We start from the raw sequence: 56,545 nt of genomic DNA on the forward strand, positions 1-56,545 counted from the left end.
GTGCTTCCCAAAGTTTTAAAGAAAGAAAAACTTATATATGTACAAAAATAAGGGTTAATACAATGAAGGGATGGAATATGACTGTAAGGATGAAAATTATAAAAGATTTTATAAAAGGAATTGATAAGATAAGAAGTTGGTTGAAAAAAGAAAGAAGAGGATGAAAAAAAAAAGGGAGAGAATGTGATCAGGCAGGAGACTAGAACAAAGCCACACACTAAAGATTTAGGGTATATTTTGATTTGTTAGAAGAAACTCTATCTCAAAATTTTAAAGAGAGAACAACTTATATATATATACATATATATGTATATATATATATACCAAAAATAAGGGTAACTACTATGAAGGGATAGAATATGACTCTAAAAATGAAAAATAAAAAAGATTTTTAAAAAAAGGTATTGATAAGATGTTGGTTGAAAAAGGGAAAAAGAAAAATTCAAAAAAATAAAAAGTCAGTAAAAAAATAACTTTGAAAGAGTAAAGAATCATGGTAAAAAAAGCCATGAATTCTATGTGCAGTATTCCCCTAGCACTGGAGTTCTGCTGTTTTCATTGATCGGTAAGCTTGGTCTTGGCTGGTTGTTCTTGCTGATCTCCTGGGGGATGGGGCCTGTTGCCGTGGTTCCCAAATGTCTTTGCCAGAGGCGGAGTTGCCCCACCCTTGCCGGGTCTGGGCTAAGTAATCTGCTCCAGTTTGCTCTCGGGAGCTTTTGTTCCCTGCAAGCTTTCCATAGAGCTTTGGAGGACGAGAGTGAAAATGGCTGCCTCCCAATCTCCGTCCCGGAGGAGCGGAGAACTCAGGGTCCCACTCCTCAGTGAGCCCCCAGAGAAAAGCAGTCAGTCACTCCCGTCTCCCCAGTCTCCGGCCGCACTCTGCGCTCACCTGGCCTGTGACTGAGCATTTCTATCTCTGGCACCCGACCCTGTGTGGAGTCTCCAAACCCAGCAGATCCCTGCAGTGCGCTCCCGCGCTGCTCCTCCCAGGGAGGAAGGTGAGTCTCCCTGGATCTGCCGCTTGTTGGGTCCCTGCTGGAGGAGCAGTGGCCAGACTGTGCTGCGGATCACGGTTTATGGCAACCCCGAGCTGAGAGCCCGCTCCTCATCTCTGTCTCTGGAGCCGGCTTCCCCGCTCCAATACCTGGGAGCTCTCAGGCACCCCAGGTATTCCTGTGACCCCGAGGGTCCTGAGACCACACTGTCCCAGCGAGGGTTTCACCCCCCACTTAGCTACTGGAGCGACGTCCCTCAGTGGAGCAGACTTCTAAAAGTTCCGATTTTGTGCTCTGTGCTCTATCACTTGCCGGTAATGGCTGATGGAAGCCCCCTCCCCCGCCATCTATCCTCCCGAATATCGCCTCAGATTCACTTCTCCGCACGTCCTACCTTCCAGAAAGTGGTCGCTTTTCTGTTCAGAGAGTTGTTGCTATTCTTTTCTTAATCCCCTGTTGAGTTCGTAGGTATTCATAATGGTTTGATCCCTACCCAGCTGAGTTCCTTGGACCAGACGAAATCCAGGTCTCCTACTCCTCCGCTATCTTGTTCCTTCTGCTTAATATATACTTTTTAAACAAATTAGTGAATAAAGAAATTAGTCCAAAGCAATGTAAGACCTCAAATAATAGTGTTGGTCTCAAATCAGTCAAGTACAGGTAGGAAGCCACTAATGAGTTCTAGTCAAAGAAACGAGTAATGAATACGTCACTGGCAGTAACTTTGAGGAAAATCTATAGAAGGATAGTCTTAGAAGTAGAGAAGAACCATTAAAATGAAATGAAGTGAAAGAGCCAGAGACTGAAGAATAATTACAATAGGGAGATAAGTAGTTAGACCTCTGGTTTGTGAAGAAACATTGTGAAGAAACAAAGAAGATAATTTTGAATTTAGTGTGCCTACGTGTTACATTTCCACTCTATTAGTTAGAGACATGAGATTAAGGTCAGCAGATGTTAGCGGGTGCTTGAACATTGGAGCTGAAACTCCAGAGCCATAATGATAACTCCAAAGAGAAATTAACTCCTGGAAAAACAATGATTTTACTGGTGACAAAAGTGTTGCATTGAGTTGATTATTCATTCCTTGCTCTGATTTAAAAGAACTGGTAACAAACTGTCCTTTTGGCTCCCGATCTGTCTTTACCTGTAACATACTTATGAATGCAGGAGGTTGTGCACGTTTAATCAAGATCGCAACATAGTAGTTCTCAGGTTTATACACTTTAGTTCACCTTCATGAAGCCATAGATACTGTCATAGGGAGAATTGCTAAGCTAGAAGCTGGTGTGTTTGCCTTGACAGAAGCTGCCGATGCTCCCATGCTGGGCTTCTCAGCAATACCCTCTAGTAATCAACATGGATTTACACATCAGGACCATGCCTTCCGGTCCATTGCTTTTCATGAAAAAAAAAAAAAAAAAGGTATAGGAAGTCTTATATTTAACTCATTTTTGAGCAAACCCAACTGAAAAATAAAAGTTTATTTTAATGGAAAGAATGCTGGCCTAGTACTCAAAATCTAGGCGCCAATCTTAGGTTAACCACTGTGTGTCTCTGGGAATATTATAGGTTTCCCCACTATTCAAAAGGAAAACATTCCTATGAAACCTTTTGTAAGCCAAAAGGAATTATCACTAATTTATATGGTACAGCCAGACAATGGAATGTTATTTAGTGCTAAAAAAGAAAGGAGCTATCAAGTCATGAAAAGACACAGAGGAAACTTAAATATATATTATTAAATAAAAGCAGCAAATCTGAAAATGTTATATACTGTTTGATTCCAACTATAGCTCAGGGACAGCAAGACAGAAGAGATGCATAAAGTCAGGTGAGGGGAAAGAGCATGGAGTTTCTATGTCCTCTCCAGGTGCACCGCTCTCCCCACATCTCCATATGTCCACCAACCCAGAACCTCTCCTTCTGGTTTTTATGGAGGCTTCATTACATAGGCATGATTGATTGACTGGTCACTGCTGATTGATTCAACCTCCAGGCCCTCTCCCCAGACTGAAAGTTCCCACCCTCTAATCATATGGTTGGTTCTCCTGGCAAATGGCTCCCATCCTTGGGTTAAATCGAATGGTCACCTCATTAACACAACAAAAGAAAGCTTTGCACCTCTCCTCACTTAGGAAGTTCCATGGGTTTTAAGAACCCAGTGCCAGAAACAGAGATGAAGTTCAAATATACATTTTTTTTTATTATAAAGCACAATATTACAGTCCATCCCTTGATCTTTGAACAGAATCTCTTACAGCAAAACAATCATGAAGGTCAGAAGATGATGACACATTACTAGAATTCCATCCAGTCATTAATAACTATCCAGTCCATCATCATATCACATGAAAATGTCTCCTAGGGCAGTTCATTCAACTTTGCAGATTTCCATCCAATCTTGTCAGCTTCTATCCATAACTACTATCTTTTCTTCCCTCCATTTGTACCCAAACTTTTCCACCTTTGGAAGGGACATTAGGTTCAGCCACTGTGCTGGTCTAGATTGCAGGTAACAATCCTAACCTAGCAAGTTCTCCCATCTGTCCACGTCTACTCAGTTTACACATGTGGAGAAGCAGAGGGCTGTTTTTACCATCAGGTTGGATAGCTGCATTCACTGTTAGCCCCAGTTTTGTCAGATGGAATGAAGGCACATTCTGCCCCATCAGGCCCTGAGAAATTCTGACATAAAGGTTAAAACATAGTTATGGTTTCTTGTTTAGGAATCATCCTGCTTCCAGCCCTTGTAGTTGCAGCCCTAGAGCTCTGATTTCTCCATCAGGTAGGAAACAAACAAACAAAAATTTTGAGGTGATGTGAGGAAGAAAGCATACCAGCACCTACCACGCACCCTCTTCCCCAGATCCACTAGAAAAACAGAGAAATCTATCCAGTGGGACCATAGCCCACTCATGTTCATGTTGAGTGTGAGCAAACACTGGTGGAGGTGTGTAAGCCAGCCCTTTGTGTTTTTATTTCCCCCCTTTTTAGACAACCAATGTTTTAGTTGCGCATTCCAATTCTCCATCAGACTAGTACTCTGAGAAGGATGTTTCTCAGCGCAATGTTGGACACAATGGGCTATAAAGTGTGTTTCTTGTCTGAAGAAATGACAGCCAGTTGTCCAAATTGGTGCACTATCTTCTGTTCTGGTTCTTCCATGGCACTCTGAGCCTTTGTACCTACCACCAGGTAAGCAAAGCCCAATTCAGAGTCAGTGCCTATTCCTCCTGGGACCCACATGTAGTGCCCACCCACCCCCCCCCCCGCCATGCCCCCAGGACTACCAGCATCAGTCTCACTTACCAGCTGTGATCAGGGTCTTCCTACCAAGGAACCCACCACATGGCCATCTGCAGTCTCTGTTGGAAGACAGAACAGGCATTTCATGCCTCGGGGGTGGCACGGCTGCAGCATCCCCTGCATCAGGGAGCCAGGTGGCCATCTCAAGGGGGTGTACAGTGATGTCCATTTGTCAATTCCAGTCACCTTCCAAACCTGGAAGGGATTTCTTTTAATGGGGCTGGACATGTTCCACTTTAATGCACCCCTCAAGTTTCCATATGCTGTGCCTTGCACAGGCATCCTTTTAATAGGCCTGATTCCCATTGCCTTCCTGCCTGACCGTATGGGCAGACCATAGGCCACTGCCCATGAGTCAGTAAAAAGCCAAACACAGGGGCTTTTTTCACTGCTCAATTCTTCCATCACTGGTAGGAAAACAGCATGCAGTCCAGTCCACCAAGCTGATGTGTTTACTTTCTCCAAATGCAGCAGATCCTTACACGGTTCTAGAGCCAGTCCTAGGGGAAAAGAGGATTCTTGTTGCATCTTCTTCTTGCATTCCCCACGCAGCTTGATCCTGTAGCTTCAGTGGATAATGTCATATAGCAAGGTAGTAAATGCCCTTCAAATGGCAATCCTCTAGTCCAAAAGACCAGTAGTCATCACTGGGAAATGCTGACAGGCTGTTGCCATAGACCCACATAGGATCATCACATAGAGAATTTGTCCCTCTGGCATTCCAGCCTCTGTTCCACAAGGTGTGGGCTCAGGCAATCTTACTGGTTCCCATTTAGCATGCCCTATTAATATTGCTTGAAGGGCAGATTTATATGCCTTCTGTTTTCTATTAGTAGGAAGGTGAAACATTCCCCAGTCAGACACAATGTCCATCCCCATAATACAAACAGGTAAAAGAGATGCAACCACCTCATATAAAGCCTGTTCAAACATCCTGTAACTGGAGCCCAAGGGTGCCAGAACACCTGCCCCAGGGGTACCAAACAGACCGGGTTTGACCACTGACAAAATCCAAGGGCAGAGAGACAAGTGCTGGTGAAACAAGGAAGGAATTTACTTCAGTGATGACAACACCAGGAACACAGTGGACTAACGTCTCAAAGACTGTCTCCCAAGTGCTGACAATACTTGTAGGTTTATATAAGGAAAATGTGAGCCAAGGGGGGTGGTGAGTGGGTGCAGCTGGGCAGTAAAAATCAGGTAGATTATTGTCTCGGGGTCAATTGACAGGGTCTTGCTGGTGCCAGGGCAATCTTATATTTTGAAGGGTAGTTTCACTTCCTGTCAGGGGATGCTTTGCTGCTGGGTCTTCCACCTAAGTCAAAAGATAAGCTGGAGAGAAGAACTTAACTGGTTAGAAAGTACAGACTGAGGTCAAAATTGGAGGTGGTTAAGGTAACTGGGTCTTCTTTCAAATCTCCACTCTCAATTCACCATTCCACGTCTATGGAAGGGAAAAGGGGTGATGGTCATTTCTTCTGTAACTACTTCCTGCTGGCTGGGGACAACGTAGGAATTTTGGAGTGGAACACTTTGACAGGGTGGGAAAATTATGAATGTTGCATTCCTGCTGAAGAAAATGGCAAGGGCATCCCCAAGCTAGTGCAAATAGTGTGGACTCCCATTTGATAAATATAAAAAGCCAAACAACAACTGAAAAGAAAAAGGACAAGAAGTCTAGCAATGCTTAGCAGGGCATATTTCCATTTGGAAGATATTGGATTTAGCCAACTGCTTGAAAGGGTCCAAAGCTAAGGCATCTATAGCAGTGATGTATTGATTTATCTTTCATGGCTTTAGATACATTTTTTGAATAATTTGGAACACATATACAACCTTGAACTGCAGTTTAGATATCAAGAGCCATTGGTTTTGGAGGACTGCTTTTCATATTTATTTGGTTTCATCATTTGGGAGAGTGACTGCATACCAGGTTTGGTTAAAGGTGGCTGCTGTATGTTTGGCTGGGGCCTATACCTGTAGTTCTATGTCAATAGAGGTAGCTTCTGGGTAAATATAGCTAAGGGATAGAACCACCAAGAAACTCTCTTTACCCATAGCTTTTATGATATCCCAATTATGAGAAATTACTGGCAAGTTGGAGATGACTCATTCCAGGAGATATGGGCATCCCCAAGTGCATCATCCAATCCAATTATAAGGAAGGTAGTTTCATCCATTATTTCCACAAGTCCATAGCTAACTCCACGAAGTGGGGTATGCTCTGGCTTTTCAGCAGCAATTTTGTCATCTGAGTCATATAGAATTGGTCAAGGTGATAGTTGAGTTACACAATTGTCAGGAAGTCCATTCCATTGCCTAGGAAGTTTCTTGAATACTATTTAACTTTTTAACACATTAGGGGCCACTTCATTCACTTGGACTCACTTGGCAGTTAGCCACCCAATTCCATTGTATACTGCATACCCTATATCTGGGGTGGTGTTTGTTCTTTTACTAAGGCAAACACATATTGATGAGCTGCAATTCCCCACCAGGAGAGCAAAGTATACTCAAGGAAATATTCACTCCATCTGGTATTTCCTCAGGGATGTCCCAGATGACCCAGAGGAATAATCTGAGAGGGCTAGTCTAATGGACCACATCAGACTTACTGTGGACTGAGAGGGAGTGGTAAGAAAGCCTAACAAGCAAGTGCCTCCCATTGTCCACCTGTTCAAATAATCATATGTTCATGCGGTCCTTTTATTATCCCCACAGAATAACAGGCATGAAGACTGTCTATACATGAGCTGTTTTGGCAATTTCTCTAAAGTTAACCTTGAGCTGTCTAGTTTAGGCTAGCAACAAACATTCAAGGACAATTAACCAGAACTGGAATCTAACATCCACAGAAGTATTATTAAAATATAACTTTTCTCTCTATAATCACCCTCCTCTCCATCAAAGATAGCCAAACTAAGATTAATCTGTTTGTAAAACAAGTCTAGTTTTAACAAAGTTGTCCTAATTACTTACATAAACATGGCAAGAATAGTGATTGTCCATATAGGTCTTTTAAAATCTGCTTTGCTGGAATATTTTATAAGACATTTCAGATTTAACTTTTAATAGCCTCTCAAGGCCAGAAGCCAAGCCAAATACTTGCCATCAGATTTACCTATAATACTTGTAGATTTGAGTGAATTCCTTGTCCTGATGTTCCCCAAATATTCTGAGGTTCCTGCACCTGCCAGGGAGTGACATTTCTTTTTTTTTTTTTTTTTAAGATTTATTTATTTATTTTAGAGAGAGAGGGAGTGAGAGAGAGATCTAGCACATGTGAGCAGGACAGAGGGGCAGAGGGAGAGGGAAAGAATCTCAATCAAACTCCCTGCTGAGTGTGGAGCACAACACCGGGCTCGATCTCACAACCCATGAGATCATGACCTAAGCCAAAATCAAGAGTCAGCCGCTTAACTGACTGAGCCACCCAAACGCCCCAGAAGTGACATTTCTTTACTCACCTGGTACAGCTGCTGGGAACTCTGTTAGGAAAGTATCAGGTCAACATTTCTAGAGGGCTCTATTGGCTCCATAAAATCAACCTGAGTTCTGTAAGGCTGGTCATATCTGACTTTATGTATGTCTTTCTCAAAATGTGATCCTTTAATCAAAACCTTGATAAATGACCAATGTTTTCCACTGTGATCTTTTACAAGAAGAACAGATTCTTTTTTTTCCCAAAGATTTTATTTATTTATTTGACAGAGAGAGAGAGAGAGAGAGAGAGCACAAGCAGGGGGAGCAGCAGAGGGAGAGGGAGAAGCAGGCTCCCCACGGAGCAAGGAGCCCAATGCGGGACTTGATCCCAGAACCCTGGGATCATGACCTGAGCTGAAGGCAGATGCTTATCCTACTGAGCCACCCAGGCATCCCAAGAAGAATGAATTCTTATTGAACTTACACAAATAATTATAATAACCACAAGAGAAAGAATACTCATGGAGAATTCCTGAGTTCTGGTGGGTTCACAAAGGAATATTTTCTCATATTTCTGTAATTCATGGTCATCTCAAGAGAAAAAATGCCCTTAAATCTAGAAGAGTAAACATTAGTGAACCAGCAGTGTTTCAAATAAGAGTCAGAATTCCTATAAATCATCTTCCTCAATTCATCCAGTCTCAGGTTACTAATTCTTATTCTGTTTGAATGTAGCTTTTCCATTGGTTCTGGAAATTCTTACCCAGTTTAGTTTTATGATCTTAAAGATATCAGAAACCTGTATTTGTCAAAAGTCCTTTTCATGAATCTTCTTGAAAATGAAACACATTTTGCAAGAGCATCAGAACAATAACTATAAATGACAAAAGACTCAAAAATGGACATGGTTAAAGATCTGATGAGAATTCATAATAATGCAGTTGACAAATAAATCCAGTTGTTTTTGTGACACAGAGCATTTCAATAATTAGGATGTCAAGTAGTGACCTTATAACAGGACATAGTAAAACTTTTAGGGATTTCATATAATTTCTAGAACAGTTATAGCATTTACCCATACGATATAACCTAAAAAGTTTTGCCATCATTTGTCTGACAATGCTTCCCATGTAATCTGATGTACCAAATAAACAAGCCTAATCAATCAAAATGATTTCATTGAGAATTTGAATTTTGGGGAAGTTTTGCTAAAACCCTCAGAAGATTTTAAAGCATGTGCCAAAAGTAAGATTACAGACCATTATAAAATTTAATATTTAATTATATATTTAACCAAATGGCAATAGGAGATTCTACAGAAGGTTATATAGTTGTTAGCAAAATTTAGCTCCCTTAATATTGAGAAGTTTTAACTTTCTTAAGTAATTGACCTGATAAAGACAAACCATAGAAACTTTTATTTTCTGGGCAGATTAAAAAAAACAAACAAAACTTTGTTTACCATTTCTTATCAAGAGAAGACCAACAATCTCAGAAAACTTTGTCATTTTAACAGAAAGGAAAAAAAACCCCAAATTCCAATCTTATGTAAGTATACTTCTAAAATTCATTCATTCCAATCTTAGTCAGCCCTGACCATGCTTAATATTCTTTTCCAAAGAGTCCCTTCTCACAAACTTGCCGCAACTTTCTTTCCACATAAGGATTTTGCTCTAAGCTGTCTCTAAATAACTCGTCTCATTTTAGGACAAAATTATTTCCTTTTCCCTCAGCAAAAATGTATTCCCATTCCTTATACCTTTCTTATCAAACATTCTTCTTCCTTTGCCTACATAGAGATGCTTTCTTTATCATTTTCAGCAGTCTTTAAAAAAAAATTATTTATTCATTTGAGAGAAAAAAAGAGAGAGAGAGCACGAATATGGGGAGGGGCAGAGGGAGAGAGACATACAGATTCCCCACTGAGTCCAGAGCATGACGTGGGGCTTGACACAGGGCTTGATTCCAGGACACTAAGATCATGACCTCAACTGAAGTCAACCGCTTAACTGACTGAGCCACCCAGACACTCCATTTTCCAGCAGTCTTAATTATACTTATCAGAATTTTAACTCTTAGAAACCTTAGTCTCTAGCAAAAACTAAGCAGTAACCAATTGTCAATTGTCTGTTACACCAGAATTCTTTAGATTGGCAAATTTATGAATATACTTCATAATTTCAAGAAACGTGTTTTTTCATAGTACAACTTTCAATAAAGTATAAAACATGTTTGCTAATAGACCCAAGTATCTTCAGTTTCGCTCCAATAAGAAAAAAGTGGATAAACCTATGTTTAGTAAGTAATGTTTCAATATTTTATCTTATTTGAAAAAGACTTAGAGACCTAATGAATTCAACGCAATTTATCATTTAACTTAGCAAAACTACAAAGTTTTAGGTTGCCAAAGATTTTAGAAACTATTAACTTTTTTTAAATTTAACCTACTTCCTTTTTTTTTTTTTTTTTTTTTTTTAAGAGACAGGGGAGGCAGGGGCAGAAGAAGAGGGAGAGAAAGAATCTCAAACAGGCTCCACACCCAGAGGGGACCCTGACTCAGAGCCTGATGTGGAGCCCAACTCGGGGCTCTATCTCCCGACCCTGAGATCATGACCTGAGCTGAAATCAAGAGTCAGATGCTTAACTAACTTGCTCTTAATAATTACCCATGAAAACTTTATGAGAAAGACAAAATTAACCATCATTTTAAGTCATCTTTTTGCTGACAAATTGCAACAAATACAACATGAATTTCACTAATAAATTCAGGCAGAATAAAGGTTGATTATCTGTATTATATTGGATGTTGATAACTCCAAAAAACATGTCTATTTTAACTAAACCAATAACCTTGAATTAGCTTAAATACCGTGTATGTTGCACCTGTTTCCAGTAAAAAAGTCACTTTGTTCCCCAATGTCAATTTTACCTAGGGCTCCTGTGGGGAAATCTGAAGCAGGTGGTTTAAGTCCAGGGGATCCCCTGGGCCCCTTCACGTTGATTTGGGAGGTGCTTCCATTTGAACCTCAGAAGGAGGTGGCCCAACAGTTTGGGGTACTTTTGGCTCCTCGATTGTGAGGGCAGGAGGAGGAGGAGCTGATGGTATTGGAGGCACCGAGGATGGTATAGGAGCCGCTCCATGTGCTGCAGCAGCGGGAGGTACAGGAAGAGAAGGGGGAGGCAGAAGCAGAGGTGTGAGGGGTGCCACAGGCAAGGCCCGAGGCAGATTCAAAGTTTGGACAAACATTCCTTAATCTCTACCTCCTGTCTCTCCTTCCTGCAAAACAGACTTTTCCTCTGGTTGATTTTCAGCCCTCTGCACCATTCATTCAAAATGCGTCCTTAATGGACTTTCTTTGGGACCTGAAGCATTCCTCATCTTCCTAGACAAAGTTCAGAAAGAACACAGAAGAAACACAACTATAACTAAATGAAGCCCAGAATGACTCTCTTAGCATTTGTTTCTCCCTAAAATTCGGGGGCTTCCCCCACTGAACCAATGGCTTCCCAGGTAAGCTGAGAGAGCCAAACCAAAACCCCTTGTTTGGGGGTAACTGAATGGGAGGAAGAAATGTAAGAGAGCCGTTCAGTGGCCATCTTTCTTTTGAGCTGAACTTAGACATAGGCCAGGTGGTATTGCCATAAAAAACCATCGTCTTTGTCATTAATTTATATCTAAAAATAGGCCAGTCAGCCAATATTCTCCCTGGGGGGCTTTGGCGGAGATAGGGTTAGCAATCCCCATCTTGTACACACACACACTCACACACACACTCACACATTCCAGTAGAAACCTCCGAATACATATCCTGCCTTCCTGTTTCCCATATGTCCATTCTTTTTCCAATGGTATCTTACAAATTACAAATTACAACAACCCCTGCCATAAACCATGCAAACAAGCTACACAAACCTGAACAAATGGGTTATGAAAACCCAAAACAAATGGTTCAAAGGACCCAAGTGGCAGGGAGCCAAAGAAGGATGGGGTCCAGTGTGCACTGTGACAGGAACCTACCAGGAACCAAATTTCTAGGGCCTGCTTATTCTTCAGTTTATTTCTCTGCTTCACCAAATGCAGTTGAGGTAGTTGTTGCTGGTTCAGGGTGAGCAAAAAGGAGTCTATCTGAAAAAAAAAAAAGTTTCGAGAGCAGCAAGGGACTGTTCTCACTCTCCCTGCCCAGGGTCGACGAGCCACAAATACCTAGCTCCAATCTGTCATAGCCACTAACTTGGGAAATGAAGGGGTGAGCCCTGGCACCCTACCGGGGACAGCTGCTCCATCCTGGTGAGGGGGGGTTTGAACAAATCAGAAGCACAGCTCCTGGCTGACTTGCCAAAAACTGTAACTGGGGCCTAAGGGTGTAAGAGCACCTGCCTCCTGGCTCCCAAACAGACCAGATTTAGCCACTTGCCACTGACAAAGTCCAAAGGCAGAGACATGAATGGTGATGAAACAAGAAAGGAGTTTATTTCACTGATGCCAACGCAGGAGAAACAGTGGACCAATATCCCAAAGGCTATCTCCAAAGCCCTGAAAATACTTGTAGGCTTATACAAGGAAAATGTGGGACAAAGGCCAGTGGGTATGAGCAGATGGGCAGTAAATGTCAGGCCCATCATTGTCTTGGGGTCAATCAAGTGGAGTCTTGCTGGTGTCAGGACAGTCCTTATTACTCTGAGGGGGTTATTTTGGTTCCCATCACAGGCTGCTTCACCTGCTGAGTCTTTTGCCTGTGTTATAAGTAAGATAAGCAGGGAAGAAGAACTTAATCAGAAAATACATGTAGAGGCTGCTTTTAGGCAACAGGCTTGAGCAGTGGAATGTACAGCAAGGCAAAAGGGCCCACAATGACCCCCTGGCTGAATACTGACAGGCCCATCAGATGACTCACCTCAGAATATCCATAGGCCCTAACAGACCAATGGGCTTCTTACAAGCAGGCACACGTACCAAAACGAGGGAAAAATTCCATACGTCCCCATACCTCCTCATCTTCCCCCTTTAAATACAGCCCCCACCAGGGGCCCCTCTGCTTTGCTGCCCTGCCCACTGCAGGACATTTGGAGACCCCCATCCAGTCGAGATAAACACCACACAGTACAGACTGAGATCAAAATTGGAAGTAGTTAAAATGTCTCTCCTACAAACTTTCACCTTAATTCCAACAGCGCTTCTATTGCTACATCTAGCCTCTATTAGGACTTCATCAACAGTTGTATAAAACAAGGTAGGGGAAATATTCCCTAGCCAGACATAATATCCATTCCCATAATCATGCAGATAGAGGAGACACAACTTCTCTTCATGAAGCCTGCTACATTCCTATTTTCATAATCCTATCAACCCTTAACACTTTTCAGTTCTCTCTGTTAAAAAGAACAGCAGAGGCTTGAAATGACCTCACTTGAGCCAAGTCGCCGAACCGGGACTTCATACCTAATCTAAAAGCTGTTTTAACCTCCCGAAGAAATATGTCTTAACTAGTCATTCAGGAATTCTCTGGCTTGTGCCAATGAAGTAATCTGCCACAGGGGCCTTCTCCATCCCCTGAAGGAAGATGAGGTAATCTGCATAAGACTCCCTGCTCTCCCCCTAAGGGAAAGTGACCTTGCTGGAATAATCCTCTTTAGCTCAAAACAGCTTGCCCCATCCTCCTTCCCATAAAAAATTTCCACTTTGTACAACTCCTCTGAGCTCCCCTCTACTCGCTGGATGGGCGCAACCTGATTCCTGAGTCATTTAATAAAGTCAACCGGATCTTCAAATTTACCCAGTTGAATTTTGTTTTTTAACATCTCAGTTTGGTTGTAACGCCTGTCAGGACTTATGTTGGTTTGCAAACTGACCCCCATACAAGGAGGGCAACAAGAAATGGAAGAAAGAGGACACTCAGGATTGGTGGATGGCACCTGCTCACAAGGCTTATTTGGGTGGCTGCAAGATGAGTGGACTTCCGTACCTGCTGGCCAGAATCTTACAAGTTTATATTGAGGCATTCACAGGGTTGAGTCACAGGGACTGTCCAGATGGTCTCAATGACACATTGCTCTCTCCAGGCTGTGTCCTAGAAAACGGCTCCAGCTGTGGGAACGGTGTGCAGAAAGTACACTGCTAGGACTGTGATGGGGGCAAGGAGCCTCCATTGCCCGGCGCCAGCTCATGCGTCAGTCTGTGGTCACGTCCTCTCCATGATCTCCTCCAACAGCATCACCAGTGGGTGTCGGTACCACTGTTTGTGGGACTTCTGTATCAAAGGTTCCTAGAAACTTCTCTATTTCTATCCCCTAATGATTTTACCCACTCATGTGCAAAACTCTCTGGGTCTCCAGCAATGGTTGAGCCAAGGGACCCTGGCCCTTTGGTCACTCCTTACCTTGATTAATCAGCCTAATTGTTGCCCCAAGGGATTGCTGGTCAGGTTTCTCGTTGTGATCTCTGCCTCTGGGCTTTTCAAGTTTTTCCAAACTGGGGTAAATGGAGCAGACTTGTTTGGATCCCTTTAAAGGTGGGGGACCCACAGGAGTTCCCTGTGGCCCCCCAAAGCTTTGATAGTGCTGTATTACGACCTTTGTTTTAACCCCATCGATGTCCATTTTATTCATCTGTTTTCTTAATAACCACCTAAAGATTTGCACTGTGGGGACAAATTTCATGACTTCCCCTTTTCTGTTTCCTCTTAGTTTCATTCCTATCAAAATTTACCTTTTCACCTTATATCTTAATAACTGTTTAAAAATTTCCACATTGTTGGGAAGATTTTCTTGACTCTCCGTTCCACTTCTCCCCATTCTCTTATTCTTTAATCTAGTGTTTTTATTAGCATCTGTAAGGCTCAGTTTACCAGATCACCAGTTTATTATAAAAGATGTAACTCAGGAAGCGCCAGATGTAAGAGATGCATAGCACGAGGTAAGGGGGAAAGGCCCAGAAGCTTGCATCCCCTCTCCAGGTGGCCACTCTCCCCATTTCTCCACAGTTCACCAACCTGGAAGCTCTTCAAACCCTGTCCTTTCGGGGTTTTCTGCAGGCTTTATTAGTACTAAGGCATGATTGATTAAATCATTGACCATTGCCAATTGATTCAACCTCTGGAGGAGAGGGGGTTTGTGAGGTGAGACTGACACCCTCTAATTATAAGGTTGGTTCTCCTGGCAACCAGTCCCTATCCTGAGGTGGGGTTTAAAAGTCACCTCGTTAAAGTAACAGAAGACATCTTTGTCACTCTCTTCACTTAGGACATTCTTAAGGGTTCAGGAACTCTGTGCCAGGAATGAGGATACAAACCAAATATATGTTATTATAAATCACAATATCACATCCATCCAGAGCCCCTTCCTATTACAGGTCAGTATTACTATCTTAAGGAATAAGGGGACTCTGGCAGATCTAGTCATGAGGACAGCCAGCAACAGGCTCTGTTGTGGGTAATGAGACTATTTTCATCCCCACTTTTCTTGACCATTTTTAAGCCAAAAGCAGTATAATTTAGGAATAAGTTTATCAGTTTGCATGCATACACACACACAAATGCATGCTGGGATTTTCAATGGTATTTATCCAGTGAACATATAGATTAGTTTGAAGAGAATTGATGTCTTACATCCTGAGTCTTCTTACTTATGAACATACCTGCAATTTCTTCTTTATAAACTCATATAAAAGTCTCTCAAGAATGGTTTATAGTTTTTTACATTGAGATTCTTAAAGGGTATTGTGAGACATTTTTTGGTATTATAAATAGTATCTTTTTAAGTCTCTAACTGTAATTGTTGATTCATAGAAATAAAGCCAATTTTGTTATATTACCTTGTACCAACATCCTTAATATTCCTGATAATTAATCTATAGATTCATTGGTTATTCTACACAGGTACTCATATCATCCGCAACTAATGAAGGTTTTATTTCTTCATTTTCAATTTTTATAACATTTTTTCCCTTGCCTTACTATTTTGACTAGATGTGTAGTACAATTTGGAAGATAAATAAATAATAATAAGCATTTTGTTTCTTATCTCATATCTCATCTCAATGAAAAATAGTTCAACATTTCATAACATTTGCTATAAGCTTTTTGCCAAAAATGTCTATTAGACTAAGAAAGTTTTCATCTATTCCTACTTAGCTAAGAGTACTTTATCATAAATGATTGCTGAATTTTATCAATGGCTTTCACTGCATATGATTTTCCTGCTTTATTCTGATAAGGAAGTAAATTATATTAATTGTTTTCTATTGTTCAGCCTCTATTCCTAGGATAAATCCAATATGGTTGTGATACATTGTGCTTTTTATATATTGCTGGATTCATGTATTAATAATTTAAGATAGTTGCTTTTCTGTGTATGAATGAAAATCATCCATTACTTTCCTTCCACCTAGTGTTCTTGTTTGGTTTTGGCATTAAGTTTATGCTGGCCTCATAAAATAAATTGGAAGGTATTTCCAACTTTTCTATTCTCTAAAATATTTTATATAAGGTTTCTCTTATTTCTTACTTGAATATTTGGTAGAATTCATCAGTGAAGTCATCTGAAATTGTTGCTTTCTCTGTGGGAAGATATACACATAGAAAATACATGTCTAGCATGTAAGAAGCTTGGAAACCACCACTCCATCCTGACAAGTAAAAAGCTGAAAAGACTGAAAAATCAATGATTCTTCTTGTATATGTCAATCTTAAAACTAAACAGCCAGTTATGTTACCAGCAAAATGGATTTATTCAGCAATAAAAGAGGAATTGCCGTTAGGGACAGACAAGCTATAGCAAAAGCCACAGACAAATCCAGGGAACAAAGGGGAAAGAGGGGAGTTGAGAAGGGCTGTTATAAATGAGAAGTCCATTAGAGTAAACTCTTATTGGAAGTGTCATGGCTTTTCATTGGCTGAGTTGTGACAGTCTCTTATTGGCTGGGCTGTTGCCAGGCAGGGAGAAAATCATCGTTCTTCCTGCTGTGGTAGTAAAGTATAGGCCTCTTCCTGTTGGGTCTGCAAGGGGCTGCAGAGTGGTAGGGTGTGAGAATCCCCACTTCCGGCCTCCCAAAATCATTTTTAGATGATGATTCCTTTATTCAGTTTCATAGATCCTAAGGGAGGGTAGGACACAGGGCAAATCACTCCAACATGAATTTGGTGAGACACAAACTCAGATCCCAGAGATCTCTTTTTGCAAAATGATTATTTCAGTGATTGCCTATTTTTCTGTTTGGTGACTGTTTTTTTCTTGTAGGAGTTCCTTATATATTTTTGATTTACGTAACTGGATATTCTCCCACTTTATGGGCTACTTTTTCATTCCCTTGGTCTATATATTTTTTTAATTTCATTTATTTATTTGGGAGAGAGAGAGAGCATGAGTGGGAGGAGGGGCAGAGGGAGAGGGAGAAGTAGACTCCACACGGAGCAGAGAGCCCAATATAGGACCCTGCGGTCATGACCTGAGCCGAAGGCAGACGCTTAAGAGATGGAGCCACCCAGGTGCTCTCCCTTGATACATTTTTGATTAAAAAAAAAAGTTTTAAGTTTTAATATAGCCCAATTTATTTTCTTCTTTTGTGATTAATAAAAAAATCTGCCTACTCCAAAGTCAATAATATGTTCTCCTATATTTTCCTTAAAATATATATAGTTTACCTTCACATTTAGAGGGTTGATCTACCTGGTAATAATTTTTGCATATGGTATGAGATAAGCCCAAGATAAATATATCTTATCCAAATGGCTATGCAATTAATCCAGCACCATTTATTTTAAAGACTCTCTTTTCCCACTACAATGCAGTATTACTTTTTTCAGTTTGTCCTTGTGGGAAGCTTATTTAACTATGGATTGGATTGCTTTAATAAATATAAAACCATAAGGATTTTCTCTTTTTTTTTCCTTGTGTCAATTTAGAATGCGTTATCTTTTAAAAGACTGTCCATTTCATCTACATTTTGAAATGTATTGGCATGAAGCTGTTCAAAAATCTTCCCTTATTTTTTAGATCTGCAGAATAATATTAATGTCCACTTCTCATTCTTAATTTTGATTATTTGTGTTTTTTCTTTTTTCCTTGATCAGTCTCTCTTAGAGTTTATCAATTTAATTAGTCTTTGTAAAGAACTCTCTTTTAGTTTTATTTTCTCAATTATATATTTTTCTTTCATGTCATTAACTTCTGCTCTTTATTATTATCTACCATCTTTTATTTTTCAGTTCTTTTTTAAAAATTTATTTATTTATTTGAGAGACAGAGATTGTGAACATGAGCAGGAGGGGAAGAGGGAGAGGGGGAATCTCAAGCAGACTCCACGCTGAGTGCAGAGCCCCTCAGGGGCCGATCTCAGGACCTTGAGATAACCACCTGAACAGAGACCAAGAGTCAGATGCTTAACCAACTGCACCATCCAAGCACTCGTTTTTAGTTCCTTTTTTAAACTTACTGAGGAGGAATGATTAGCTTATCGATTTATCAATCTTTTCTATTTTCTAAAATATACACTCAAATTATAAAATTGTCTATAAACACTGCTTTAGATCTATGCCATAAGTACAATGCCTGGTAGTTTCAATATAATGCAATTCAAAATATTTTCTTGTTTCTATTATGGTTGATTTTTAATCCCATGAGTTATTTAGGAGTATAGTGATTAATTTCTGTATGTATGGGAATTTTTAAAGATTTTTGTTTGTTTGTTTTTGTCTTTGTTTTGTTTGAGGGGGCAGGTTCCTTCTTTTGGTTTGTTTCAACTATGGATCTCCAGCTTAAATCAATTGTGACCAGAAAACATATTCTGTATGATTTCAATCCTTTGAATTTGATGAGTATGTTTTACGGGTAATTGCTGTTAAGTCCTCCTTGTGGGAATAAAAATAATGTGCCTTCTACAGAATTACATTCTATGTGTCATTTTATTGTTATGTTTTATATGTGTCAATTAAGTCAAGCATTTTCATATCTTTTCCCCATTTTTCCCAATCTATATATATATATATATATATATATATTTTCTACATGTCTTTTTTAAACAATGTAAAATTGAGGGTATTTTTGTTTTGTTTTGTTTTTGTTTTGCCCACACAGGTCACTGTCTCTTAATTAGAATACTTAGTCTATTATTTAATTAATTAAACAATGTAAAATTGAGGTTTTATTTAATCTTGCTTTGCATTTTCTATTTGTTCTATTCAGTTTTATATCTTTTTCTCTCTTGCCTTTTTTGGTTTAAGATTATTTTCTATTCTGCCCTCTCAAATTAACTCTATTTATATCTCTTTTACTATGCCTAGTGGCTTCCTTCATATTAGAACATGACCTTGAGTTAATTGTCTCTTCCCAGATAATGCAGCCAGCCACCTTACAACAGCTCCCCCTTCAACTTGTATATGTGCTTTATTAAATTGATTTTAATTATTTACCTATTTTAAGCCCCATGAGACAATATATTATTGTTTTATACGTCAATATTCACTTAGATTTACTTGCATATTTTACCACTTCTGTTATTTTAACCCAATTTCAGAAACTGGCAATTTCTTGGCCACCCAAACAAACTAAGCTGCTTTACCTCTGATGTATCCTTATACCTAGAGTGAATCCCCTCTGGTTCCAACCCCAATCATAGGGGATTTACCAGGGCCACCATATTTGATAATACTGGCTTCCAGTTTAATTCTCCATTGACCCAAGAACCTTCCCAAAGATTCAGTCTTGTCAGATACCTATTTTAGATGGGCAAATACCCAGAGAGCAGGAGCAATTCCAAAAACCAGGCTCTTCTCTCTGGATTTCTCTTTTGTTTGTTTTGTTTTGTTTTTCCAGATATTGGTGCTGTAATTGTTTATTCCTTTCTTAGCTATCTAATGACTTTAAGAAAATGGGGTACCTGGGTGGCTCAGTCGTTAAGCGGCTGCCTTCACCTCAGGTCATGATCCCAGGGTCCTGAGATAGAGCCCTGTATCCGGCTCCCTGCTCGGTGGGAGTCTGCTCTGCTCTCCCTGCCTGCTTCTCCCTCTCCCACTCCCCCTGCTTGTGTTCCCTCTCTCGCTGCGTCTCTCTGTCAAATAGATAAATAAAATCTTTAAAAAAAATAATGACTTTAAGAAAATGTCATATTTCTTTTCAACTTCTTTGTTATGTTATGAAGGTACTATGCTTCAAGATATTTAGTTTATGGGGCACCTGGGTGACTTGGTGGGTTAAGCATTTGACTCTTGATTTCAACTCAGGTCATGATCTTGGGGTTGTGGGATTGAGCCCTACATCAAGCTTCATGCTGAGCAAGGAGTCTGCTTCTCTCTCTCTCTCTCATTCCCTCTCCCGTTGCCCCTCTCCCACTTGTGTGCACTCTCTCTCTCTAAAATATATAGATAAATCTTTTTAAAAAATTTAGTTTACTATTACCAAAAGTCAAAAATTACCTTCTGTAAGCCTTTTTCTCTAAATTAGACTCATTCCCTAAGAATCATTTTGTTTTTCTTTGCACTCCTAAGAACCTGCTTGCACTTAATTGGTGAGAAGTCAATGTTGTTGAATAAATCATTCACCATACTCAAATAGCTCTAAGGAAAATACTGGTACATGAATAGCACTATCTCAAAGATACATATGTTTAGAGGTAAGTCTTTATGGAGAAAACATAGTGTTTCTATGGCAGTGTTTTAAAAATCCAAGTGATTATCTGGTATACCAATGAGTAGTCACTGAAGATATTATGAGTAAGAGCTGAAATTTACATTTCTGATGAAGTAGTTCCTGCTAGGGAATTGAGGTGCACTGTAAAGTGTTAAATTTTACACTGACATTCCAAATTAGGCAGAAGCAAATATTTTTTTTTCCTTTTTGTGATGGTACCAAGAGTTGATTCACCCGAGGACCAGTTTTGTGCCTACAGATTTGTACTAAGATATAAGGGAAAATGAGTAAAAAGTTAACAAAAAGTTAAAATGGATAAGCACATCTATTGCAAAATTGACTTACAAATGACAATTTAAATCAAATGGAAACATTTATTGATTCTTCTTACTATATACACCACATAAGGCATTATCCATTGTCTACAGATGCGGGTGGGTATAAAGGGCAAGTATGGCATTACTTCCCAACCCAGCCACTTGTAACCTCTTCTCCCACTCACTCCATTAATATGATTACAGTGGCAGCTGCTCTTTCCCTTCCTTTTCCCCTTTCAACCTTACTTCTTTCCTTCCTTCTTTCCCACCTCCTCCTCCTCTCCTGTCCCTCTCCTTTCCCCTTTCCTTCCTCTTCATCTATTTTTATTGTCCCTTGAATACCTAACTATCAGAAAACCACTGGATTCTTACTCTACTCTGGGTTTTGCCACTTGGGCAAGTCTCTGAACATTCATTGTCACAGTTAACTAATTTATAAAATAAAATGATTAGAAAGATAATAATTAATATGTCTTCTTGTTTCAACAGTCAGTAAGTTTATGACTTCTCCCTGTTCCTATACTACTCTATCTCTCTCTCCGCAATTGTTGGTCTAGTTGTGGGCACATGACCCAAGATGAACAAACGATTCCCTTCTCTGAAACGTTTGGGCTTAGAACCAGACTTAGAGCAGTTAGTAACTTTTTCTAGGGGTCAAATTATAAGGAGAAAATCTTAGCAACTACTTGTAGTTAACTTTGCTGCTAAAGGGAGAAAGTTCGAAGAGGAGGAGAAATTTAAATAATTTACATTTAAATAATATAAAAACAACTCTGTAGTTTTTATCAATTTATTCTTATTTATCTCATTCTCAGTGATGCTATATAGGATATACTTAGATTTAGAAGATTAAGTCACAGGATATGCAGACAAATTGGTCTTTTAAAAATCTATTGTATGAGCCAATTTTCTTAAACCACTTACTGAAAAATAGAATTCTAGAAAGGGCTCAGATGAAGGATTTAAATAAAGGGATCTGAGCAAGAGTTACTATTTGAAGATCATTTATTATCATGAACTTTACAAATATTACTTGCCATTCATAAAATAGCCCTTAAAGATAAGAATTATTATCTCAGTTTTACACAGGGGGAAATTGAGATTCAGAATGATTAAATCAATTGCCAAATTTATACAGCTAGTAAATCACTGAGCTGGGATTCAGCTTGTTTTGTTATGACTACAGAACCCCAACCTTTTCTATTCTGCAGCACAGAACTGCCTCTCAGGATGTCAATATATGCCTGTACTTCTGCAATTAGTTTATAATCTTCCTGGAAACATGGAAATAAAATAATTTATATATAAGCATATGTATGAATTAAATTAATATATTAGTAAAATATTTAAAAAACAAATCCAGGAAAATTTACTTTCCCAAGGATTATACAATAATCTGAGGAGTGTGTATGATTTTATAATCTGTAAATTGTACATTTCTGATGGAAACTAGGTTTAAAATTACGTGTTAATGCACTTCTGTCAATTCTGTGGGAGTTTGCTTGGTGAGGTTTAAATGTCTTAATTACACAATACCATAGGGTTTCTTGGGGCTCTGGGAGATGAGTTTTCATGCCCTCATTGATTTTCAGAGTTGAATGCCCTGAGTCTGCTCTTTTTGAAAAATATGCTAGGAATTTTCACATGTGCCTTATATTCTAAGTTATTACTTAAATTATTGTTAATAAATATAGTTACCATTTACTACATGAATACTCTCAACAACCCTGAAATACAGGGACAGCTATTGTCATGTTATATATAGTAAATTAACATATAGGAAGGTTATCTTGCATGAGACCATACAGCTTTTAAATGGTACAATTAGCTAACAAGTCCAAAGCTGTCTGATTATGAGGTAAAGACACCACAGTTTCAAACCACTTAGGTCAATGTTGGATCCACAGATTTAGTGAGGTCAACAGAGAATTTTTTCAAAAAAAATATGTCAATACGTTAAACCAAATCCAGTAATTATTCCTGAGAGTATGATCTCAAAATTGTATGTATTACATATTGATTTAAATTATGTACTTCAAAACCTCCTGTAAGAACAATACAGTGAAAACATATCCACACAAAAACGTGCACACAAATGTTTATAGCAGTTTCATTCATAATTGCTAAAACTTGGAAGCAACCAAGGTGTTTTTCAATAGACAAGTAAACAAAAATGCATACAGTGGAATATTATTCAACATAAAAAGAAATGAGCTGTTAAGCCATTAAAAAACATGGAAGAACCTTAAATGCATATTGCTAAGTGAAAGAAGCCAATCTGAAAAGGCTACATACTCTATGATTCCAACTATCTGACATTCTGGAACAGGCAAAACTATGGAAACAGGAAAAAAGATCAGTGGTTGCCAGAGGTTCAAGGACAGGAGAGGAAGAGGGAAGGAGTTAGTAAATGGAGCACAGAAGATTTTCAGGGCAGTGAAATATTTCTGAGTTATTCTGTAGTTGTGGATACATCTCATCACACATTTGTCACAAATAGTGAACCCAAATGTAAACTATCGACTTCAGCTAACAGTGCATACTAATATTTGCTCATCCACTATAACAAATGTGCCACCTTAATGCCAGATGTTAAAATAGGGAAACTAGAGAGAGTGAGGAACTCTGTCCTTTCCACCCAATTTTTTTATAAAACTAAAACTACTAAAAAAATAGTCTATTAATTTTTAAAAATATAGTGGCTGCTTATGTTGTGGAGATTATGAGTATACACCCACAGAACAAATGGGGACAAAAAAAGACTGTTTGGAAGTTACACAAATGGATTCTGCTATTTGAAATAAAATTCCCAAAGACTGTAAAAATCGCAAAATAAAAAAAAATTCTTAGATTGCAGTGAAAGTGATGATGATTATTAAGTGTTGGAGATAAAGGTGTCCATTATGGGGTTTCATATAAAAGTGTGAGTAAAATTTTCCATGTAATATGAGAGGGAGAAATATGTTATTTCTTAATTATTATATTGACTAAAATATGCAGTTTAAATATTGAAGTATAACTAATTTAATAAATCAAGCAAAACATCTAGTTATTAGACTACCTCAGATACATTTAACTGACAAGTACATTTATATTCTTCTTGGGCAGCTTTGCGCAGTGGCAGTATCGTAGCCAATGAGGTTTATCTGAGGCGCAATTATTGCTAATTGAAAACTATATTCTTCTTGGGCAAAATAATTTCAGTTGTAAAATTCTCATTGGGAATTTGGAGGTTTACCCAATTTGAAAGACTACATTATATTCAGAAATTTATGGTATTTTTATATTGCTTACCTTATATTGGGCTGCGGATTAGGCACTGTGAGGCATACAAAAATAATCAAGATACCAAGATATGGTTGCTGCTCTGAATCTCTAAATATGGTCCAATGGTAAGAGTTGAATGGAGATAATTCAAGTAATAACTAGTCAGTACTCAATGTTTATAAGCAGTAAATGTGGAACATGGAATTTATTATGCTAGTCTAAATGAAGGATGAATTGCCTCTGTCTGGAGAATTCAGGAAAGTCTACATGGAGAAGACAATATTTCTGATGGGCTTAAATGGATTCAAAAGATGGAGAGGAAAAAAAGTGGAAAGTTCAGATGGAAAGAATTTCCACATAGATGGAGGCACAGAAAAATAGTGTCTAAGGATTGACAATTGATTCAATGTGGTTAGATCACAAGAATCTGGATAAAAAGGGAAGAGGAGGATTTTTATGGAGATGGCAGAGAAGGGCTATTCATGTGGTGCACTGACAAAGCAAGATGGATGAATGTTAGTCCTTCATTCAGTTAGAAATTAATGGGGGAGATACTGAAGATATGGAGAATTTCTGACCAAAAAGTTATATTTTAGAAAAATGAATATAATTTATCTGTTTTGTGATTATGGAATTTTTCTTACTGCATTATATTTTTTCATGTCTATTTGCCTTCTAGCCTATGGGATCCTCAAGGGCAAATGTCATGTCTCACTCATCTTGTTATTTTTAGTACTTAATACATAACTGGTACACAGTGTAAACTCTATAAATGCTTACTAATGAACAGTTGAAGTACTTTTTCTCAGACAGTTTAAAAAGTATTGGTTTTAAAATACTCAAATCTGAGTTGATCTTAATTACCATTGATTTGTAGGACAGCCTGAGTTGATATGGAAGAGGCAGTAGAAAGGATGAAAAGGTCATGGTTCAAAGAGACTAACCCCTTAATAAATTAACTACTTGTTCCTCTTTAAACTCAGCATCCTTCCAACATACTGTACCTGGTAACCCCGACACTGGAAGTGTCCCTTTTACCTGAAAAGTCTTTGTCACATGTGTCAGACCCTAGAGCCTCTGATGAGATAGTCTGTCTTGCTCCTCCAGGGTCCCTGCTGAAAGTTAGATTTCAACCCTGAAACTCAGGCCAGTGTCTGGAATCCAGCGAGCAATCTGCCTGTAGGTGTTACTCAGGTGGTTCTCCCGGACATCTAAAAGTTGCTACTTAAAGATTTCATCTCCATGCTCTCCCCACTCCCTTTGTTAGGGCACTTGAACGGCTTGCTGGGCCCTGACCTGCCCTTCCTCTCAGCACCTGTCGCTCAGTTTCCATCCTCAAGAGCCTGTGCCTCCTGTATAGGAAGATTTTGTTCTACGTCTGGTCCCAGACTTCTAGAAATAGCTGAGCCATACAGAAGCAGCTCCCAAAATATGACTAAATATAACATTAAAATAATCTATATTCTTAAATTTAAAAATACACAGGCAAAATAACTCTACTTCTCTTTTATTTTATCAAGCTAGCATTGCAATATGATTTATTTTTTTAAATTACAAGTCAGTTGGTTTGAAATCATTTGGGAAATGGGTACTTGATGCTAATGACTTTTTAAAATATGTTAAGAAATCTTAAAGAAATCAGAGGTATTTCTAATACAACACATTCTGATGTCAGAAAAGATATCCTCAGCACTGTATAAACTCAGGTGAAACTTAATATTGTTTATTTTTAACATTCCCAATGGTTATTAACTAGCAGAATGTCAGTGTTAGAAGAGACTTTAGAGGTCAGCAGTAATTTCCCTTTTGAATGGGTTAAGTACAGAAACCTCATAACCTTTAAAAAATAAAACTACGCGAAGTCCTTCTCCACATTGTGGTACTATGCAATGTATTTGAAAACTCTTACTACCTCTTTTCCATTATCATATGATCTCACTGATATGCAGAATTTAAGAAACAAGGCAGAGTCATAGGGGAAGAGAGGAAAAAATAAAACAAGATGAAACCAGAGAGGGAGACAAACCATAAGAGACTCTTAATCTTAGGAAACAAAATGGAGTTGCTGGAGGGGAGCGGGGTGGGGAATGGGGTAACTGGGTGGTGGACATTGGGGAGGGTATATTGTGGTGAGCGCTGTGTATTGTGTAAGACTGATGAATCACAGACCTGTACCCCTGAAACAAATAATGCATTATATGTTAATTAATTGAATTTAAATGAAAACAAATTTTTAAAAAATAAAAGAAAAAAATATTCCTGTTGCAGCAAACAGAAAGTTTTTCTTGGCATCATTTTCTGGTAGCCTTGTTCCTACCAAAGCCATATCCTAAAAGGAACATCTAGTATTACCCAATAAAAAATAATATTGTAATGAATTATAGTAAGTTGTTTTCTCTGTAGTTCAGACTTTCTCTTGCGTCATCCATACCACCACCATCCCTGTCCCCATCTCTGCTGTGGGGTTACCCCAGGAATTGCTTGGTCCCCCTACTGTCTGCTCCCTACATGAGTGAGCATGCTGAGGGCTGCGTCTTTGTTCACCCAGAATCTACTACAGTGATTAGCACACATCATTATCTCAATAAAAACTTTTTAAAAAACTGGATAAAAGAACGAAGGAAGAAAAGATGAATAAACAACAATTTGTATCAACACACACTGAATGTGCATCTGAAATTGAGAAACTTTTCCAAATTGATGATGCTTTTGAAAAATAACCTGACATTCATATTCTTTCTTTTCTTCTGGTATTTTTGTGGTAGAAGTAATGTAAGCCAAGCACTGCCTCCCTTCATGGGTAGTGAATTCCTACTCATTCTTCTTAGGACAAAAATGTAACAGTTTTTTGAAACCTTTTTTTGTCACTCCCCCAGGCAGCATTTTATTCCTATTCCTGTTTTGACTTATCACATTCTATTGTCACTTCCTCCTTTAGCATTATCTAAGACCTACATGAAAATTAAATATAAATCTTTTTGCATCATTCCAAGGTTATTCACTGTGCTTTTATAACTATGCATTCAATTTTTCTGCCTTTGATACATTTTTTTTAATTTTTTTTTTTTAAGATTTTATTTATTTGCGAGAGAGAGAATGAGAGACAAAGAGCATGAGAGGGAGGAGGGTCAGAGGGAGAAGCAGACTCCCTGCTGAGCAGGGAGCCTGATGTGGGACTCAATCCCGGGACTCTAGGATCATGACCTGAGCCGAAGGCAGTCGCTTAACCAACTGAGCCACCCAGGCGCCCTTTGATATATTTTTTAAAGATTCATTTATTTATTAGAGAGAGAGAGAGTCTCCAGCAGACTCCCCACTAAGTGTGGAGCCCAATGTGGAGCTCACAATCCTGAGATCATGACCTGAGCCGAAATCAAGAGTCGGACGCTTAACTGACTGAGCCACACAGGTACCCCTCTGCCTTTGACACTTTGTCTATGCTCATATTTGATGGCCATATATTTATTTCTTATCATCAGTTTCACATCATAGGTAATTAATCTTTTAAATGACTTCTGTTACTTTCACTCTGCCAGTATGAACAAATAGTATTTCAATGTAATAACAGAAGTCTGAAACCTGTAGTAAATAGATACACTTACAAGTGTATAGCACAGATAATGAATATACTGCTGAGTTTTGATAACTTAATTCATATAATGCCCAGTGGTTTGAACGTCAGTTAATAACAGACAGTCTTAAGCTGACCGAAGGAACAATTTATAGGAAGTAATGAGTATTTTATATTTTAGATAGTACACTCTGGTTTCATTTGTTCTCAGTGTCATTTGAATTAAGTGTACTAGTTTGAACCTACATGTAGCTCAACAAATTCATCTGCTGAAATGTCCAAAACAAGATTCTCTACCTAAAAAATACATGACCAAAGAGAGATACATACTTAGATACATACATAGATTCATAAAGACATAGGTAGATACATAGATGTTGTATATACATAGATACATAATTCTATCCATCTCGAGAATACTATACTGTGATGAAATGGGAGCTTTTTCATATCCAATGAGTTGCTTTTTTTTTTTTTTTTTTTTAAATATCGGTCTGTGGTCTAGTAATCCATGGGACAGGCAAGGCCTTATGACCTAAGGATTAAGTTCTTTTTGGTCGAATTACCTCTATCCATCTTCTCATGTCCTCAGGCTTGTGATGTCAACCAGACCTTCACATTACTGATCAATGGAATTTTACTGTCATGTTTCTGGCATGTTTGAGTGAGACTTCAGCCAAACTGTCTTCTGATAGAAACTGACACCAAGATACCGTTTTTGGAAACTTGAGGTTATAAAATCCCATTAGGACTCTTTAACCATGCTTGGAAATCCTGGATAATTTTCCCAAAAATAAGCCTCTCAGACCACCTTCTGGTGGACCTTCCTTCCTATATTGCTCAGTGCTCATTCTCCCTGACCCCCCCAATTTCTCCTGTTTCCTTACTTCTCTCTCAAAATGTCCATCATGTCTTCTGAAGCCCACTTTCTGCAGTAAGCATTCTCCACTCCATCTTCTCAACTACACACCCAATAGTTCTCCAATTGTTTGAGTAAATCGAATCTTAGCATAGATTAGAAGATACTGCTTTGCCTGAATCTTTCTAGAGCAGAAAACAGCAAAATTCCTCTGTAAAGGGCCACATAGTAAATATTTCAGATTTGGTGAGCCATACAATTTCTGTTGTAATTAATCAACTCTGCCATTGTAACAAAACAGCCATAGACAATACAAATGTGAATGAGTGTTGCTGTGTTTCAATGAAACCTCATTTACAAAAACAGGAAGCAGACCAGATTTGGGGGGTATAGTATGGCGATCCTTGCCCTAGTGTAAAGGGTGCTCATTCAGTCATGCCCCTTGCTTCACAAAAGCAAACAGTCAAGTCAAGAATATTCTAACTTGCCAGTGTGTTGCTCTCCCCTCCTGTGTCAATCATCCTTTACCCCAGTCTCATCACTATCCTCTACCAATTTCTTGGTCACTCCTCAACCTATTTTGAAGAATCTGACAATTCATACTATTCCTCCTAACCCAATGCTTATCCGATGTCTGGAATTTCCTTGGCAACCATTTAATATCCAAATTCCAAAGGCATCACTTTAATATTGCAACATTTAATTCCTTGTTTATCTCAACTTTGATTATCTTAACTTAGAATCCATTTCCTCTACCCTTATTTATGACCAGATCTTGGTAAGTTCATTTGTTTTTGGCTGTGGGGTATACAAAGATTAATAAGAAATGGATCTTTTCCCCCAAGTATCTGAAGTTTAGCAGTGGAACTCTGCAGGCAATCAAATAAATACATTGCAACGTATTTCAATAATAAAGGAACATGTGAAGGGATGATATGGTAGCAAATGGGAGAAAATGATTAACTTTCTTAAGAGGAATCCTTGCAGATGAAGCAACATTTCAGCTGGATCTTGAAGCACAATTTGAAATTGACTAGGTGGAAAAAAGATTTAAAGAACATTCCAGAAAGGAGAAGCACCACATAACAAAGGTGCAGAGACACACATCAGCTTGTGTGAGCTTCCACTGCTAGAGAACAAAAGTGAAAGGGCTGGGAGTGCTAGGAGATGAAACTATTGACGAGGGACAGATCTTCAAGAATCTGAATGACTTCCATGCAGTTTGGAAGACAGGCACCTGGAACACAAGTTGGGGAGAGGAAGGATCTAGCAAAGGAGACTATAAAGGTGAAGGAGATCAGATGAGGGGAAGAACCAGATCACAGAGGTGTCTTCCAAGACAAGAGAGAAGAACATTTTAAGAGGGGTGGGAAAGAAAAAAAGTTTTCAGACACAGCAAGAACCAACAGAGCTATTGGATCAGTGGCTTAGGAACAACTTTACTGGAATTTCAGAAGCAGAAATCCATTGATGATTTAGTGGAATAGTTAAAACTATTTTTATGTGTTCTATTTATTTATCAAATATTGTATTTTTATATTGACTGGTATCAAAAGCTCTCTATATCAATACAAATAACTCTCTTTTGGGTCTTATTTTTTAGATGTGCCCTATTTTTAGACTGAAGACCCTGAAGAACAAATAGCTACAGTTTCAATAAACCCTAACAATGATTTTTGATATTAAAATACAATCATCGGTAGCTTTATTTTTCTCATTGCAACACTTGCCTCTGTTTTATGAAAAGAAAAACATTACAAATGCTTTCCTTATTATTACTTGTATCTGTTCTCATGCTTCCTATTCCTATCATATGATTTCACATGATTATAATTAGTTATTTTCTCAGTAGTGATTAAATACTCATTTGCTCTTTCTTTACTCTGCCAAACACATTTCACATTTAACAAAAAATATCCCACTTTAAAAGTCTTGTTAAAATCCAAAGAATTGAGTTTAAACTTTTCTTCCTTGACTTTTCTGATTAAAGTAAATTTATGTTTGTAGAAAAAAAAAATGAAATGTTAGTCGTAAACGCTACTTAATTGTTAATACTAGGGAAAAGTAATCATTTTAGGCTAAAACAACCTAATGTTCTTATTTTTTTAACTTGGCTTTCAAAAATGTTGTAAAAGAACAGAAACATCTAGAAATATGTTCCAGAAATCGTGCACTTTAGACTGAAATTGTTTCTTATTCTGAAATGATGGAAACATTGATGATTGTGCCCATTTTAAGTCTCAGCAGGTCATAAGGTTTCTTTGCAACCATGCAATAATGAATTACTAATTAATAATGAGAACTTGCTTCTTCAGCAACTGCTTGCCCATCCTTAAGAGGTCAATGTAAAATAAAACTTTTCACCCTGGTGAAGGCTGCAGGTTTCTGCACTGAGGATACTTACTAAAAGGTTGTTGTTTGAAATGACTAGACAGTGATCTTTGTGAAATAAAATGGTTGGCTGATTTCATTCTGTTTCCTTTTGCTTAGGAGGTTACCTGAGGGTGACAGGGAGACTTCTCTGGAGCCACATTTATTTTTACAACAATCTGAAAGAGTTGAATCTGTGGGCAAGTCATGACATTTATTGAGCATGAAGATTTAACAGTGCTGTGAAACAGGGGCAGGATTCCTACCCACGTGGAGCAAGAATTACAGTATCAATGGCAGAACAATATATACACATGAAATTAGCTAAAAACATTTCATTGCAGGGGGGTCCCATACCAGGAATATTAGGAATATCATCATCTCTCAACCCTTTAGTGATATCTAATCATCTGATACATTGTTAAGAAATAAGTTTAATTAACAGATAATATGTTAAACTAGATTTGTACCTGCAGCCTGAGTGTGGAAACCACGAGAAACTATCTATAAATGTCTATCTGCCTTGTTTCCAATCATGAGGGAATTTCCTCTTTCTGTGTCCCTTTGGAGTCCCAGTCTTGAAATCCAAGTACTTACTTCTGCATTCTAATGTCCATTTGGAGAACTTTGCTTTTGATACTCACCCCTCCTTTCCTCGTGTCCTCCACCTTCATTTTCACCACGGACAAGTAAGTGGTAGTTGTTTTAAAATGGCCCCAAATCCCTAGCCACTCTTTCTTTGAGAGGTGGAATTTCTTTCTCTACCTGTTTAGTTTAGGCTGGTCCAATGACTTGTTTTGGCCAATTGAATAAGGCAATAGAAACCCAGTGCGGACATTAATACGGAATCTTATGGGATCTGTAGCTTATACTTTTGAGCACCTGGACACTCTTGGAACCCAGCCACCATGCTGTGAGAAGCCCAGACCATGTGGAAGAGTCATGACTCTGGTCAGCAGCCCCTTCTCCACATGAGATCTGAGACAACAGCCATACCAACTGCAGTCATTTAAGTGACCCGTCTTGGAAACTCTAGTTCAGCAGAGCTTCCAGATGACTGCAGAACCAGCTAACATCTGGTCTAATATGGTGGAAGGACCATACAGCGGAGTCCAGTTAACACAAAATAGAGAAAAGGAATTAAAAGTCATTTTAAGCTACTAAGTGTTGGGTAGTGTGCAACATAGCAATACATAACTGAAACACTAACTGAATTATTATCTGAGTCGCTTGCTTATTAAATTTCCTATGGATGCTTGCTCACTAAAATTTAAGGGTGTTTTGTTTGTTTGTTTAAGAGATTTATTTGATGAGAAAGCATGGACTTAGAAATCAATGAGATCTGGTTTAAATAAAGACTTTACTTCTTAATGTAACTGCATGACTTTGGGCCACGTATTAAATTTTCCTAAGCCTCATCTTTCCCTTCTGCAAAAAAAAAAAAAAAAAAAAGAAGGGTAAATAACACTGACTTCTTAACAGTTATTGTAACAATTAAGTAAAACAATGTGTACCAAAAAAATCTTACCTCCGTTCACCATCCATGATCCATGATCCATCCATAAGCACTTATAAATATCAGTCTCTTCCTCATTGACTGTATCCATATTAGAGCCATGTATTTATTGATTTTTCTTTCTCTAACTCTCAGCTTTACATATTTCTGTCTTGTTACTGCTCAAAAGACTAAAAAAAAAGGCAAACATCAAAAACACACTGACAGACAAGCTAATAAACAAATGATTCTGCTTGGTGTTTGGAAGTGGCCTGGGCCGTCCCTCCAAGTTCTCTTTCAAATTGTGGCAACTCTTAGCGCAGGTACCTTCCACTGGAATAAAACTGAGTTGCCAGGCTTTTTATAGTCTGACATGGGAGAGTGTGGCTGCAAATGACACTTTTCACCTTCCTCAACACTACTAGCTTGCCACTCCTTACATGCCTCCATCCTCCATGCCACACTCTTGATTTCACTGGTGATTGAAAATGCCCTTGGTAATTTGATAATCCAAATCATTGCTCCTGCCAGTTTCTCCTTTTGAAAATGTATTGTCCCTCTGCTTACCACGACTCTTCTCACAAAACATTCTACCGTTGTATATATTTTGAAATCTGGTGTAATTATCCACCTGCTTCAGGAAGCTTACAAAATAGAGTCTGTTTCATCATAATCTCTTCTATCTTTGAATTCGGAGAATTTAGATTCCACAAATCAGGTGGGACAATTTGAATAAGGTACTGTCTTGGGATATGTCTTCTGTTTTTGTGTTATTACATAACTGTTCTCTGAATATTGTTATCTATTCAGCCAGATTGAAAGCTTCTTGAGAGCAAAGTCTAACACTCCCCAAATGGGTGATATTGAGCAAGTTACTCAATCTCTTTTTTTTTTTTTAAAGATTTTATTTATTTATTTGAGAGAGAGAGAATGAGAGAGAGCGAGTACATGAGAGGGGGGAGGGTCAGAGGGAGAAGCAGACTCCCTGCTGAGCAGGGAGCCCGATGCGGAACTCGATCCAGGGACTCCAGGATCATGACCTGAGCCGAAAGCAGTCGCTTAACCAACTGAGCCACCCAGGCGCCCGAGTTACTCAATCTCTTAAAACCTGGAAAATGGGGGTTATAAATCCATTCTCTGCAAGTTACTTGAATTTAATGAGATAAACACATAAAATGCATAGCTTAGCACATAATTATGTTCAATATAAGCCAGTTAATTTTTATGTGCAGTTTTGGAATATGCCTAGGCATTGGGTGGAAAGACACGATGTTTGACTGAGTCCTTGATGTGCTCATAAAGTAAATTAGAAAATACTGTTGCCAGGGCTTACATGATGTGTATGAAAAATAGGTAACAAATATATAGTTGATACATGGAGCACCAACATTAATTTTTTAGTCCATTGATTTTCTTTCAGGAATATTCTGATAAAGTCAAACACCCTCTGGACTTGGAACCTTCAGCTATTGAAAACTTAAACCTAATTGTTTTAGTCCAGCACAGGATATAAAATCGCATGAATGAGAATGATGTTTAGCTCTTGGATACAGGCCTAAAATAAGGATTCTGGGCAAGTGAAGACAACAGGAAGGCACCACCTGGTTTTGATTCACTTCAGCCAAAAAAACAGTGTTTGAACAAGAATACGTCCCTGGTCTTCATCTCTTCTCAGGTGGCTTTTCAATAACTAATAAGAGGGGACTATCTGTTATATCTCTAGGTACAAGGATTCCAATTCTAGGAGCAGAGAGCATGGCGTAGATACCATGATGGATGATGAGGAAAACAATGTCATTGTCCATGATTGGTCCAAACCCCATGTAAAGATCTCCAGGGATTCCTGTTGATCACACAAAGCCGAGTTTCTGAAGTTTACCGAGCAAGGGACAGCACAACACTAGCAAGGGTATCCATAGTTCTCAAGAGTGAAAATTTAGGGAGAGGTACTTCTAGAATTGGGGTTGGGGGACAATAGATAGATGTAGTGATTTTAGAGCAGAAGTTAGTAAGCATGGTCTGGGCCCGAGCTGGTCAGAATTTATAAACAAGACGTTAGTGAGACAGTCATGGTCTTCTCTTTGAAAAATATGAGTCCTGACTTAGGATAAACCCGTTCATCTGTGGTCTTATCTTGGAACACATGGGTCTAAATGGGGTGATGTAAAAGCAGTTTGGGCTTACGTAGTGTATGCTGCATGCCATAATTTAATATAGTCTGTTACACAAGTCATACTATGTTTTGTAAATTGTCACTTCTATTTTAACTTTTCAGAATGTACATAATAAGCTCTTAAAAGAGACCTTCAAACTCACTACAGTGGTGGATTTCTAACAAGGAAGAATGAGGAAAACAATATTTTCGTATTTGAAGGGAAGATTCCAAACTTTTGAGTGAAAAGCCAATGTTGTTATTACTACTACACTCATTCTATCCAGTTGGCTTACTTAAGAAATACTTGAGAAAAATACATCAGACACTGGAAAAGTGAGGGTAATTTCCATTTCTAGACTATATCAGATAGATTTTCACATAAGACATATTGCCAGGAACATCTGGCAGTGTGAATGATCCAGACAGAGTTTATCAGCCTATTTCCTAACAATGTCATCAGAATGACCGGAAATGTGGGCACATTTGTCTTTGAATCTGAGGAAGGTATCGTGAGCATCCCAGAATATGATGGAACCAATGACATACCATTTGAGGAGCAAAATAAATGGTTTTTTGTTTTGTTTTGTTTTGTTTTTGTCCTGATGCACTGGCAAGGAGAGCTTGAAATATTGAAGGGAGGAGGTAAGACAGCAAATAGATGTAGCAAATATCAGGGAATCCCTTAATTCTCTAACAAACAAATATCTCTGAGGACACGGTGCTGTAAAAACCAGCTTTGTTATCCGAATCATATTAAAGAAAAATAATGCCCCAATCTCTCTATTAAAATAACACTGTTGGGGTAGAAACAAATTTTTTTTCTAAGTAATTAAGTATACTTGGCCATACGCATTTGAATAAACATAATACTTGCTGGTTTCATACACTAATAAAAACAAAGAACAGTGTTTAGAACTAAGCCCCACACAGAGGCAACTGAAATCAGTTACAGTTCCTTATCACAGCAGATGCAAAGATCTATTATGGTAGTTTATTTAATGAAGGGAATAACTGACCACTATTTGATGTGAATAACTATTTAAAATTTTTTTTTTCTCCATGGCCAAGTGAACTTGTGTTAAAAGTGTCATAATGACTCGGGTACTCTTTAGAGTTTACAATTCATTCTTGTATATATTTTTAATTAGCAATAATCGCGCCTCGGATAAACCTCATTGGCTACTATACTGCCACTGAGCAAAGCTCTTGTATATATTTTTAAAAGGTCGAGCCTCATTAATAGCCCCATGGGCCATCAAAATCACCTCTGTGTGAATGAAGAATATTTTAATTTTAAGAAATGCAACTCAAACTACTTTAAGAGAAAAAGGAAGATAACTGGTTCATATAACTAGAAAGTTTAAGGGTGATAGCTGCTTCAGGCATGGCTGGATCCAGGGACTTAATAAAGATACAACTCTCCTTCCCTTTACAGTGCTTTCTTTTGCATTGTGGCTTCATGTTCACGTTCTATTAGGTAATCAGACGTATTGCCACTTCAGCAGCCCTTCGTCTATGTTATAGCTTCCCATCAAAAGATAGAGAACCCCTTTTCTCTGACATGTTCATATCAAATTTCACGGTAAGTCTCTGCGTGGCCTTGCTTGGATCAAGTTCTCATCTCTGAACCAATCACTACAGCCAAAGAGATGAGGCGTTCTGATTGCCATGTGTGTATGCCTGTAGCTGGGGAGGAAGTAGTGATAATTAACACCACTGCTGGCAAGGGAGGGATTAGTTTTCCAAGGAAATAAATACTGAGTAAATACATAATGTGTGTCTGATACAACCTCCAATATACAATGTACTAATGACAAATGACTAGCTACCCTCGTGTAAAATACAATCTTTAGTCGAATCATAAGTTTTTTCAGAATTTAACTCCAGATGGTCTCTCCAAGCTACCTACTTTACTCTTTTAGATACATCCCTTAAGCAAGAAACATCTCCCAGGTTCTTAAAACCCCATGATTTCCCTCATCTCCAGGCTTTCTACCCCTTGCCCCTTGGTGCGCTCCTTTCCATGTCTTGATTTTGACTTGAAGAGGATGTCTCTACGCCTTTCTTCTAACACTGTTAGCTGCTAGTCCATTAGCTCTTGCAGTTCCCTTTACCTGCACAAACATAGCTCTTACACTCTATAACTAGGTGGCTACCTGGTTGTTAGACCATAAGTTCCATGTGAGCAGTGCCTAGCACATAGTAAGGGCTCCATATATACCAATCGAATGAAGAAATGAGTACTGTTACGGTCATGAGAAGCCGGGTTTTGATTCCTATACCGGAGCTCATTAAATCACACCACACAATTTTACCAAAGTGCAGCAAAGTTTAAAAAAATGAGAAAACACAATTGTCAAGATATATTCACTACCACAGACAGTGCAAGAGGAGCAAAATTCAGCCATTTCAGCCTGGCTCTCGAACTCAGTTCCTGGCTGTGCAATGGCCCTAGCACACTCTGGATGATCTTGAGTGTCTCTGGCAAATCCCCCAACAAGAAAGGGCACTCCCCAAGCATGGAGTGAAAGAAGTGTTAGTCATAAACAAACAGTTTTGCGTTCATTGCTAGCATATTTGCAATTCTAAGAAGAAAGTCTCTGCCACTCTCTGGCTGATCTTTAAGTAGGCTCAAACTTAAGCAAACGAGATAGAATCCTTCAGACTGTGGTATGCTGATTGTTATAAAGTTGGAGGGGTATGGTTGGTTAGAGTCAGAAGGAAATAACTTTCCTTTCCTCTAAAAAATGACCATAAACTATGAAAATGATAACTCTGTCTTCCCGTTTTCTGGTCTTCTTTTATAGAAAGAAACAGGATTCTTCATTCTTTTTAGTCTAAGAATGCTCAGTCATAGGCGAGAAATCCTCTCTCATTCAGTTCATTCTTCCCCTCTGGCTCTCCCAGACATTTCCCTTTCTCCAACATGTCCCACATTCACATTTTTTTTTTTTTTAACTAGTTACATTCTTTGAAATGCCTGTTTTGCTGAATTTCGCAAATATCTAGGAATCCTCATGGGAACAGCTCCTTTCGACCTTTGTTCTCAATCAGAGGTAGAACAAACATTTGACACCTCCTCACTTACATGTAAATCACCCCATCTCTCAGTTCCTCCCCCTGCCTCCCATGGCTCTCTGTTTTCTCACTGGTGTGCCACTTACCAAACTGTATCTGTGGTGGATGCTTGGTATAATCTGTCCAGCATCTTCTCTTAGAACTGCTTGTCACCCATCCTCAGGGTTGTATTGCTTTTTAAAAAGTCAACTTTATTGGGAAATAATTTATACACAGCAAAATTTACCAATTTTAAGAGTACGGTTCAAAGGATTTTGACAAATCTATAAAATTGTGTAACCACCACCAAAATAATAATATTGAACATTTCCATTCCCCCCAGAGAGTTCTCTCATACTCCTTTACATTCAATCTCTTCCTCCCATCTCTGGTAACCATTTGTCTTCTTTTTCTCACTATAGTTTTAAATTTGATATAAGGAAATCACATAAAAAATAGTGTGTGTGTGTGTGTGTGTGTGTGTCTAGCTTCTTTCACTTACCATAATCTTTTCTGAGACTCATCTGTGTTACTGTGTGTGTCAGGATTCCTTCCTTTCATGTGGTTTAATGGCCTCGACTTGACTCTGTGGCTCAAATCCTGATTTGGCACTCCAAGGATGGGTCTCTGAGCCAAACTCAATATGAAAGAGTTTCAGTATCATCTCTCTGATGCCTGAAGTCAGGAAAGGTAGAACTCACAAATTGAAGACAGCAATATATCCTTATGTGAAGAAAGCTAGTCTAAAATGAAAGAAGAGATACAGAACACAGAAAGAATCCTGGTAGCATTGGAATCTCTAGCATCTCCTCCCTGCAGCTTGTTTAGCATGTGTTTGGATTCCATAAGCAATTTTCCTTTTTTATTTGGGGGGTTTTTTTTTGGTGGTTTTTTGGGGGGGCAGTTTGGTCACATAGTATTCAACTATGGCTGTTGGACTGTTATAGCCTCTAGTACAGAAGCTCCCTGAGGATAAGGGCTTCTGCGTAATTCATGTTTGCCCTTCTGTCACCTGGCCACGGGCATTTAGCATGTTTGTTAGAAAGTGTAGCTAACCTGAGTCAAGCCATATGCTGTCATCATTATTTGTTGAGCACATACTGTGTGACACGGAGCTTAGCATTAGGGGTAAAGACGCCATGTCTGTCTCCCATCTACCTCTCCAATCTTATCTCACAGTAACTTCACTGTGTCTTCTCCAGCCACACACACTGGCTACTTCTATCCATGGGTTGTTCAGAGGCTGGGCTAGCCTTCCCAATCTTTTTGCCTCTTAAGTCACTTTCAGGGAAGCCTTTCCTTGCCTTAAAGCTAAGACTCTTGTGCCATAGAGGATCACACACTGGTATATTTAAATTGCATTGTTAGAACTATAGTTTTACCTTTATTAAAATTGTGATTATTTATTTAATCTGTCCTTTCCAGTAGTTTAAAACCTTGAAGAATGTAGGGCTCCTGTTTGTCTTCATATTTACAAAGCTTAATAATGTGCTAGGAACAATAGGGCACAACATATTTTGCTGAGTGTTTGAATAAGATTAGGACCTGCCTTAAAGAGCTTATAATCAAATTAGGCTCTACAGATTTTTAAAATGCATTAAGTTTTTATTTGCTAAATCTGGAAAGTATAAATGAGTCATGGAGGTGATATCTAGGGAAGGCTTCATGAAAGAGACAGTACAAGAACTGAATCTAGTTTGAAAGGTATCAACAAGAGCATTAATTTGCTATTGTTGTAACAGCAAATGTTCCCATTATCTTAGTGGTTTAGAACAGCAAACATTTATCTTACTCAGTTTACCTGAGGGCTCAGCTCCATTCAGCTCTACCTGTTTTCTCATTCCGGAATGCAGGCGAAAAGAGGAACCACTCTCTGGGATATACTGTTTTCACGGTAGCAGGGTAGAGCTAGAGGCACTGAGCCACATCGTGCACACACATTCTGCTCAATTCCATTTGCCAAGGTAAGTCATGTGGCCAAGGCCAAAGTCAACAGGAAAGGAAACGTACTCGCCTACCATAAGCGAGGAGCATGGGAAAGGGGATTGTGAGAACTAGTAAGAACAAAAACACAGATGTGAGAATGCACTTGCCAACAGATGTTTGGGGAACTTCAACTTATTTTGTATTAAACTTTCTATTTTTAGAATGGTTTTTAGATGTACAGAAAAGTTGTGGAGGTGGTACAGAGTTCCCGTATACCTACATCCAGTTTCCCCTATGGTTAACATCTTACATTCATGTGGTACATTTGTCACAACTTATTAGTTATTACCAATGTTACATTATTATTAACTAAAGCCCATGCTTTATTCAGATCTCCTGAGATTCTACCCACAGTCCATTTTCTGTCCTTGGATCTCATCTCTAGAATGTCCTACAATATTTAGTGAGTATGTCTCCTTAGGCTCCTTTCAAAGTTTCTCTGATTTTAGTTTATTAAAATTGCTTAATTGATCTTATCTCTACAGGATATCTTAAGATATGAACCTCGAGGAAATTTCCCTGGACATAAGAAATGAATAAAAAGAGTTTCTTTTTTGAAACAAAGTCCAAACTGTGATCTTATTGTCTCATCCTAGCTCCTGAAAAAATTGATTTACAACTGTTAGTTTGTTAGGGCATGCTTACACCTGGAGTCTACTGAAGAACAGAGAGGTGGTCTAGTGCTTTTTGTGGACATCCGCATGTGTCATATTGAAGAAAATCAATGGCTGAGTAACTAAGGGACTGGATTTCAAAAGAAATGCTGAATATGCATAGCCTCTTCCTTCCCTGAGTTAATGACATAGACATGAAATATTGCAGATAAGAAATGAGGAAGTCTTTTGGAAGTACAATAAGAAAATATGCAAAGCATTACCTTAGTGTGGGGCTTTCACATTTTACATGTCATGATGAAGAGTATTTATGAGGTACCATAGTTGTTAAATTTTTGTCCAAGCAAGAGATCTTGGGCTTCCAACTGATTGTAGAGAAAGTAAGTGGGCTACTATAAAACATAAGAAGAAAAGTCTAAAGTAAATATACAGAGAAACTATGGTACCCCCATTTTCTAAATGAAAATTGGGATAACTACTCTTTTTTTTCACTGAAGAATAGTTGACACACAATGTTACATTAGTTTCAAGTATACATCATAGTGATTTGACAATTGTATACATTATGTTATACCCACCACAAGTGTAGCTACCATCTGTCACCTTACAATGCTATTGCAATACCATTGACTATATTCCCTAGGCTGTACCTTTCATCCCTATAACTGAAAGTCTGTACTTCCCAATCCTCAGGATGGGTATCTTTAAAAATATTTTATTCATTTATTTGAGAGAGAGAGAGAGCACAAGCTGGGGGAGCAGCAGAGGGAGAAGCAGGCTCCCCACTGAGCAGGAAGCCCGACGCAGGGCTCGATCCCAGGACCCTGAGATCATGACCTGAGACCAAGGCAGACGCTTAACTGACTGAGCCGCCCAGGCGCCCCTGGGGATGGGTATTCTTAAGTGGCTTGAGAATAGGACAGATTATTAGAAATGTTTTGGTTCGCAAAGTTGCATAATGTTGAAATAGCTAACATTTATTGAATAGATTGTTAGGTATGGTTATAAACATTCATTTATTATCACAACAGCCTATAAGATAGGTTTTATCATCTCCATTTTCCAGATAAGGGAGAGAGACAGAAAAATTAAGTAACTTGCACAGTCGGTAGTAGAGCCGGGTTTCTAAATCTAGTGCCAGAGTCAAGGCTATAATCTCTACCTTGATTGCCTCTCCTGTAGGACACTGTTAGCACAGGCATGATGGACACAGATATGAACCATCCAGACCTACTTCCGGGAAGGATGTGTGCCCTCCTTTCTGGAAGCGCTGTCTGTAGACAAGGGACAAACCTGGCTCTGGCATCCATACAGTTTCCTAGCGCTGGTAACTGAATGTACTTGGCAGCCTCTTGAGGATAATTCTGCTCTACTCCCTGCCTACTGTCACTCTGTTGGGTCTTCTCATCAGAGCCCTCTGCCTTCCTCCAATGCCACTTTCCATCCAGATCTCCTCCCTGCTCTACCTCCACGTTTCAGTTCATGAATTCCATCTAGTTCCCCCCGGGAGTGGGGCTAGACTGAGACTTACCACAAAGGGGAGACCTAAGCAAATAGGTGTTGCTCACTATCATCCCGAATTTGCCCCCATCAAGAAACACTTGATGAGGGTTGGCTATCTACACTGAGGGTCGTTTTAATCCCAGGTTGGTCTCCTTTTCAGGGTCCTATGGACTCATATTTTTGCTAAGAAGTGGTGGAAAAAGTGGACAGTGTAAGTAAAAAATAGCTGTTTCACTCACTATAAACTTTGTAAATTTTTGAGATACAAATACATTTTTTTATATTCATATGGAATAAAGGCATACTAAAATTGGGAGAAAGCTGCTCTCCTCACTGCTACATGAAGAAATGAAGCCCAGTTTCTGGTCATTGGCTTTGAAGACTATTGTGAGCATCAAATTGGTGGCTCCAGGACTCCAGCGTACAGCAGCACCTGTACTCAGTAATGAGTGCCCGTTGCATCCAATTAATCCATGGAAAGGAAGCTAGAGCAAAAAGAGTGGAGGTGGGGGGAGAATTTAATAGAACCAATGAGGCAGCAGATCAAAATTATCTGTGGCATTTTGAGGTAGAAGACAGATGTCATTAAGAGATGGGCGGAGAGCAGGTAAGAGCAAGAGTGAAACATAGACTTCATACAGGTGAGGAGGAGAGATGAGAAAAAGATAATCTAAAGAATCTCAAAATTGTAGATAACTAGACAACAGCAAAAAAAACAACAAAAACAAAAACAAAAACAAAAAAAACAGAACATGAGCAGGCATTCAATCACAGTGGACCTCTGTCCAAAATGACGGTATCGAGGGGTGAAGTGGGATTAAGAATATAAGTCTGGGTTTGATTGTTTGTGCTTGGCTGTTGTTGAGATACATCTTTTGCAGAACGGACTTTTCAAAGATAAGATGAAATAATGGAAAAAAATTAGTCTTGTGGGATATACTGCCACGGGAAGAAAGAGAGGTACTTTTAGGATACTATCCTGATGACTTACGGTCTTGCCTGTACTTGGACACTGAAACACAAAGTCGACAACTTTGTCCATGAAGACCTACCTGCTGTAGAAATATAGCACAGGGCATTAGAAGAAGAGCAAGCCACCTCAATTCTCCAGGAAATGTGCATTCACTGCAAAACAACTATTATGGGATGTACTGTGTTCAAAGGGCGAGGATATCTGCATGCATCATAGGAAGCTGAATCCTGGGGATTTAAATGTGGACTTTGACCTGAGGTCTGAGAATTCTACCCCCTGACTGTCCAAAGGGACAAGTGCTCACCACTGCGTCGAAGACATGTATATTCTTAAAGTTCCTCTTCACTGACTCTAAGCCTATTCTGATGCCAGTTTGGAGTTCTGAGAGTTAAAAATATTACTATGCTGAGTACTTCTACTTTTTGTGGCATAAAACAGTGGTAAAAGTAGATAACACAAATGCCAAGAGAAACTGAATGTTATAAAAACCTACTGCTGAACTGCAATTCTCAGAGGGAAAATTAGAAATAGCCATAGAAATATCTACAGAAATATCTAATAAAGTTGTAGTCGAGGAAAGAGAGGCTCTTGAAGAGTTAGTGAGAAGATGTTCCAAGGGGAATTGAAGGAGACCCTCCATTAACAACAAAAAATGATAGAGGGAGAAAGGAAAGGAGATTAGAGCAGTGGAATAAAAAGAGCTGTTTACCTCAAGCTGTGACACTTGAGATGGTTTTGCTTTTGGACTACAAGTTTTGAGAGTGTGTAAGGTGACTGGAAATAGCAGAAGGCTACCCAGTGACCAGTTGAATTCCTAGAAGGCAGGTAGGAGGTACAGAGATCACAGAACAAGCACCATGAAGGCCAGGAGGGGAGAGAACTCATCACAGGTACTGGGAAGATGGCTTCAGGGATTTTAACAAGAGTAAGAAGAAGCCAAGATGGCTGCAGAAGAACCTCCCTTAGACCTAGCACCCCCAGGTAAGTTAGCTCACTCGCAGGCCAGGAACATGGCAGCAAGAATGAAGAGGGAGGGAGGAAAATAGGGAGGGTATTCATCTACTTTCTATGTAACCCTCTCAGTCAATCACAAAATGTGTGGATTTTGTTTGAGCATGCTGGTAAACCTCTATCCCTGTGGTGGCTGGTAGATATATAAAGATACAACCTACTTCATTCTATTACACTCTATGTTATTCTATTACACATGCACCATTAAAACACTAACCAAAGTGGAGATTATTTATAAAATTGGCCATCTGCAGCCCTCAAATTCATAAAATGAGAGATGGAAATGACAAGCACTATTCAAACACTTTGGAAATTTGTGACTCTTTGGACACTTTGGAAATTTGTGACTCGAGGCTAACATTTTACCCACATGAATAGGTAAAATAAACTTCATCCAATGTTTAGATATGGTAACCAACCAAAGGCATTGGCAGGATGTCACAGCTTGGGCTTTTGGGAAGCAGATTCTGAGAAGCAGATTAGCTTGGTTAATTGAGAAGTGAAGAAGTGTCCCTGGGATCCACACCTGTATGCCTGTGGACGGAAAGAGATGGAACAGGATGGAGGAGGGAGAAGTGGATCTGCAAGGGAAACTCAACAGCCTCAGCTGACCCTATGGGGAGCTCTGTAGCTACAAGGATCCTTCAGCGTTCTCCCAACTTGGGTCAACATAGCTAGGTCTTTACTTGATACACATTAGTCATTTTATGTGGACCACTCTGGGAGGAATGTGTGTTTGGGCAAGGTAGCTATATAGCTGGGATGGTCTCTGAAGGGGCTGGTTGTTGAAGGTTATAACTGATAGCACTCTCAGCTGTCAGGGCATTGAGTCCTTCACTGATGGGGGATTTGGAAAGCACAACAAATGTCCACCCCCCGGGATGCCTGTGTTCAAGGCTATACCAGAGAATATGGAGAAGATAGACAAATGAAGTATTTAAGGTATGGTTCTACACTTTAAGGAAAAGAGACCATGGAGCATGCACATTCAGGAGGAAGTAAAGTATATTTGAAAGTCAGTTCTGACACGTACAAGTTGTAGGAACTTAACTATTCTATGGCTCAAACTTTTATTTGAAAATTATAGATAACAACTGTCTTAATTTTCTATAGCTCCTGTAACAAGTTACTACAAACTCAGCAACAGGAAACAACACAGATTTATTATCTCACTGTTCTGTAGGCCAAAAGTCCAAGTGGGCTTGGCCAGTTTCATTTGCTTGGGATCCCACAAGGTGAAAATCAAAATATCAGCAGAGCTGTGTCCCTTTTTTAGAGGCTTTAAGGGAGAATCCATTTTCTTGCTCATATAGGATTTTGAGAGAATTCAGTTTCTTGCTGTTTTAGGACTGGGGTCTTCATTTCTTTACTATCAGCTGAGGGCCACTCCCAGCTTCCAGAGACCATGAATATTCTTTGGCTTGTGGCCCACCTTTCCTCCATCTTCAAAGCCAGTAACAGTGGGTCAAGTCTCTCTCGTGTTAGGCATCGTCCCTGCATCTTCTTCTGCTATATCTCTGATGCACTTCACTATCATGCTCTTCTACTTCTAAGGACTCATGTGATTGGATTGGGCCTACCCAAATAACCCAGGGTCATCCCTCTATTTTAAGGTTCATCACCTTAATTTGTGAAATTCCACTTGTCATGTACCATATTCACAGGTCATGCCTATCAAAACTCATGGTGTTGCATGAGATTATGCTAAATGCCTGTATATCTGACATAGAGTAGACCCTCAATAAACAAAGCTCACACCAGGAGTTTGGAAAAGAGACAAAGAAACATTGGAGTCATCAGTAAAGGCTTCATGTAAGAGATGCTGAGTTTTGCAGGATAGGAAGAATCTGGATATAGGGAAGGATAGAAAAAAGGCTATCATGTTATGAGAATAACATAAACAAGAGAACAAGTGCAGCAAGTTCTCATAGCAAGATGCAGGATTTGAAGTCAAATAGACCTGAAATGTTAACTTTGATTACAATGAAGTCTGTTATCTTAAGCAGTTTAATAAACTTCTCTGGGCCTCAGTGTTCCTCGTGTGTGTGTGTGTGTGTGTGTGTGTGTGTGTGTGTGTGTGTGTTATCTATTGCATGCCTGTATTCTAGGAGAAAAGCAAGGCATTTTAGTTTCCTCTCTTTGCCCCCTCAGTTTCACTAGTTTTGGCAAACCCACATTGTCTTCACAACCACATCTCCTAGCTACTCCAGGAGGCTAACAAATTCATCTCTAATCGACTTGTGTCATTCCAAAATTCTGACATGAGTAGCTCCACAGGGTTCATAAGCAAATGAGGAGAAGGTCTACAGCAGTAGTCTCCAAAGTTTTTTGATGCTTCAACCTATCAGTTAAGTTTCGAGAATGTACTTCCAATATATGAACAATGAATACATATGAATAATGAATATATGTGAATATATGAATAATGAATATGTGTGAATATATGTACATATATGAATAGTGAATATATTTACATATATCCATTGTTCATTTACTGGAAGTATACATTAACATATATAAATAATATTAAGATATATGCATTATATTATATATTAATAAACCTAAATTATATTTTAATTATTTTAATTTTAGATAAAAATGATGACTAACAGAAGTGTTAATATATTCCTCTTACATCACAATTGATTGTCTTGCATATTCCCTAAAGTGCCTCTGGAGCAGAGGTCTTCTTCAGTTTAGCTCGGAAGGCCGTGGTGTGTGCCTTGCGACAAATCTATCCCTATCACACATGCTCTGATTCATAGCCTCAGATCCATCCTCCCTTTCTGACTTGCTCAAAGAATGATTCCAACATGTACCTAAAGAGGGTATGTTTGGTCTCATGGTAAAGACTGATCTTGGGGCTTTCTGATGAATGATGCATGACAAAGTATGCAGATAAAAAGCATTTTGAACAGCCCAAGCTGCTGCTGATCAAGATTCAGTGGTCCTTGTTTAGGGAAAAGCTGGGGATTAAGAAGGAAGGTAAAGTGTGCATTTTACTTGGGGCAACCTCATCTGACTGAAGAGGCTGGGTCCCAGGCCCCAGGAACTGCCAGGTGGCCCAGCCTTCCCCACATGGAGAAGAGTCCTTAGGAAAATTTACCTGTGCTTTTTTTCTTGAAAAGAGTGTTTTGGGAGCACCTGGATGGCTCAGTCAGTTACATGTCTGACTCTTGGTTTCAGCTCAGGTCATGATCTCGGGGTTGTGAGATAGAGCCCTCCCTTGGGCTCTGTGCTGGGCATGGAGCCTGCTTAAGGTTCTCTCTCTCCCTCTGCCCCTCCCTCTACTTGTGCTCTCTTTTTCAAAAAAAAAAAAAAATCAAACTAAATTAAATTTAAATTTAAAAAAGAAATAAAAAAGTGTTTCGTTAGCTCAAGCTTCTTCTCTGAGGAAAAGATTACATCTTGCTCCCATTGCTTCTGATTCCCCTTTGTCATGAATTATGCTTTACTTCAATATTAGGATTAGACCCCCCCACTTACACCCCCAAACAGCCTTTACCCCTCTTCAGTTTATAATTTAAAAATTGCCTTATGTGTACCTCCCCTCTCCATCATAATACTAGTGGATAGGGTTAGATTTTGTACAACCTTGTTAGAGAAGTTTAGATTTAATATTTTTTTAAATGAGTCATTGAAGATTTTGTTCTGAGAATTTACAAGACTTCAGGAAGATGGTCTTGTCCAATGGACTAGAGAAGCATAGACTATGGAGGCTGGGAGTGATTGGGAGAGGAGAGAAGGGCTCAGAGTTGTATCAGCCAACAGTCCGGCCATGGCATGAAGAGGTTGTTCCCCCATCTTTTGGAATGAGGGAAGAGAAAGTTCTTTCAGTGGCTTATAATATTTATGGTAGTTATCTGCAATGCACATGGGATGAGCAAACTGCTAGATGCTTTTTAATTATTAAGTAATACATTATTAAAGAAGTCTGATGTTAGAGGGGATTCTGGCACATAGTTGAAAAATAATTTATGTTCTGTTTTTGGTGCTGCTACCAATTAACTGTGAGATTTTTGGCAAAACACTTATGTATGTAGTTTCCTCAGCCACAAAAAAAAAAAAAAAAAAAAAGCTATTCAATAATATAAACCCAAGGATCCTCTTGGTCTAGAATTATATGGTTGTAAAAGAATAAATAATGCCTAAATTTGGGGAAAACTTCTTTCTTCTCTTTTTTTCAAGCATCATGCATCATTCTTCAACTATGATTAATTTTTCATATGTACTTATATTTTATTAATCTTCATATGTGATTCCCTCTCCAAGTATTTTTAAAAGGAAGTGGCATGTAGTTTAAAAATCACTATATGGTATTTTAAAAGTAACTCAACATAAATGGAATCAACATTCAATAATGAACCATTATTTCTTCATAAAAACACAAAATGATCAAAACTACATTTTCCTCTGGAGTTATAACATTACAGTATTATGAAAGAACTAAGAGATTTCCAAAACAAGGAAGCCAAGTTCAGTGGCTTATTGATGATTTGAGAAGTCCATGCGTATGACATATTAAGGACGCCTCATTTATCAGCTCTAATGGATAAAGGCATTAGCAGAGAATCTAAACACAATTATGTTATGTCTAACTTTAAACTAAGCTTACAAAATTATGCATAAACATGACTGTGCCTAATATCTTAAGAATTAACAATACTTCTAATTAAATGATGGAATTCCCATTCAGGAGACCCGGGAAGTACAACCATGCAACCAGGGCTTTGAAGAGAATGAAAATTATCATCTCTACTTCGAAGCAAATAAATCACTTAAAACTGATTAACTTATTTCTTCAAGTTTACTTTCTCTGGGCAACTAATATTTTGATTTTTTTAAAGATTTTATTTATTTATTTGAGAGAGAGAGAACGAGAGAGAGCATGGGTACATGAGGGAGAGGGGCAGGGGGAGAGGGAGAAGCGGGCTCCCTGATGCGGGGCTCCATCCCAGGACCCTGGGATCATGATCTGATCTGAAGGCAGACGCTTAACCAACTGAGCCACCCAGGCGCCCCAATATTTTGATTCAAACAACACTTTTGGTGGATTGGAGTAAGCTTGGAGTCAGAAGACCTGTGTTTAAATACTGCCACCTCCTTTTGGTAACTCTGTGGCATGGAGCAAGGTCACAAACTGTGTGTGTGATCATTTGGGACATGAAATGAATAACGGAGTTATATCTACCCTATGTTCTTCAAATGAGTATGGATAAGATACAATAAAATGATTAATGTGGAATTACTTTATAAAGTATTTACATTTATAATAACTTGATGAATTATTGCAGATAAAACAAAACAAAATATAACAGTATACATAAACCAGTGATATATACTGCATTAACTTCATATTTTCTGCAAATGTTGCAAAATAAACCACATTTCTTTTAATGACTCTACTTTCAGGATAATATGATCAATCTGAGAAGACATATAAACAAGAAGACTTAACATTCTCCCACTAACACCATGGGAGCTTGTGTGAATCTCTAGGGCTTCAAGAAAACTTGGGGGCCCCCAAATCAATACCCATTCTTTACAGCTGAGGCAGTTGAACTCTAGAGTTTTAAAGAATGATATAAGGAAAAGATTCAGAAGAAAGCTGACATTTGCAAGTGAGATTTGGCATTAATAAAGGAAAATGTTGCGAGTGCATCTTGCTTAATTGCAGACACAAGAGCCAAAGAGAACAGTAGTATCTCTAAATCATACCAGTTTCTAAGAATAGTGGGTAAGAGAATTAACTAAATAACCTGCAGATGTGACTTGAAAGTTGATGATAATCACGACAACAAAACCCCATATCGCTAACCTATGAGGATTTTCTTTTGCAATGTAAAGTAGCAGTTAAGACACCCAGACAGGACTATTCAGTTTCCAATTAGACTCTCAACTTTGGCATGTGTGCCTTCCTCAACCCATAAAATGGGCACTGTACTTTGCACAGTGCCCACGTGATGCTGTTTTTAGCAACCAGAGCACTAAAATTCTGCAAGTAGATCAGTCCTAGGCTGTCAGGCAGAACAAGGCACAGGTGCTCAATCTTGGAGGCCTACAGCACTGTATTTTTAAAAGAGGGCTGTAATAAAAATGATTCCTTAAATTGTACAGTGAATTACGTACACTATCTCACATGATGGTGAGGTACAATACATAGAGACCTCCACTGTATAGATGAGGAACAAAATATATATGACTGAGGTCGCATAGCAAGTGGAATAATGAAGCTAGAACTGTACTTCATATTCTCTAACCCAGAGTCCAGTCTTTTGTGTTTTCACGGTTCCACACTTGTCAATAATAATTATAACTATTATTTACCAAGCACTTACTATGTGTCAAGCACTGTGCTGAGTTCTTTAGATGTTCCATTTCGTTTAATCAACCCAAAACCCCAGAGAAGGAAGCATTATTATCTGCATTTCATAGGCAAGGAAACTAAAGCTTGTGGGAGAAGTAGGAACACCTTGTTCAAGGTCACAGAGCTCCCAAGGGGTGGAGCCAGCACCCACACCCATGTCTGCCTGACTTCAGCATGTCCTACCCCTTCCCCCAGGCAGCTTCTTTACCTCTGGCAGTTACTGTTCTAGAAGCTTCCCCTTCAAGGAATTTGCCTTGAACCAAAAAGCAGTTTGACTTAAAAATAATAAGGCAGAGCAGTGAAAGGACCCGCACTATTGCCCTTTTAGGGGTCTCTCTTAGTATCTAATATTAGAATGTGGTATTATTTTATATAATCCATACATGCAGAGTTTCATTCTCTGCCCAGTATTTCGGAGCAGAGCTCTCTATCAGACTGTTTTTCCCCCCAATTTCTACCTCACAAAGCATAGTCAGTATGCATGTATATGGTTATATGTATATCTACCCTGGGGCCTCCTCCTGTTTCACATGCTCAGGAGAGTCCTGGGCAATGACAAATGTTCTAAAACCTCCATGCAACCCCGATTGCTCAGCTATATTACTAATGATTTCTATATATTTTCCAGAATCTAATATACTCTTGAAAAATATTAATTCTTCTTCCCACTACCAACATTCATCCTGCCCCTCCCTACTTTTTCCTTCCTTCCTCCCCCCCCCCCATTCTTTTCTTCTTTCCTTCCTTCTATCCTCCATATAATAATAATTCAAAGTGACTATTAAGTAAAAACATGACCTGGGGGAACTCACTGTCTAGCTGGGACAAGAGCCCATATACGTATTAAAGAGTAACAATATGTCACAGACTATACACAATGTAGATTCCCTGTAAATTAACAAAGATCATGAAAAATAGTCCCCCATGAAACGCCAGAACTGACCCTTGAACAGTACCAAAATACGTAAAGAGCAACGGTGAGGCAAGAGAACATTTTATAAATTTCAAAGAGAAAACAGTGGGTACTATGAATTCAGTCTCTTCTCTCAGCATATCGCCCCCTCGCTTGCTAACCAACCAACACAGACCATGGGCAGGCAGTTTTCCAGTTTAATACGCACTCTTGTACCTCTGTTTCTTTGCCTCTGCTGCCCCCTCTGTCTGGAAGAGTCTCCCAACCTCCCATCCAAACCTCCTGACTCGCTGTGAAAAGTCAGCTCAAGGGGAAGTCTGTAGATCCTTTGCGAAGCTCTCTCTGGTTCCCCCAGACAGGCCAGGCTTGCCTTCCTCCAGCCCCAGTGCACGCTGCGCGTAACCCCTTTGTAGCTGTCGTCACTATGCTGGGTCAGTGCCTATCCCCGCTGTCTCCACACCATGCTGTGTGTTACTGGTTGTCTAGATCTCAGAACACCAGCAGCGTGCAATGCTTGGTAAATAACCAATATATGTTCCAGGAATGAATACATTCTATAAAAACATTTGTGAACTTGGTCTATATAATTCGGGTACAAGAATGGTGGCTCTAAGTGTTAAGGGCTCCATCTAATTCAGGCTCTTCTCAAATATACTTACTCTGTGGCTTAACTCCGAGGAAAAGAATTAAAAAGGCATGGTTTGAGAATGTGAGAACCCTCACCACGAAATGAACTATATGCAATATAAGTATCTAACTGATGCATAAATATGCATGAAAGAGATGAATGAGGCATTCATATGACAACAGTGTCTGAGTCTTCTAGAAGTGGCTGATGATTGCAGGCTTCCGTGGAACATCATGAATAAAAGATGACGCCGTGTGTGTTTTAGGTAGGTGAATGGGTGGGCAGTACAGAGAACTGGTAACAAAGAGGGAGAATATTCAGAAATACCTAAAATAAATAATTCATTCCCGCATGAAACTGAAACCCCAAACATGACTGTTGCTAAAAGTATCACATTTACATGACATCTTAAACAAATTTTGTGTAATGTTTTTATAATAAAATGGATCATTCTCCAGATGGAAAAAGGATTTCGCACGTGTCAACCAACATCTGGAGATTGATTGTATGAAAGTGAGAAAGAACATAAAGGTTTTCCAGCTTCACAGAAGGTCACAATCCAGGGGGGCCTGTGTTTAGAATAAAATTGAGTAATAAGAGTACCCAGAATTCTCATGTGAGCTGACTTTCCCAGTCACCACTAGAGGTGAAGAGTCCCTTGCTACTCTCTTAAGGAGTTAGCAAGAGGAGGGAATGGAATCATCGGAAGTTAGAGCTGGAAGGTTTATGGGAATCATCTTCTTTTGCTACCCTTATTTTCCAATGAGGAAACCTTTCAGAGTCCAGAAAGGTAAAGAAACTTACCAGTTAGTCAAAGAACTAAAAAATGTCAGAATTGGAGCTAAAACCCAAGATTTCTGATTCCCAGTCTGGTGTTCTTTCTTCTACACTAGGCTACATCAAAATCAGGCCAAAAATAAAATGTTAAAGCTACTAGGCTTACCATTCAGAAGAGTTTGTACAAGGAAATAGATTTGTTCCATGTTTCAATGTCAAGTCTTTGTTTCCTTCCTGTTTACAGAAAAGAGCGACATGGACCACAGTCTCCTACTGACATCTGGTGCCTGAATCTGGGTAATACAAAATATAGGATAATAAAAATCAAGCACCTTTGCACTTTCGTTTATTAACATTTTCTAGGGTAATTAAATCCAAAATTTGGAAGGTATGTTCTAATTTTTGAATATAGTCTTTCATGGTTCCCTTCCTCATTAATATGTCTACAAACAAGGCTTTGTTTTATAATAATTCTCTTATTTGTAATAACAGTAAATTATTGCCAGTCTTGTGCCATCTGAGGCTAATTACCTAATCTATTCAACAAAGGTTTATGAGAACCTACTATGTGACAGAAACAGTTCTAGTGACTGGGGATGCAAAAATAGATATCTATCATCCCTTTCTTTAGGAACCTCACTGCCTAGCTGGGGAAATAAAGTCATTACAGGGAACTATAATATGATGTGATAAGCTAAAATGAAGATATGTATAAAATACGCTGAGGAAGGAGTGACTGTCTGGGAAATCAGGAAGGCTTCAGAGAAAATGAGACCTTCTTAACTTAATTTTAAAAAGGGTTTGGGAGTCCATATGACTTAGAAAGCAAAAGGTCCCAATTCCCAATTCATCCTCTCAAATATAACACAAAGCCTCTAACACTTAAATGTACTTTTAATACATTTCATTCAATGAGTATGACTGTCGCACTATATTTCTTCAATTTTGATCAATTTGGTCCTTGTAGAGAAGAAGAGTATGCTACTATTTCTGATCAATAACACAGGGATGTTTCTAATATTCTCACTATTTTTATTTCTATATCTGGTGAGTAGAGCAGCTGGGGGACAGAACCCAGAGTTGTCTGACTTTAAAGCATTCCAGTGTTACTTATTGAGTAACCACAATGTGTCAGATATTCTTCACCGTGTTGGAGACAAAACAGTGAGTGAAATCCATACCCTCATTATACTTATATTCTAGAGGGGAGCACAGTCAATAAATAAATAAGTAAAACATGGTAGTCAGATAGTTATAAGTATTATTAAAGAAAATTGAGTAGAGATGGGGGATAGATAGTCCTGGGAAGGGTAATTTTAAAGATGGTGGTCAGGGAAAGCTTCCTGGAGAAACTGACATTTTAGCAAAGGCATGAAGGAGCAATGGAGGGGGACATGTAGGTATTTGAGGGGAGAGCTCCAAGAAGGGGGTACAGTAAGAGTAAAAGCTCTGTGTCGGGAACATGTATAGAGTGTGAAGAACACCAAGGAGGACAGTGTGACTAATGAATGAGGTCTAAAAAGAGTAGAAGAAATTAGTTCTGAAAAAAAAAAAAAAAAAAAAGATGGGGACAGATCACACAGGGCCTGTTAGCCATTGTAAGGAGGATGGTGAAAAACCATTGTAGAGTTTAGGGTACAAGGGTGACATTACTCAATCTGATCCAGTTGTCATGTTCAGAACAGACCATAGGAGGGAGGCACATGCTGAATCAGAGAGATCAAAAGTAGAATATTGTATTTATCTAGGAAACAGATGATGGCCACCTGGAGAAGAGTTAGCAGTGGGAGAGGAATCACCAGATTGTTTATACATTTTGAAGGTATAATTAACAGAATTGGTTGGTGGGGCAAATATGTATGAGAAAAAGAGAAAAGTCCATTGAGGGGTGACTCCAGGTTGCTTAAGCAATTGGAAGGGGAAGTTGACGTTAAATGTGTAGGAAGATCCAGTTTGGAAGAGCTGGATATCAAGCTCCAGGATATATTAAATTTAAGATGTCTAATAACTGTATAAGGGAGGACATTCAGTAGCAGTTGACTAGAATTCCAAGTTCAGGAGAAGAACATCTGAGCATCATCAAAATACAGATAATATTTAAAACCGTCATATTGGGTGATATGGCCTTGGGAGTTAGTGTTGACAGAGAAGAGAAGAGAGGTAAGGACAGAACCCCAGTGACCTCCAGTGGAAAGATGAGAAGAGTCAGTGAAGGGAGCTGCAAGAAGCAGCAAAGGGGAGTAGGAGAAGTGAGAGAGTAGCTTCCAGAAGTCAAGTTAAGAAAATATTTCTAGGAGAGATTCATTCATGGCAACACTGCTGCTGAGAGGTTAGTTAGGACAAAGACTGAGAGTTTATCATTGTATTTAGCATCTACAGAAGTCATGGGTAATCTTGAGAAGAGCTGCTTTTGGAGTAGATTCAAGTGAGAACAGGAAGAGAGAAAGGGGACACAAGAGTGAATACAAGAAATCTCTTTCAAGGAATTTTGATGTATAGGGAAGCAGAGAAATCAGGTGATGGAGGTTATTTTACAGAAGGGGGTTGTTTTTCAAAAGATATTACAGTATGCCTGTGTGTTTATGGGAATGACCTGGTTGAGCTGAAAAAATGTGACTTAAGAAAGAAAGAGAGCCTAATTGCTAAAGTGGATTTTTAAGGAGGACAGAGAAAAAAATGATCTGGAAATGTCAACTAGGAGAAAGGACCTCTCTACCTCTAGGTCCAGTGACAGAAGAGGTCTGGGAGACAAACCAGCAAATACTTGAGAGTATATATTCCCTAAGTTTGTTATTGCTATTATTCTTTCAACAGATACTTATTAGAATGCCAACTATATTCAGGTCACTAAATGAGGACTTTTTTAAAAAAGATTTTATTAACTTATTTATTTTAGAGAGAGATTGAGCATGAGAGCACAAAAGCAGGTGGAGGGGCAGAGGAAGAGGGAGAATCTCAAGCCGACTCTGTACCGTACGCACATGGGGCTCGATCTCATGACACTGAGATAACGATCTGAGCCAAAACCAAGAGTCCCCCACTTAACCGACAGAGCCACCCTGGTGCCCCATAAATGAGAACTTCTTTAAATAAAGACTCTAGCATTATTTGATCCTGCCATTTTCATAGGTTTCATTCCTATCTATTGGCACCCAGCGTGTTTGAGAGGAAGATGGGCATTCATATCCCTGTGTTCTAGCCAATTTCCAACTCAGAAAACCATACTGTGCTTTCCTACAGATGTTCCTGCTATTTCGATTGAAAAAGCTATTCTCTGCTTCCTCTCTATGGTGTTTGGCAGAAAGAACAGTGCCTGCATGTTTGCAGAGTGGGAGACTCTAATCAAGTGGTGTTTTATATTGTCTCCTAACAGTGACACAGTCTCTTCAGAGTGCTTTCAGAGTCTGCAGAGGAAAAGTACCCAACAAATATCAGAGCTGCTAGGAACTTAATCATTTACCCTAAGCAGCAGATCACTCAAATATAATTGGCCAGAGATTGCATTTTAATCTTTTTTGCTGGTCACATGTCACACCCCTGTACCCCATGTGTTCTTGCTCCCAGGCTTACAAATTGTGTTTTCTTGAATTTGTTCTCATTTTCAATTCACACAATCATAATGATTCTTCTTTGATGAGAGTCTTTCACTCTGATAGTTCAATTCATCCACATGTTTATAATGAGCAAGATCTCGGGTTCTAGGGGGAAAGGGAATGAAAAGATGAATGAATTCTGGTCCCTGCAGGCCATGAGCCTGCTGTGAAGAAGAAAGTTTCGTTCATGCTGCCTCCCTAATCCTTTGGTCAGGATAGAACAGAATATTGTTTTAAGCCTCATTACATTAGCAATCCCCTGGGGTGGTGCCTGGAAATAGGAATTATTAGTAGGAACTTCCAATGCTTCTTGTGTACACTAAGCCATTCTAATAACACACCTATATTTCTGATCTGGATCTTCCCTTTAGTAAGTGCTAAGGGATCCTACTTCCCCAAATTTCTTCCCGCCTCAATGTTGTCAGCTCATGTTACTACCTCGCAGAAGTTCTATTTCTCTTCTGTTTAAAGTAAAATCTACAGATTTTTTTAAAAAAAATTTATTGTTATGTTAATCACCATACATAACATCATTAGTTTTTGATATAGTGTTCCATGATTCATTGTGCATAACACCCAGTGCTCCATGCAGAACGTGCCCTCTTTAATACCCATCACCAGGCTAACCCATCCTCCCACCCCCTCCCCTCTAGAACCTCTGAAACAAATAATGCAATATATGTTAAGAAAAAAAAAAGAAGAAGAAGAAGATGGCAGGAGGGGAAGAATGAAGGGGGGGAA

At 38.9% G+C, this 56,545-nt stretch overlaps 1 long non-coding RNA gene, 1 other non-coding gene and 1 pseudogene across 2 annotated transcripts; 1 reads left to right on the forward strand and 2 right to left on the reverse strand.

The window, feature by feature from the left end:
• Nucleotides 1–16,433: 16,433 nt before the first annotated feature.
• On the reverse strand, nucleotides 16,434–32,781 carry LOC144379535 (uncharacterized). Its single transcript, XR_013442694.1, has 2 exons — nucleotides 32,261–32,781; nucleotides 16,434–16,818 (listed from the first exon to the last, which is right to left on the reverse strand). It is a non-coding gene; the product is annotated as an uncharacterized LOC144379535 (long non-coding RNA).
• LOC118522212 (U4 spliceosomal RNA) lies at nucleotides 23,772–23,913 on the forward strand. Its single transcript, XR_004910529.1, has one exon. It is a non-coding gene; the product is annotated as a U4 spliceosomal RNA (small nuclear RNA).
• A 2,673-nt stretch (nucleotides 32,782–35,454) lies between the features above and the next one.
• LOC118522213 (U4 spliceosomal RNA) lies at nucleotides 35,455–35,587 on the reverse strand (annotated as a pseudogene).
• Between the last annotated feature and the right edge of the window lie 20,958 nt (nucleotides 35,588–56,545).

Source organism: Halichoerus grypus, chromosome 11 (genome assembly GCF_964656455.1).
Source record: "Halichoerus grypus chromosome 11, mHalGry1.hap1.1, whole genome shotgun sequence".
Lineage (NCBI taxonomy): Eukaryota > Metazoa > Chordata > Mammalia > Carnivora > Phocidae > Halichoerus > Halichoerus grypus.